Source organism: Saccostrea cucullata, unplaced genomic scaffold, assembly GCF_032062105.1.
Source record: "Saccostrea cucullata isolate Sc308-1 unplaced genomic scaffold, CSIRO_AGI_Scuc_v1 ctg946, whole genome shotgun sequence".
NCBI classification, from domain to species: Eukaryota; Metazoa; Mollusca; class Bivalvia; order Ostreida; family Ostreidae; genus Saccostrea; species Saccostrea cuccullata.
In genome coordinates, this window is record NW_026940857.1 from 1 (window position 1) to 72,089 (window position 72,089).

The following is a 72,089-nucleotide window of genomic DNA, read 5'->3' on the forward strand; positions in this document are numbered from 1 at the left end:
GCTTGCATAGACCTTTCCGAAAATATATAGTTTGCCCTACTTCTAGATAAAATTAGACTCTATCCTTTAAAATATACCTAGATTTAACGGATTTTTCTTCCTTTTATGTGCCATCATTTAATACATGTACTCGTATGTATAGAAATTTCATTACATAAAATAGCCGTACTCACAACATTGATTATTTCATAACTTCTGTTCTACTTGGAATTTTTTCACCAAGTAAAGTTTTTTATATTTCTTAATGTCTCCATGCTTGTGCTAGAATATATTTAATTGAAAATATTTCACCGAAAATTTATACCTGAACCCCCTAACTTTGAGTCCTTACAACACATTAAAAATACCAATTTAAATTGTCTGGGTTTTTTTTTTTTAGGAAAGAGCAGATTCGGTCTTTTTGGAAATCAGTGGATACCCAAAGAAGGAAAAATTCAAATCCCTTCCTTAATCACGCATTGCAATTACATTTATTAATCTAGTTCGAAACTTCTAAGCAAAATTATATCGGCTATTGCACATTAGGTATTGCAGAAGACAGAACTGATGTGACGTGTAATTTTTTTTCTGGATTTTGCTGAAAAGACTGTTCTCTATGCAGTTACAGGTCAGAATAGGTTTCACTGGGGTGATAAGCAACAGTCGGCTTTTGAACAAATAAAACTGGCTTTTACAAGTGCTCTAGTTTTTACTTTACCAACTAAGGATGGATATTTCATCTTGGATACAGATGCAACTGAGAATGCCATCGGAGCAGAGCTCTCTCAAATCTAAGATGGTGAAGAGAGAACTATCGCCTATGGTAGTTTAGCCCTGTCATATGAGCAACGACCCAACTGTACAACGCGTAAGGAACTTCTTGCAGTAATAGTCTTTTTGTGCTACTTTAGATACTACTTACTGGGAAGATGCTTTACCATACGTACAGATCACAGCAGCCTTCAGTGGTTACTCAACTTTCGCTACCCAGAAGGCCAGCTCGGTCGTTGGATGGAAGAATTAAGTCAATACAACATGACTATCGACGCACCCTATATAAAATCATACACAGTATTAGACAGTTCGTACATAAAATGGTTCCACTACACAATACATGGAATCTCATGTAAACTTACCAAGTGTGTACATCAAGTATCAAGAAAACAGAGAAAATCTTTGCCTCAGATAATGAAAAGGATGATGACCTTGAAGATGAGGAAGTTTCAGGCCCAGAGAAAAATATTTGTTCACCAAAGTAAGCATCAGCAAAAACTTTTGAAGAAGTATGGTGAATTGGGTTTGATAGATGCAACGTATAAGACTTCAAAATATGCTCTGCCTTTATTCCTTCTTCTTGTGCGCACCAATGTCTCCTATGTACCTATAGCAGAAATCATAGTAGAGACAGAAAGAACAGAAAATATCTTGGAAGCTCTGGGAACCAAGATTTTTCATGATGGATTATTCTCATCAGGAATATCAAGCCATACATGAGCTATTCCCTGATGCAGCAAAATACCTATGCACCTTTCATGTGGAGCAAGCTTGGATCCGATGGTGTAAACAGAGTAAAACTCTATCATACTGGGGCATCGCGATGCTAATAACAGGAGTATATATATAGAGAGACGACGTATCCAAATATCAAGATATTTAGCTCCTCAAAGGTAGAAGATCATTCAATATTCAACGTCTACAGAAGCGTCTACAAAAGCGTGTGGGATTTCTTTACACTCTCACGCAACTTAGAAACAAAGGACTTTTACTTCTTAACCTGTTATGGTATACACTGTACATTGAAATAAAAAACAATATCCGATACATTTATTCCATTAAAATTAACCAACCACAAAGAGAAAAAATACCCACTCAGATTAAAAATAAAGAAAATAGAACACCAAGCAATTAATAGCAGACCCAACCCCTTTCTCTGAACTTAACAGGTCCAGTCCAAAGACTATTTCTACCTACGTAGCTATTAATAGCTACCTAGGTATTTAAAGCTACCAAAAGTAGCTATTTTTACCTACTTTATATAATTTCTGCATTTTGCGACCAAAACACCAAACGGCGCAACATGGTAAATACCATATCTTTTGATATGATCACACTAATGATGAATACAACAAAATTTTGGCCAAAAAATGATTACCTCCTGAATCGGCAATTTTACATAAGTTTCTATGCAAAATTGATAATATACGAAGTTTTCATTTTTTGGCCAAAATTTTTTTATATTCATCATCAGTGTGACTGTATCAAGAAATTGTGTGCTCACCATGTTGCGCTGTCCTGCATTTGGCCACAAAATGCAAGTGAAGCAGAAAGTAGGTAAAAATAGCTACTTTGGGTAGCTTTAAATACCTACGTAGCTATTAATACCTACGTAGGTAGAAATAGTCTTTGGACTGGACCTGCTTAAGACGGAATAAAGTGCATAATGAATTTACATAATTCATGTTAATAGATATCCTAATAATTTTGTTTATAGATATTTATTCCGTGATACATTTATCTCAGCTGATTTATAACGGAATCAAGTACATATATTGAATTTCTACATTTTTTTAAAGACATTAACTGCATGTATATACATTTATCTCTACTGATTTATAACGGAATTAAGTGCATAATGAATTTTTATAGTTTTCATTTATGAAGACATTTATTCCGTTATACATTTATCTCAATTTATCTATAACGGAATAAAGTACATATATCAGAATCCTGTTTAGGGAATATTTACATTTATTCCGTTCCAAATTTATTTTATCTAAACAATAACTAAGGAATGAATGGTGCATAACAGGAATTAAAAGCTGTTGAACAGAATAAAGCATAATACACAATAAACATGCACTTCGCAAAAGAAAATGGCGTCCAGACACAGAGCAATTCATGAAAAATGAATGTCTATACAAGATATAGTTAGACCAGCGAAGGAATGGCCGTTGTCAATCAGACGACTGTTTCGGACTCCATGCTTAAAACACTTCCAGAGAATCATTTTTTGTGCTTTTGTTTTCATAAACAGACTTGCGTCCGCCATTAACCATTTCAACGCACTCTTCAGGTAAAATTAATTTAAAGATAAGCAATTTAAAGAACAATTCCCCTTTAATTCCGAACCATTAATTACATTTTTGTACTCATTTGTGGACTTTTCTCCAACGGCAGGATTTATAATCTTTACGCCTGGAATGTCAGTGCGAGGGGCTATAAATACCTTGATGGTAGCGTAAGAAGATATGTACCAAGGCATTTGCGTTGAAACATGTACATTTGACAGAATAAATTATTAGCAAACTTTAAACATGTTTTTTATTCTTTCCTTTCTTTCTCTTTCACCAAGGATTTCAAGTCAGCTGTATTTCGTGCAATTTCTGGCGTGAAGGGAAAACTCCGCCCCAAAACTATTCATATTCAATTATTTAATTAAATTGTAACTAGCCACCCCCTTCTGTTATAAAATGACCCTTCCTCAGAGTTGTCCTCAGTATGCTCCAAGTCTTCACGTGCAGCATGTCGGAAACCAGGAAGAGTGGCGGGAGCTATCGCGAGAGACACACTGATGACATACTCACCATTGCCCCAGCAGAGTTTAATAACCATGGAACTTTTTTCATCTATTTTCAAGGCCTGATAATCACATTTATGAATGATGCAGGCAAAACAACCTAAACAACGTCTTTTGCATGCAATATAGAAAAATATCATGGGAACATGACACTTGCTTCTATATAACGTGCTCCCCATTGAACTATTTTTCGATGCTCCTTGAAAAGGGTCTACACCAGGTCTTCCAGAACCTATTCGTTTTTTGATAGAAGCAATCAGGTGTTGCAGGACATCTTTTTGTTTATAAAATGTTACTTTGAGAAAAACAGTGTAGTTCAGTGTTCCCGCTTTTCTGGCATATCATACACAACAGCTGCTTTAAATTTAGCGTCTTTTATTAGGGAAATATTTTGGGAGTATTTCCACAACACTCTCCGCTTTCGCAAATTTCAGAGCACAGTGGAAATTTACGAGACCCTTTTCGGAAGGCGCGTCAAAAATTCACAAGGGCAACCCAAACGTGGTTTGAAGGCGAGTTAACTCCCTTTCAACTATTTAATTCCAGTATTACCTTTTAAGTTCTTCCACATGTAAAGTATGCATTTTCCATTCTAGGCCGACATTGTTACATCAGGAGTTTTTGATATTTTTTTTTTCAGATATGGATATTTGGCATGGTTGAGCGGGAAACCAACAAAATCATCTATGTAAAGATCTATGTAAACAAAGAAACAAACGAAGAGGTCACAGTCCACACTCACAGAATAGAGGAGCATTGAAGCATGAGAAGAACCATTTTAGACGGATGGCTGGAACTAAAATAACACGATGCGAGGGTTATCCAGTCGAAATTATGTGGAGGGCAGATGTGAAATTAAACATCTACAATTGTTTCTTCGACGTACTCAAGTATCTTCACATTGGATGCAAAACCAAAATAAAATTACACTACACCACTGTTTGACACGTTGACAGGGTTCGCAGAGTCATCCGAATCACAAATCAATTCCTGGGAAATTAGGCCTGGTATGTTTTGCATAATTTGTAATACTAGTGAAAACGGAATGTTTCAGATATGCAGAAATATGCCTTTAATAGGCATATTTCTGCATATCTGAAACATTCCGGTTTTCACTATTCCTTGCACCGTTTTCTTCTGGTTTTAGCTTACACAGATGCAGAGACGGACTCATCTCAGGAGGAAGAAGTGCCCTCTGCAGTGCTGATTGGAAGTTCTGCCTCAACCCCCTCTGATTTCAAACAACCTAACAGGGAGTTGTCTTAATTTGATTTGAGGGAGAGACGTGCAAGACAATCAGACAGCTTCGATGCTTTTATGCATATGTTTTCTGGTGACGAAAGGGACAAAACCCTGATAGAAGGTGAAGCTTGCGATTATTCTGAGATAAGAACATACACAGTAATACTCCTCCAAAATCATACTACTTGTAAATTTACATTTGCATGTTATTTCTTTAAATGAAAAGCATGAATTCAAAAATACCTGAATTCATACATTTTTTTAACAACTCCAGTGGACACAAGTTCTCCCTCCTCTATGGCTTCGGAGAATGTCCAGACAGCTAGAAAACAGCGAGGTATATATTTCTATATATATAAGAAAGTTGATAGATTCCCACACAAAATAATCATACAATCAATATAACATACATAAACTTATAAACATCACATTGTGAAAGGCTCATAGGGTTTTGTACCTTTTTTAACTTTTGAAGGTACAGAAATTGGTAGTGGGGCAACATTCACGAGAGCACGCCAGTATGAAAGAATAAGAAGTATCTTGAAGTATTTCAATAGTTCTAAATCAAATAACTATTAAATCTATGTATGACCAGAAAGAAAATTTCTATTATCAGCCTAAAACAGTTTTTTCCTTACAGCTCGCAGTAAAAAAAATAAAGTTAAATTTTCAGTTATTTTTAGGGGTACTTGTCAAGAAGAGAATATGAAATATCACAAAAATACCTCTTCAAACATCGTTTTTGGAAATGTGATGTTAATGAAGTATGATGATTTATTCTTACTAAACATATATGTAAGAATTTTTTATCACAGTAAGTAAGTTCACATGATGACATTGATCAGAAGAAATTGACATTGATCAGAAGAAATAAAAATGATTTTAAAGAACTTACCAAACATAATTTGTAATTATATTGAAGGTGCTGCAGATTTTATACTATTAGTTTCAGGAAAGGGATAGAATATAGGCAATTTTTATCATTAAGCAATGAATATTGTGACTGAAAAATCAGGAGAAAACATACTTGTAGCTATTAAATATACAAATATCATTATATACAAGTAATAAAATTTTGGAATACATTTGAAGGTGTTGATTCAAAAATTATATAAAATGAAGAGAATTCTGTAAAATGAAGTTTATTTGATGGAATTTAAGCCTAGAAAAAAATATGTTTCCGCTTTCAGGCTGAAAAATATAGGGTAGGTAGGTAGGCATTTTTTAAAAACTTTTTTTTTACTTCTTTAATCAAAACGTGTATCCAAGTAACATTAATGACAAAAGAAATGGTGTTTTCAAGCATTCCTGTGACATAAACTTGAAATAGAAAGGTGACTCAAACTTCTTTTTGTCTTGAAAAGCTTGCAAAGTTGGAGACTTTAATTCCCTGGGTGAAATCTTGCACTTCATGGGACAAAGGCATTAAAAAAAGTTTAGGGTCGGCACTTTAAATTAGGGTTGGTCAGGAAAGCGGAAACAAACATATTTTTTAGGGCCTTAAGATATTTGCTTATAATTTCATGGTAAACTTATGCAGTTTTCTTTTTAATTTAGGAATTTCAGACAACAGGCTACATAAGGCTAATCCCAGAACCTTCTAAGAAAAGAAAAAGAGTCCAAGAACAACCAATGTCTGCCAAAAAAAAAAGAAATTGGACACAAAATCAGAAAATCGTCTAAAATTAAGAAAAAGAAAGGAAAACAGAAGTTCAAGATATCGAAAGACAACATCCAGAAACATCTCATTAGAAGATCAAAAAGAGAAGAACAAGAAGAGGAAATGATAATAATGGATGGCCATTCAACTGTGCCACAATCAATTCTGGAGTGTATTGCAGGTAGTTTCCATCAAAAAAAAAGAAAGAAAGAAAACATTACCATTAAGACAGCATTTAATCTAACACATGCATTTTTCTTTGGCAGAAATGGTCAGTCAGATGACAAGAATTGAATGGGAGGCTCTTATATTCAAGGCAACAAAAGAGGCTGCAACATCAACAGATACAGTCTCACAAATTGCCGTTACTTTACTTGAAGAATACTGTGAAGATGATCACATTCAGACTCTGAAGACCATATCTGATAACCATTGCCCAAAAGATATGACAAACCCACAGAAATTTAGAATGGCACTTTTAATGCTACATAATCTCGGCAATTATATATATTACCTTTTAACTGTGAAAATAAATATATATTTAGTGTGCCTATATCCTTGATTAATTTTAACATTATACTTTTCTAGTGGAGACAAAAAAAAAATTCATTTCGAAAAGAACTTTTGAGAAGGAACGCATGGAGAGGGAAGATGCCGAAAAAGCATGTGTAGAAGCTATAGCTCGGATGGAAGGTTTCAACAAATGAGAACCTACCTCATCAGGTAAGATACAGATTTTGAATTTTGTTTAATAAATGCCTCTCAATAAATAAATATTTGATGCCCTAAATGATAGATATGCACCAGTAGCTAAATACTATAGTATTCAAAAGTTATGACCAAGGTCAGAGATTTTGAAAAGTTGGTCAAACTTCAAGATCACAGTGTCAAAAATCAGTGTATTGAGTAAGGCCTTGTAACAAGTAACACACCTGTGTAATATGAAAGTGTTATCTCTACTTAGTCAAAAATTATAACCACGGTTAAGGCGGACAGATCAATTAGAATTAATGCTCCCTCACTTTCTCAAAAGTAGGGGTCACAGAATATATATATATATAGTCACTAAATAATTGTATTATGGACTCATTTATTTAAACCCTTTTTTACATTTAATTAGTAATGAATGTACATGTATATTTTTCATCTTATATTCTATTAAAGCATCTGAAATCAGAAGCCATTCTAAGAAAAACAAGAGGCCCACGGGCCTTATAGGTCACCTGAGTATTGTGGAACAACTTTCAAACAATTAAATTTAGTTCATGTTTTAAATCAGAGGCCATGAAATTCACAATTTACAATTTTGAAAGAGGCTCCCTTGCTTATCATAATTATCAACTTAGCATGCTTACTCTATTTACTTAATACCCAGGGGTAGATCAGAGTAACAAAGAGAAAATGCACTACCACTTTATACCCAGTTGTGCATCTCACCCTAAAGGAACCACTGACCCATGGGCCACATATTTCAAAATTCTGCAAATGTTATCATAAAATGGTTGATTAATACAAAAGAGCAGATTTCAAAGCATTAATTTATTTTCAGACTATGTAACCCCCCCTCTCTGACCCTGGGGGCATAAAAAACCACTTTGATAGAAGCACCTTTCTTCATCAATATATATATATATATATATATACTTGGATAATTGGCATAAAACCCAGAAGCAAAGGAAAATATTTTCAAAGAATTTATTTTTACTATATAATCAATAGAGCCCCGCCCTAGCACCAGAACCCTTAACCCTGAGGCCTTAAAATTCTAAATTTTGGAAGAGGCACTCTTGCTCATCATAACTATGTGCTTAGTTAGTTTATTTAATACCCAGAAGCAGAGAAGAAGATTTTTAAAGAATAAATGCATTTTCACTATTTTATCTATAGAGCCCCGCCTTAACACCAGAACCCCTGACCCGGGGGCCATAAAATTCACAAATCTTGAAGAGGCACTCTTGCTCATCATAACTATGTGCTTAGTTAGTTTATTTAATACCCAGGAGCAGAGCAGAAGATTTTCAAAGAAATAATGCATTTTCACTATGTAAGCTATAGAGCCCCCCCCCCCTCTAACACCAGAACCCCTGACCCTGGGGCCATAAAATTCACAAATCTGGAAGAGGCACTCTTGCTCATCATAACTATGTGCTTAGTTAGTTTATTTAATACCAAGGAGCAGAGAAGAAGATTTTCAAAGAAATAATGCATTTTCACTATATAATCTATAGAGCCCCGCCCTAACACCAGAACCCCTGACCTTGGGGCCATAAAATTCACAAATCTGGAAGAGGCACTCTTGCTCATCATAACTATGTGCTTAGTTAGTTTATTTAATACCCAGGAGCAGAGAAAAAGATTTTCAAAGAATAAATGCATTTTCACTATGTAATCTATAGAGCCCCGCCCTAAGAACAGAACCGCTGACCCTGGGGCCATAAAATTCAAAAATCTGGAAGAGGCCCTCTTGCTCATCATAACTATGTGCTTAGTTAGTTTATTTAATACCCAGGAGCAGAGAAGAAGATTTTCAAAGAAATAATGCATTTTCACTATATAATCTATAGAGCCCCGCCCTAGCACTAGAACCCCTGACCCTGGGGCCATGAATTTCACAATTTAGGTAGAGGACTCAATGCTCATTACATTCATGCCAACAGTTTGCCTGCTTGATGTACAGGAGTAAAGAAGAAGATTTTTAAAGATTGCAATAAATTTAGTGGTTTTGGCCCCACCCCTCAGGCCCCAGGGGGGCGGGGACCATGAAATTCACAATTTTTGTTCCCCTTCATCCATAGATGCTGTATACCAAATTTGGTTGAAATTGGTTCAGTGGTTTCAGAGAAGAAGCTGAAAATGTTCAAATGTTAACACACGACACACGACGCACGACACACGACGCACGACGACGGACGAAAACGGATAGCAATAGGTCACCTGAGTTACTCAGGTGACCTAAAAAGGGGAAAAAAAAGTAAAGTGGGAAACGGGCGAATCAACGGCTCACTGTAAAGGAAAAACCTGGACTGACATTGATTCACAGAAAGGTAACATAGATTGAAGAGTTTTACTGTTTAATTTTTAAATACTTTTTGTATGAATACATCCGATATAAGTATTAAACACTTTATAGCCAACAACGAGCTATTGAAAAAATGGGATCAGGAAACGACAACAAATTACATTAAAGCCCGAGTTTATGGTTATAAAGTCAGTGATGCTGATCTCATGTCTCTAAAAAGTCTAAGTGGTTGACAGATCAGGTATTAATTTTTTTTTCATTACATCACTAAAAATTATTCTTTAAGCCTGCATGTGATGTACTGCTTTAACCATCACAGTTTGAATTAATAATAATGAATAATAAACTGATTATGGCACAATTTTGCATTTATAGGTACTTGATGCATACCTGTCATATCTAGCTCAGAAAGAGTGGGATAAGGGGAAAAAAGTAAAGCATATGGGTGTATCCAAGATGACCAGTATCATCAATGATCATGTTCAGTCTTCAGAAAAAGAGGTTTTTAAAATAATCTTAATCTAATTTCTTTTGTGCAAAACATTGCAAAAATGAGCAATTTTATGTTTGAGTTTTATAAGTAAATAATAAGAGAGTCATCATTTCAAAGCTCATTGATTTTAAGCATTTGTAATGAATTGTTTTATAAAGTTAAATGATGTATGTATGCCTCATCATACTTCAGTGTCGTGTCATGGAATATGACTCCATCATTGGTGTGTATCATCAAAGAGGACATTGGGATCTAGTGGCAAGTTTTCAAATTCATTCACAAGAAATTTCAAATCAAACTTTACTGATATTGCAATATCCATATAAATATGATAAATTATGGCTTTGTCATTCTTGAGAAGAAGATTTTTAAAGAATTTACAATGTATTTCTATGTAAAACTTTGGTCGGCCAATTTGGCCCCGCTCTACCCCCAGAGGTCATGATTTGAACAAACTTGAATCTACACTACCTGAACATGCTTCCATATAAATATAATGAATTATGGCTTTGTCATCCTTGAGGAGATTTTTATCGAAAAAATTTTCCTATATTTCTATGTAAAACTTTGGTCGGCCATTTTGGCCCCGCCCTACCCCTGGTGGTCATGATTTGAAGAAACTTGAATCTACACTACCTGAGCATGCTCCCATATAAATGTAATGTATTATGGCTTTGTCATTCTTGAGAAGAAGATTTTTAAAGAATTTTTCTAAATATTTCTATGTAAAACTTTGGTCGGCCATTTTGGCCCCGCCCTACCCCCCGGGGGTCATGATTTGAACAAACTTGAATCTACACTGTCTGTGGTAGTGCCACATGAGTTTCATCTTTCCTGGTCCAGTGGTTCTGGAGAAGAAGATTTTTAAAGATTTTTCCTATATATTCCTATGTAAAACTTGGGTCGGCCATTTTGGTCCCACCCTTGCCCCGGGGGTTATGATTTGAACAAACTTGAATCTACACTACTGAAGATGTTTCCGCATAAGTTTCAGCTTTCCTGGCACAGTGGTTATTGAGAAGATTTTTAAAATATGCCACCAAATTTTCATTAATTCCCAATTATCTCCCCTTGAATGAGGATGTGGCCCTTCATTTCAAACAAACTTGAATCCCCTTCACCTAAGGATACTTTGTAGCAAGTTTGGTTGAAATTGGCCCAGCGGTTCTTGAGAAGAAGTCGAAAATGTGAAAGTTTACAGACAGACAGACAGACGGACAGCTAGACAGACAGACGGACGCCGGACAAAATGTGATCAGAAAAGCTCACTTGAGCCTTCGGCTCAGGTGAGCTAATAAAACCAATGAATCATTGATTGATTAATTCGGGTCATTTGCTGCAAGCAACCCCCCCCCCCCTCCCCGGAAAATAATTGTATGAGGTAGAGGGAGGAATACAGAAAAAGAATTCATTTGTTTGCAAAATATATCTACAAATCTTTCATCTTTGGATGTGAATAGATTTGGAGATCTAACACATTACACTAAAATCTTTGTTTATTCCGGAAAACACTTGTCTGCGTTGGTTTTTTTGGTGATACTTTACGTTCATGAATATTTATTAGAATGACGTAGGGCGGCCTAGCGGATCCTTTCTACCGCTTACCGTCTATTGACCACAAAATTCAGTATACAAAAAGTAGGTAAATATTGCTACTTCAGGTAGGCTTAAATACCTACATTGGTAAAAATAGTCTTTGGACTGAACCTGTTTATCATACGTGCAAAACATTCATTTATGGCTGTTTGGAAGGAACTTAGCACTAAGCCTTCGGAAGAAATGGACTTTTCCCAAGTTCTTTTCACACCAAATGTTTCACGAGTAAGCCAGTGGACGAGTTGACATAAACGGGATTTAAGCATTTTATCAGGTCGTACTCATATTATTCGGACAACTACTTGAACTTGATTCAGACCTCAGTAGTCGGCAGTTATATCCATAGGGGCTTGTCTTCCGGATTGATAAATGTAAAATAATTTTTCAAAAATTTTTATCTGCATTAAATACACTCTAAAAATTCCTTTAATAAAGATTCTGACATGATCAGGCGAGAAAAATTATGTTTTAAAAAAAGTACTACACCTACATGTTTATACATAACTCTCAAAGGGACGCAAGCTGACATCTTGGAGAAAATATCCCCTCCCACTTCAGCACTTATTTCTGGACTCTAAGGCATTAATTTATTTAGTTGCCACAGTTCTCTTTCCTACAGTGATGATTTTCCTAAATGTTGATGCGGTTGTCATTCGTGGACACGCGTTTAATCAACAGAAAACGGTTACAATTTCTTCGACTTGGAGCTCGCTGAATCGACCTCAAAAGAACGGAAGTTGACAAGGTTGCATGGTAACGACGCAAGGGCAATAATCGTTGTATAGCCTATAGCGTGCTTTTAGAGCAAATGTCATGTAAATTATGTAACAAATCACTTATATATTAAATGAGTCTTGACAATTTAGCCTGTGAAACCAAACTTTAGCCGGTAATTACCAGCTTTTACTGTCCTTTTCTTGTCGATAAACATTATTTCCGCGAAGCTGGGAGTCCTTTGGTGTTACCATTTGCTTTCGATTACCCTCTGAGTTTTCCGTATAAAAAGTCAACTTCCGTTCTTTTAAGGTTCTGTCTACGTCATCCTCAGCCCCAGACCCTGCCAACATCTCATCAAAAACTTTATCCAAATAGGACTTCTCAAAGAGTCGTCTCTCCCGCAGCTCAATGGAGGAAAGCTCCCTGTTCGGCATAATACCTGAGCTGGTTTTCTCCACTGTACCTGAAAACAACTCTGCCGAAGGATTCACTATTTGCGACTCGGTCTCACTCTCCGCATCAGTGTTCTCTGATATTAAAAGAAATTGAAAAAGTGACTTTGAATGTTGTGAATGTCAAATGACAAATGTATATTAACAGAATAGGTATTTAAATACTCAGGATATTTGTACCTGGTCTGATTTCCCAGTCATCAATTTTGGACTGGCTTTCAGGAATTCCTTCCCAGGAACTGAACAATGGTGTTGGATATGTGTATTGAGGTGGACCATCCAATGGATATACGGTTCTCAAAAGGTCAAAGAATGCTTCATAGATGTTTCCCCTCTCTGCCTGTCTCCACATGATTTCCGCCAAATGCCCTTCGAATTGAGGCAACTTTGTTCCAACGAGTCTCCTGAAGTCGTCTTTTGCGTGCTTCCACGCCCCCTCAATTCTGTTCGTATGCACAACTTCGATCTCTTGAGTCCTCGTATTCACGTACGTCTTCTTAAATGAATACTTGTGTAGAACTGTAAAGTGATCGTACCCCGCGTCATTGAGATGGCAATACGCAGACCTGCCGTCACTGTATATTGTTGAGCCTTTTTCTACATGGCGTTCAATGATGGGAACAAGGGTTTCTTCCGATCTGTCTGACACGGGGTACATCACCAAAGTATTAGTGTCGCGTTCTACCAACCCAGATATCCAAATCTAAACAGAAAAAATATTTTGTAAAAATTAAATTATATTACAAATTTAATATTGTATATAGATATCCTTGTAAATACATATTTTTTTTCTCATTTCTTTGTTTTCAAACTAATACTACTGTTATGTGTTTGAATTAATAACCTCTTTCTTGATAGTGTCCTTAACTTTAACATCACAGTTTGTATTGCATGCAACTGCTTGTAAATTTTATATTTCTTTCATTGTACAATTTTTTATTTGCTGAGTTGCTTTTTACCGTTACTTAATAATTTTTGAAGCATGTGAGGCACACATTTCTATTATTTCAATTTGTATTGATTGGTTTATTTTCATGGTAAACATTTATGATTACTTTTCATTTGGTGAGAAACGCCATCTTAATGTTTGTTTTAATACCTTTAGTCCACAATTAGGATTTCTTCTGTAGATTTTAACTCTTCTGCCAAATAGGGATTCGTCTATCTCTATAACCACCTGTAATTTTCGGTACCGGAGTTCTTTGTAAAATTACTCTTTGAACAGTTCTCTGGTTCATGTAAAACTCCCCCAGTTGACTGCTGTTGACCCATATGCCATTCCTGAAAATTGTGCACATAATGCTAGGCTACTCTTCTCCAGGTATGACTTTTTAAAGACCATCATATCTTGCAGCATCAAATTGCTTTTGTCGAAGAAAGAGTACGTCCTGGACGACTTGGTATGGTCCCTGTTCTTGGAACAACGGAAGATGCTGCCTCCAGGGGCCCTGGCTAGTGCCTTGAGATTCATCTGACCGTCGCAGTTGTTGTATGGACATGGAAATGTCGACGCCAAAATACCGTTCTGCCTACACCAGTTATGGAGATCTCGAAAACAACCCATAGAAATTCCAAGGGCTGCTAAAATCCCGTGGTTTTAATTCAAGCATGTTCTCTACCTGCCGTTCCTGAAAACTCCCACCGCCTCTCCTCGCTGACATGATTCTACTGGACGACTAGCAACGGTCAAAACGCCGCGTATTTATAAGGAAATTGGGTGGAGCTTCTTCAATAAGTTTGAATAACAATAACCTTTAAACTTGATCTAACCAGATACTCACCCTTAATAAATTTTATACTAACCACCAAATAACAAGGACTGTAAACAGAGTTTGTACATTTATTTATTTTTTTACTTGTTACATTTATTGTAATTCGTTACTTTTTCTTCTTTCTTTCTTCGTGCGGAAGGTACCGCCTCCTTCTCCCATCTAAGTATTGGTAGTGTCTCTGGCTCACATTCCAGGCATATAACGTGTAGGTCCGCCCAGCATGGAATAATCTTCAAAAAATTTGAATTGTAAACAAACGGTCGATAGAAATAAATTTTTAATCTGAAGGAAATTAATATACCTGAAATTGGCCCGAAAAGGACTCTGCGCGGGAATGTCCCTTGCCAAGCCCAAATTAGAACCCAGTCCATGAACACATCAGGGTTTAACCCGTTCACAATAATAAACGTGCAGATTAAAATCCTCTCCCAATGTGTTAAACATTGGGTCCAAAATAACCTACGTAGTTGGGCCATTCCCTAGCGGACCCTATAATATCCTGGATGGCCATCCACATGCAGCACTGTTAAGGTTTCATATAAGAAATAATCAAAAAAGCTGCGTGAAAATACTGTATGTCATTTTCAGACCCCTAACATTTATTTAAAAAATAAAATACTGACATGCGATGTTATTCTTTTTTTTCAAGATTGTCTCCCATTACATAGTCATGCAGTTGGTCGGCGATCATGTGACGTTTTGATCACGTGACTGTGTTACTTATAACAATTTCACTGTAGTTTACGGAAAATTCGATATCGCAAGGGCATAACCTCATTATACACAAAAAATTCCCACACTGATAAATACAAATGAACCTCCCTAATTTAAAAAGTGCTGCTGCTTTCATATATTTCCGCTTTAAACAAGGAAAAAAGAGATCGAAACACGGTATGTACTTACAAACAGTGGGCTACCCTGAATTCGACGAACTATATTTTAAATACCTCGTCTATATCAACAGTCCAGCAGCACTTTTCAGCTACCAGATTATTCTCTCCATAAACATGTAAAATATCACATTCAAACATAAGGGGTATGCCCTTGCGATAATACGTTGAAAATTTGCTATCTCATTTCATCACAAAGCGGGCCGATTTTCAAACGCAACACTGATCCAGACTCATCGCAAGGGAAGATCACTCTCCACATCTTTAAATATGCGGGAAATACGATTATAGAATGACTAACAACACCAAACTTACTTCTCCGAAGCAAATATGAATCTCCACACTTATTAAATGATTGAAACTCTCTTATTTTTATATGTTGTATACTTTTACGCTCACCAAGACTGGGTTTTACGATGTAGATGCCGAAGACAGCAAGTGAAAGACTTTATTTATGCAGTCAATATAACCTGTGGTCAGGAAACAAAAAAAAGCAAATTAGACAATATAGTCTCTAAGCCAAATGCAATGCCAACATGATACCACAACCTGCCTCGTCACAGTAAAAGGTCTCTATATCAAGAAGATGTATGTAAGAATACCATTTCCATCGAAAGCATGAATATGGAAATTTTACTGAGAAAGAATCGTTTTCATCATCTCTCCGATGTGCTTTCCAGGTATTATAGAAGGAGTACATAGTGCACCTGAAATAGACAACCACAAATCCTTTTAAATAATGCTAACACACCAAATTTCAAATTTTTATTCAAGAATATGATCAACTCTACAAAGAGCTGTGATCAATTGTATAATGATTGTTCTCACATTTACCTAAAAAACCATTCATAAAAATACACATATTTGATTTTTAGTAAACTCAGGTGACCTATTGCTATCACTTTTCGCCTTCTTCGTGCGTTAACATTTGAACATTTTCAGCTTCTTCTCTGAAACCACTTAACAAATTTCAACCAAATTTGGCATATAGCATCTTTGAGAAATAGGGAACAAAAATTGTTAATTTCATGGTCCCTGCCCCCCTGGAGCCTGGGGGTGGGGCAAGAACCACAAAAATTAGTACAATCAATAAAAATCTTCTTATTTACTCCTGGACATCAAGAAGTCAAACTGTTTGCATGATTGTAATACTGGGTATAAACAAACCTACTAAGTACATAGTTAAGATAAGCAAAAGTGTCTCTACTAAAATTGTGAATTTTATGGCCCCAGGGTTAGGGGTTATGGTGTTAGAGTGGGGCTTCTATAGATTATATAGTGAAATTACATTAATTCTTTTAAAATCTTCTCTGCTCCTTGGTATTGAATAAACTAACTAAGTGCATAGTTATGATGAATTTTATGGCCCCAGGGTCAGGGGTTCTGGTGTTAGGGTGGGGCTACATGTATATAGTGAAATTACATGAATTTTTTGAAAATCTTCTTCTCTGCTCTTGGGTACTAAATAAACTAAATAAGTGCATAATTATGATGAGCAAGAATGCCTCTACGAAAATTGTGAATTTTATGGCCCCAGGGTCAGGGGTTCTGGTGTTTAGGTGGGGCTCTTTAGATTATATAGTGAAATTTCATGAATTCTTTTAAAACCCTCTTCTCTGTTCCTGGGTGTTAAATAACCTAAATAAGTGCATAGTTATGATGACCAAGAGTGTCTTTACCAAAATTGTGAATTTCATGGCCCCAGGGTCAGGGGTTCTAGTGTAAGGGGGCTCTATAGATTATATAGTGAAATTACTTGAATTGTATGAAATTCTCTGCTCCTGGGTATTTAAACGTACAAAGTACAGAGTTATGATATCATCACACCATCGTCTCAAGCAACGGCCCGCAGTCCGAATATAGCTCTCTCCTACCCATGGCTGTTTGATCACAAAAAGGTCGTAATCTTGAATATTTACACCTCTCTATTGTGATGTCATATTCAGTCAGTGGCAAGTTTTGTTTCCATCGCAGTTGAAATCAACAACTCGACGCCATAGAAGCAAATGGTCGTAAGTGGTAGATACGACCCAAAACACGTTTTAAGCGTTATCTATAATTTAATGGTTAAATCTATCACATATCAAAAGGTCGTAACTGTAGCTCCATTAGCTAAAAAGATATGCTGAGTACAATTTGGTCGTATGTGAAAAGAAATTATTTTTCGTAATATGTATAAGGTCCTAATTACATATCCTACAGATACAAAAGGTTGTAAGTGGCACATACGACAAAGAGATGATACTATTCTACCTTACTTATTCAAACTCTAGATCTTAACTACCACTTAAAACCTTTGAAAACTTTGAGGTTTTAAAACCGTTTTATTATAATATGTGTCTTTTTAAGCATTATTGTAATGGTATATTTGGTATTTCACAAACGTAAACATTCAATAACTGGTGATCTATCTAAATTATGCTCAATAGGCATCATTCAATCCCTCGATTCAAGAGAGAAGGGATACAAATGGTCGCTGCAACATAAGTGTGAAAACTTAGATAAAAACTTAAGATTACACTTCATATATCAATATAAACAAGAAATTAAATTTAATTTCAATTATAATGCGTGTTGTTTCATAAAGGTTTGATCTGAATAATGAATTTTATTGTATATACTTTATTACCGTATATGAAAAGGTCGTAAGTAAAGACTTTTAAAACATTGAAAATTAAAATGTTTTAAGTTTATCGTCATTGTGTGAATAAATATTGTCAATGAAAGTCAATCATAATTCAATCTATTTTTTCCCAAACGGTTTTAACTACCAGTGATCATGACACAGTGTGATTATTGTAAAAGGTTCATTGTAGCATTAAAATAAATGGATGCTTAGCAGTTTTCAAACAACTATACATTTGCATGTACAACTCTAAGACAGCAAGTATAACAACCCTCTATAACCATTGAAAAAAATTAATGTGGGCCATTCAAGTAGCAAAGGTATAATGAAACTTGATATACTATGTGATAGGATAAAATATAGGATCAGAACAGTTTAAGATCATTTAGAAAATGACCACATTGCGCAAACTTTTTGATATTAAGGTAGAAACACCTTAGCATCGGTTTTGAAAGTAGAGGAGGGGGGACTACCACAGATTTCTTTTTTACTTGCCAGAGATAGATGACAAGCAAAAAAAAAAAGAACATTGCCCAAAGTCGAAAATTCTATTTTGTGTGTGTGCGTCAGGAGGAGAGGGTTAGAGACATTAGAAAAGACACATTGTGTAAGAAAAAGGACACACGAGAACATAGTAGCAGTAGAGAAGACACACGAAAACACAGTAGAAAAAGAGAGGACACATGACAACACAGTAGCAGTAGAGAGGACACATGACAACACAGTAGCAGTAGAGAGGACACTCGAGAACACAGTAGCAGTAGAGAGGACACATGACAACACAGTAGCAGTAGAGAGGACACACGAGAACACAGTAGCAGTAGAGAGGACACTCGAGAACACAGTAGCAGTAGAGAGGACACACGAGAACACAGTAGCAGAAGAGAGGACACACGAGAACACAGTGGCAGTAGAGAGGACACACGAGAACACAGTAGCAGTAGAGAGGACACACGAGAACACAGTAGCAGTAGAGAGGACACATGAGAACACAGTAGCAGTAGAGAGGACACAAGAGAACATAGTAGCAGTAGAGAGGACACAAGAGAACACAGTAGAAGAAGAGAGGACACATGACAACACAGTAGAAGAAGAGAGGACACATGACAACACAGTAGCAGTAGAGAGGACACATGACAAAACAGTAGCAGTAGAGAGGACACACGAGAACACAGTAGCAGTAGATAGGACACATGACAACACAGTAGCAGTAGAGAGGACACATGAGAACACAGTAACAGTAGAGAGGACACACGAGAACACAGTAGCAGTAGATAGGACACATGACAACACAGTAGCAGTAGAGAGGACACAAGAAAACACAGTAGCAGCAGAGAGGACACACGAGAACACAGTAGCAGTAGAGAGGACACACGAGAACACAGTAGAAGAAGAGAGGACACAAGAGAACACTGTTGCAATAGAGAAGACACGTTAAGAGAACATAGTGGTAGTAGAGACGACCCAAGAGTGTGCAGTGGCAGTAGAGAGGACACGTCAAGATAACATAGTGGCATTAGAGAGGACACAAGAGAATACTATGGCAATAGAGAGGACACGTTAAGAGAACATAGTGGTAGTAGAGACGACCCAAGAGTTCGCAGTGGCAGTAGAGAGGACACGTCAAGATAACATAGTGGCAGTAGAGAGGACACAAGAGAACACATTGGCAGTAGAGAGGACAAATTCAAATTTAGACCTATACTCGGCACACAGGGCCATTGAGCAGTGAGGGTTCTTTATCTTCTAACGCCTACCGTGACACAGGACCTACGTTTTTAAGGTCATATCCGAAAGACCCGTGACTTTTACTTCTAGTGCCGAGTGCTTGGCGAAGGAACAGTCACTACCTGTGTTTACGTCTTATGTATGACGTGGCGAGAATCGAACCCGGGCCTCCTGATCAAGAAGCGAACGCTCTACCACTAGGCTACCGAGACGGTCAGTGGCAGTAGAGAGGACACACAAGAACACTGTGGCAGTAGAGAGGACACGTCAAGATAACATAGTGGCAGTAGAGGACACAAGTAAACATAGTGGTAGTAGAGAAGACACAAGAGACCACACTGACAGTAGAGAAGACTCAAAAGAACGCTTTGGCAGTAGAGAAGTCACAAGATAAGGCATTGACACTCGAGAGGACACAAAAGAACATAGTGGTAGAAGAGAAGACACTAAAGAACACAATCATTAGCAGTAGAGAGGATACAAGAGAACACACTAGCAATATAGGACACAAGAGAACACAGTGGCAGTAGAGAGGACACAAGAGATAAAGTGGTAGGAAAGAGTACAAAAGAGAGCACAGTGGCAGAAAAGGACAAAAGGGAATATAGTGGTAGTAGAGAAGACAGTGAACATAGTGGGACAGGTAGGAAAGAAGACACAAGAGAACATAGTTGTAGGAATTAAGAAGACAAAAGAGAACACTATGGCAGTATAGAGAGGACACAAGAGAACATACTGGCAATAGAAAGGACACAAGATATAACTTTATCAAAATATGATATAGTAGCAATGGAAAGCTTGAATTCTTCCTTATCAGTATATCAACTAGACCAAATACTAGTTGTAGGTGACATACCGTGCGATAGAGCTCATATCTAGATCAATTCAGAAATCTCTTTTAATTTGCTGTTTAATTTGTTTACTCTTTGTTTTGTTTTGCCAAGTAGCATTTCAAATACACTCCAAGTTGTACAGAAACATATTTTATTCCATTCGACACAATAATATTGTTTGAATATTAACCTATTTGATCAACAATATTTTAAAGAATATTTCTTGTTTTCATTTAATAGCAAATATACTCAAACACATATCAACCTTTATCGGTTCGTTGAGTAACATGATAAACGTCATAAAAGAAACACATTGCCCTTAAAACATAATTCACATAAGTTAAATTAATAGTAGTGTTCTTATTACTAATATGCAGAAAGGTAGTAAGTGGAAGTTACGATCATAATCCTTGTAAAAATAATTGTATATTTCAAAGGCAAAAGGTCATATGTGTAAAAAAGTAATAAAAATAATGTTATAAAACACATTTTAAAACTTTTTCACCACTTTCTAATTATATTTAGCTATTCTGCACAATATTGAAAAGTTTTAAAGAACACTTAGTTTTTCTACGAATGAAACAGTTTTTTTCATTTTTTTTCTCTTATTTGAAATCAAAAAACGCACACACTTACGACCTTATGCGTCTATGGCGACGAACTGACGTCAACTGTATACAAGAAATATTTTCTTTACTGCGATTAGGCATTGAAAGGTCGCGATAAAGTTCAGTCATCCGACTTTACTCGCATTGGTCAATTTTTTATTGAGCTACGAAGAATTCTGTCCTCGTTCAATCACGGCCAGAATGGGAGAGGATCGTACATTTCGGCCGTGGTTTGCGATGATGTCATCACAGGTAATTGAATAATTCTTAATTACTTAAGATATTTCCTTAAATTAAATAATATAAAAAGAAATTTAAACAAGAATTTTTTTCTCTATGATGATTTAATTTGATATTACTAATTTGACGTGAGGTTTGAATTCCTATTTCGTTTTCAGTTATTACCTGATTTATCTGAAACAAGAGTGATTTAATGCAGTGGGTTTTATTTAATAACACACTGAGTGTGGTTGCTGCATTTATTAATAAAATTTCAAAGAATATGGAAAAAGAAGAAAGCCTAGCATACTCTTTCAACTGTTTCTTTCGCCGAAACTCTTTGTCACTTTTCCATCGTCTTCATTGTTGAAATTTCCTCTAGGGCAGGGTTGGTGAATTTCTCTATCAATTCCTTCGCAATCCTCTCAGCAGCGACATCAAACAACTGAATATATAGAAGAATAACCCTACAGTTTCATGCATGATGTATTAACTATATTTTTGATGGTGTTTTATAATGCTGAAAACCTTAGGGGCCATGTGTTCCTCAACTTCAGTTTTATGAAACTACATTGACATTTTGGGATCAAGAATTTTTTGGTTATTGATTAAGAAATCTTTCCTTATACATTATATGAATGTAACCCTGTCAGCATGGTCAAATTCAACAGTTAGTTTTTTATTTCAAATTCTTTCGTGGATTTCATCTTTTGTATGACATCCATTGATTGATTTTTATTAATTTTATTCATATCATAGGTACGTAATGAAGTCAATTTTAAAATCAATTGCTAAATTTGTTAAAAAATCAGTAATAATAAATTGTTATTACATTTTTATATCTGTAATTTTTGATTTTTGTAATTTTAATAATAAATCACAAAAGTTCCTTTAAAACAATAAATACACTTCATTTTCAATAATGTGTGAATTATTGTGCAAGGGAAATTCTAGTGGACCCTATTAAAATAATGTTGTAATTATTTAATGGATGAAGATATTGTACAGTGATCAATCTCATAAAATTTTCAGTTTCAACACAAATATGTGAACAGGACACTACTGTGTATCCATTTAAGATCGAGATCCACATCATGGCTGTGTGATTGCCAGGGAAAAACCATCAAATGAACATTGATTTTAATTGCACTAGTACTTGTATTCAAAAAATGAAGTGAATTTGGTTCACAAACTATATGAATTTAATGGATTTCTTATATTGATTTAACAAATTACGGATATAGCGAAGCGATTTTATAGGTCCGTGTGATTTCATTATAACCGAGTTTTACTGTATATGTTTCAAATTCCAATTATTTTGACAATATTGATAACTACCATGTTTTACGAATCTGCGATTTTACAGCACATTAATGGGTAAATGTTAGAGGATATAGATCAAGCTGATGCAGTGATTCACATTAGTAAAAATATTCAATTTGCTGTGATTTAAGATCATATTTTAAAAGCGATAACACAAAAGTAATTTGAACAGTGTACATAATTTTTTTTATTGGAAAACCATGGGCAGACAGCTCATCCGAATGCTTGCACGAATGGTTATTTGCAACCCTGCTGTTTATTGTGAAGATTACCATATTTAATGGATGGAAGTATTATTTAAATAAAGATATAGCAGTTTAAAATCAAATATAAAATCAAATTTTTGCAGTTTATCCTTCAGAATATGATTAAAAATAATAGAAATTGACTGCAGATACAGGCAAGTATTAATGAATTAGAATACTATTTATACCACAGAGTAACCAGACAGCCTGATTCCCCCATCATCTTTCAGTGAGAAGTTCTGCAGGAGGAGGAATTTGGATCTTCTCAAGTTGAGTTTCTGGATGAATTTTTCAGGCGTGCTAAACTCACAGAGTAGGCTGTAGTTGGATGATTTTGATAAGACGTTTGTCATGCCGTATACTTTTCCTTCCTCGCCCGTCTTCTCTTCGTGTTCTCAAGAATGTACACTTTCATTTTTGTTCCCTGAAACTAAATTTAAACAATACATTTTATAAACATGGCCAGGAAGCAGTGTTATATGTATGGGAGTGTGAATCAAATGTTTTAAAGTATGGAATAACATACAACATTAATTTGAATCTTAAATGAAATAAATCAAACTAATCTTGATTAAAATTATAATAACTCAGTTGAGCAAACACAATGTGAATTAATCATCTATTTAAATCAATTTCTCACTGCAGACAACAAGGTTGTCACAATGATCGATTTATAATCGATGATCGGTCGGAGAGGCTGTTGATTTTAGACAATGGATTTGAGATTGTAACAATCGATTAATCGGTACATTTCAGCACCTATCTTTTATTAGAGTGTTCTCACTTTTATTTAAAGAACAGGCTCTTGTTATAAAAATAAATATCTTTCAAGAGTTCTCCTTTACTATTTTTAAATAATTGTACTTAAGGTATCCGACCCACATTGCAAAAAAAAAAAAAAAAATCAGTGACACTTTTTATGGCATAGCTATGTTAAACACTTCCATTTGAATGTATTTACACATTTATAAAAAAAAAAATACCAAGGGAAAATAAAAAAGGCATGTTTTCCCTTGCCTCCCTTTAATTTTCAGAAATCCATCCGTATACTGTATTCAATTTACAAACACATCATAGCATTGTACATATTGTAATAATCAAGTGCACACAAGGCAATGTCCATGACAGTTATGTATTGTAACTGACCATTCTGTTGCACATCATTATTGAACATGCCTATAAAATTATGAAAATGCTTACATTCTTGTTTCATCAACTTGTTTTCCAAAACTTTCCTTATTTTAGACATTGGTCATACAAACAGCATTCTCCTGCGCATCAAATCAACTGAGATATGAGATAACTGCATATGGTTTTCCCATCAAAAATGAAATAATGTGTAAAAACACTATTTCTGAAAATAACGACAGAGCTTAGGGATAATATCCCCAAGTAGTCGCTTATCTTTGGTAACCCTTGGTTTATCTATACTGTTCTTTGCAGACAATACATTCAACAAACCATGCATCCTCACCATCTCTTTGCCATACAAGTTTCAAATGATGTACATTCAAACCTGAACCAGCAATGTTTTCAGTAGTTGCTTTTTAGGTCACCTGAGTAAACTCAGGTGACCTATTGCTATCCGTTTTCGTCCGTCGTCGTGCGTCGTGCGTCGTGTGTCGTGTGTTAACATTTGAACATTTTCAGCTTCTTCTCTGCAACCACTGAACCAATTTCAACCAAATTTGGCACAAAGCATCTATGGGTGAAGGGGAACAAAAATTGTGAATTTCATGATCCCTGCCCCCCTGGGGCCTGAGGGGTGAGGTCAAAACCACTAAAATTAATGCAATCTTGAAAAATCTTCTTCTTTACTCCTGGACATTAAGCAGTCAAACTATTTGCATGATTGTAATCAGCATTGAGTCCTCTACCAAATTTGTGAAATTCATGGCCCTGGGGTCAGGGGTTCTAGTGCTAGGGCGGGGCTAAATAAGTATACAGTGAAAATGCATGAATTCTTTGAAAATCTTCTTCTCTGCTCCTGGGTATTAAATAAACCAACTAAGTGCATAGTTATGATGAGCAATAGTGCCTCTACCAAAATTGTGAATTTTATGGCCCCAGGGTCAGGGGTTCTGGTGTTAGGGTGGGGCTCTATTGATTATATAGTAAAAATACATGATTTCTTTGAAAATCTTCTTCTCTGCCCCTGGGTATTAAATAAACCAAGTAAGTAAATAGTTATGATAAGCAAGAGTGCCTCTACCAAAATTGTGAATTTTATGGCCCCAGGGTCAAGGGTTCTGGTGTTGGGGGGGGGGGGGGCTCTATTGATTATATAGTGAAAATACATGAATTCTTTGAAAATCTACTTCTCTGCTCCTAGGTATTAAATAAACTAACTAAGTGCATAGTTATGATGAGAAAGAGTGCCTCAACCAAAATAGTGAATTTTATGGTCCCAGGGTCAAGGGTTCTGGTGTTGGGGGGGCTCTATTTATTATATAGTAAAAATAAATGAATTCTTTGGAAATCTTCTTCTCTGTTCCTAGGTATTAAATAAACTAACTAAGTGCATAATTATGATGAGCAAGAGTACCTCTACAAAAATTGTAAATTTTATGACCCCAGGGTCAGAGATTCTGGTGTTAGGGGGGGGGGGGGGCATTATTGATTATATAGTAAAAATACATGATGTTTTGAAAATCTTCTTCTCTGCCCCTGGGTATTAAATAAACCAAGTAAGTAAATAGTTATGATGAGCAAGAGTGCCTCTACCAAAATTGTGAATTTTATGTCCCCAGGGTCAAGGGTTCTGGTGTTGGGGGGGGGGGTCTATTGATTATATAGTGAAATTACATGAATTCTTTGGAAATCTACTTCTCTGCTCCTAGGTATTAAATAAACTAACTAAGTGCATAGTTATGATGAGCAAGAGTGCCTCTACCACGATTGTAAATTTTATGGCCCCAGCATCAATGGTTCTGGTGGGGGGGGGGGACTTTATTGTTTATAAAGTGAAAATACATGAATTCTTTGAAAATCTTCTTCTCTACTCCTAGGTATCAAATAAACTAACTAAGTACATAGTTAAGATTGTGAATTTTATGGCCCCAGGGTCAAGGGTTCTGGTGGGGGGGTCTATTGATTATATAGTGAAAATATGTGAATTCCTTGAAAATCTTCTTCTCTGCTCCTAGGTATTATATAAACTAACAAAGTGCATAGTTATGATGAGCAAGAGTGCCTCTACCAAAATTGTGAATTAAATGGCCCTATCATCAAGGGTTCTGGTGGGGGGGGGGGCTCTATTGATGATATAGTGAAATTACATGAATTCTTTGAAAATCTTCTACTCTGCTCCTAGGTATTAAATAAACCAACTAAGTGCATAGTTATGATGAGCTAGAGTGCCTCTACAAAAATTGTGAATTTTATGGCCCCAGGGTCAGGGGTTCTGGTGTTAGGGTGGGGCTCTATTGATTATATAGTGAAAATACATTAAATCTTTGAAAATTTTCTTCTCTGTCTCTGGGTATGAAGCAGATGAACTACCTATATAGTTATGATGAGCAAGGGCCCTAATCTTGCAGAATTGTGAATTTCAAAGCCCAAGGGTCAGTAGTGGGGGATGGGGGCTCTACTTATATACTGGAAATGAATTAATTGTTTGAAATCTGGTCCTTTGTATTTATAAAACATTTATTTACTTTTTGATAGGCAATTTTAAGGGTGCCTTTTAAAAATTTGTGCAACTTACGGTCAGGGGTTTATGTCAGAGTGTTAGGGGTACTACTGATTATTGATGAATATTACTGATTAGTTGGAGTGCATTTTTGTTCCCCTACCCTGCATATGGGTATTCAGTAACCAAGTTAAGCGACTGCTAAGTTTACTGTTATGATGATCAATGGTGCTCTTTCAAAATTGTGAATGCCATATAGCATCTGACTTAATACATGTTATTGAATCAAATTCAATACACTGTAACTGGAAAGTTGTTGCATAATGCTCAGGTGACCTATAAGGCCCGTGGGCCTCTTGTTTCAGTACTCCACCTGCTATCAGACAATGCAATGAATCAATATTTCTTGATTTTGTGGCATTAAAAACCTCTTGCAAAAAATCACAATTTGCTGAATAGGAATGTTTGACAAACTCTGCCTTTGTCATTCCACTCTGGTACAAAATTTTTACCAACATATTTATATCATCAGTGGCGTTATGCGAGTTATATGATTCTTTGCAGAAGTATTCTGCCAAGTACTCTTGTTTATATGAACTTAGCTTTAGTACTTTAGAGCCCAACATTGAAAGTGAATCGACAAAAGCTTATACACATTTCAAAAACATATCGCTAAATGCTACTTGACTAATAGCATATGACAAAACTCTTAAGTCAATTACTCTGCCATTGTAAGCTATCAAAATAACACTGTCATTTTTTTTCAAAAATTCAAAAAATTTGGTAGGGCTTCTTTAATTGTAATAACATCTACATGTAAACCCTTCACAGTCATTTCCGTCCCAGTCCAAGAAATCCCTGTGACTTTTTCCTCGCTTTGGCAGTAATCGGGATGAGAGGCTTTACATACCACGAAAACTTCTCCCCACTAGCCATGTCCTGGGCAGCAATCTGGGTAATGTGTGGGATAATTCCTCTCTGGACTGAAAAAATATAACAAAATCAACTGGAACAAATAAATGTACGTAATTGTATACTTTTTTATCTTTTCTTTCTGAAAACAACTACCTATTAAATCCTTTAATATGAAAATATATACTTACTAAGCCCAGAAGTTTCAAGGTCTATAACAACATAGCTCAATTGGAGGTGAACTAAATTATCCACTTTGGTATATCCTGGCTTTGGAACAGCTTCAGGGATACTCTCTGTGTCAACATTTGGAGTCATACCCACTTCTACAATTAAAATTCAATTTTAAAGAAACTTTTCAACATCAAGAGGCAACAAAAGCATTGAGTTTGAAATACAAGTACCTGACTGATATGTGTCCCCCTCAGCTGCTTCCTTTGCCCCTTTCTGTGTCAATTTCTCTTGTTTCAGTTCCAGTCTACGACGTTTCTTCTGTGGTAATGCTGCTCTTTCCCGTCTCTTCTGTCTTTCCATATCGTTCTTACTGGCATTCTTCTGCGTGAAGTATCCTGGAGAGAGTCCATGATACTTAATTGCCTAAAAAAAAAATTTCAAATCATTTTTAGGCTATCTATTTTTGTCATCAAAATAAAGTCACATTGAAAACATGTTTTTGTTTTTGTTTTTTTTTTTTTTTACATATATTTATATATATAAATAATCTTATTACCAAAATATAATTGCAATCAGCATAAATTATGTCTTTCTGTTCAAATTCTATTAGCATTTCTTCATGTAGCCTGGTGAAGTGACAGTAAAAAAAGGGTAGTTGCAGCAACATAACTTGATTATGTTTAGGTCAAGTCCCGTTTTTGGTACGATCGCACCATTTTTGACAGAGTTTTGCCCCTTAGACTTACAAAGAGATTTCAATTTGAGGGAGAGGGATATAAGTGTTTTAAAAAACATCTCTTGTATTTCTTGATTGATGATTTTAAAGGCTAATTAATGGTACACGATGAAGCTTTGAAAATATTCTTTTATTCACTTAAATATTTTATTTCGATGATCAATTATATGTAAAAATAGATTTAAAAATGACTGTCATGTAATACTCTTTTTGGTATAGCCAACTTCATGTTTGGATTGACGTGTGGAAAGGGCTGTGGTGGAACTTCGGAGACTAAGATGACCCTCCAACAACAAACCATAAAAACCACTTCATCAGCTCAAAGTCAAATACTATGGTAGGGGTATTTGGAGAAGATGGCCAGAGTTGGTGAGGCACCAGTGTAACAACCTCTGGTTCACATCGGCGAAAAAGAATTGTCCTCTTGTGTTGTCGGTCTTCATAAAAGTAGTAAATGTTGCGAGTTCAATGCAGAACAATGAAAAAGTATGCACTAATAAAATCATTAACTTGGACTTCATTAGTATAATTATAATTATTCTTTAAGGGAATTACCTAAAACAAATTCACCACAGCCAAGTTTTTGATGGAGACAGTCGCATTATTTTTTTTTTTTTTTTTTTTTTTTTTTTCAAATCATTTATTCAATAATGCACAACATAACAGTGAGGTAAAACTTCCGCAGAAGCCCTCTGGTAATACTTCACCAGCGGTGCCAGGAGCTCCCTGGATCAATATAATATTATTTAATATATTTCCAATATATTTGAACACAGAATTTTTCACATTATGCTTATATATAATTATTGACTTCATTTTCATACATATACATAAGTATCTCAAAGAAAATTTTTACCACTTTTATATATAAAATCAAAGTATTCGTTTAACATCAATAGAAGCATGACCCTTGTTGCAGTGGAGATTGTGTAAAAAAAAAAAGAAGAAAAAAGTCTATATCAATCTCACTGTAACTAGTATTTAGGGCCAGGTCACCCTAAAATACTGGTCTTTTTTATGTTTTACATCTTAAAAACAGGATCAATATGCAGAGTTTTGTGATAATAAAATTAGATTATATATATATAAAAAAAAAAAACAACATCAGAATGAATGAATTTTACAAAGACAAATTTTTTTCCTCACATACATAATTTTAATCATATTTTAAACATAAAGTTTCCAGAACCATGAAAAATAACATAGCAAAACATATTGTGTCTTATAGTGCATTTAAAATTTGAATACATGTACATGTATATTGTTTATCACGGGAGCATACACTAGTCTTAGAATCACAAGTAATTTTGAAATACATGATTTATTTTCTCTTTGAAATTTGTCAAATCATGTGATTGTAAAAGTGAAAAATTCGATTTCATTTCATTTTTGAATGCGCTTTTAATGCTGAAGTCAGTTATTTTTAAATTCTCATATTTAATTTTATTTCTTGTTTTCCATATGACCCATTTATAAATACATATGAAAATGTTAACAACGTTTCTTTGGGTTTGCGGTTCCTTCAGGTAGCCTAATGTTATTGTTTGTTGGTTAATTTGTAAAGTTCCATTTAGTTGCAGTACATTTTCAATTATATCTTCTAATAATTGAAGTGTTGTTTTAACTTTTGTGCAATGGAAAAAGAGGTGTTGTTGATTTTCTTTATGATTTTTACATAGGTTGCATAAACCATTGGATAGTCCGATTTTACATAATTTATCTTCAGTATACAATATATTATGCACGCATTTCCATTGGAATTCTTGAATTTTATTTTTAACTTTCATTTTTGAAATACTGTCCCAAACTAAGTTCCACTGTATGTTATTTTGGTAAATATTTTCCCAATTTTCTTGACATTTTGGAATTATTGTCTTATTTAATATTTTTTCTATGTTCTTTAACTTGATATCTTCAAAGGTTTCCACTTTATTAGTATCTCTTTTTATAAGTAAATTATTATTCAATTTATAAGGGAGTTTTGTTTCGTTATTTGATACTGAGCTGTTTCTTTTCAGTATTGGATAAAACAGTTTAGGAATGGCTGATTTTATTTTACTATATTCAAATATCCAACATCTTTTGTCTACTAATTTATTAAAAATGGTGTCGTATTTAAAACAATTTTCCGCATCATTCCAAATGTCTTTAATTTTTAATAAACCACTTTTGATAAATGATTCCACATATAGGCTTTTCCCTTGGAATTGTATAAGTTTATTACCAAAGAGTGAGAGGTTAAGTATTTCCTCTCGATTCTCTGGCACAAATTTTGACTGAAATTCGCTGTATGCGATGAGTGCTTTCTTATAAAAACTAGACATGTTATTTAAGGAAATTGGAGATAAATCTGAACAAGTGCATAAGAAATATTCTTGACTTGAATGCATATCTTTACTCTGTAACCAGTATTTACCAATAGCATTCCATGTTTCTAACTTTGAATGCATGATTTTATAAATTGTTTTTATTTGTTTACTTTTTATAAAATTGAATAAATTTATCATGTTCATTCCTCCTTCGTTCTTGCTTAAGCAGCACACGTTTCTGTCAATTTTATTTAATTTATTATCCCAAATAAAAGACCAGACAATGTCATTTATTTGTTTTGCATATATATCAGGTATTCCCCTCATTTCGATTTCATAGCCAATAATTGGAATTATCAAATTTTTTATTATCAAAGTTTTCCCTTTGAATGTTAGGTTCCTAGTTTTCCAGACATGCAAGCTGTTCTTTATTTTTTCTATTTTTTCCAACCATATTGCATTAGTATCAATACCATATCCATGATTTACCCCCAAAGTTTTTATATTAGTTTTTATCCACTGTATCTTTTTAAATTTTGGTGTTTTACCTTTTGATTTGCCTATAAACAGGCCCTTTGTTTTCGAGAAATTGATTTTTGCCCCAGAGGCTTTTTCATATATTTCTAACACATTGAAGGAATGTATTATAGATTCTTCGTCCTTATTAAAAAGTTGGGTATCGTCTGCGAACATATTTATCTTACATTCTATTTTTTTATCTTTGTTAGGAATTAAAATACCCTTTATCTGCGGATTTTGTCTAATAGCACAGGCCATAGGCTCTATTTGAAGAACATATAGCAATGGAGCAATAGGGCAACCTTGTCTTGCCGATCTTGAGATTGGAAAGTATTTAGATACAAATCCATTAGTTTTAATGCATGTTTTTGATTTAATAAGAAGCATTTTTATCCAATCGCAATATTTTTTACCAAAGTTAAATCTTTTTAATGTTGCTTCTACCCAACCCCATTCAATTCTATCGAACGCTTTTTGTTGATCTAGAAATATAATTGCTCCTTCTAAATCTTCATTATCAGCATAATCAATAATATCTTGAATCAGTCTATTTGCATCACTTATGTTTCTGCCTTTAACAAATCCTTTTTGGTCTGGGTGAATTAATTTCGGTAGAACTTTTTTTAATCTCTCGGCGAGTATTTTAGCTATAATTTTATAATCATTGTTCAGCATTGTTAAAGGTCTCCAATTTTTTATATCTTCTCTTTCATTCCCTTTATGTATTAATGAAATGACTCCTTTTGTTTGCGAGTCACAAAGTGTGGCCTTATGAAAAATGTGTTTTATAACTTTTGAAAATTCGTTTTTAATTATATCCCAGTATATCTGATAAAAAGTTGATAAAATCCCATCTTCACCGGGAGATTTATTTGGCTTTAATGACATCACTGCTAGATATATTTCTTGATCGCTTATATCACTATCGAGCATGTTTACATCACAATCGTCTAATTTACATTGTACTTCCGCTAATAATAGTTCCCCACTTTCACTATCCCAACCTTCCGTATTTAGTAATTTGTAATAAAAATTAATTTGCTCTTCGATGATTGAATCAATGTCAGTTTTATAGGTACCATTTTCTGTTTTTATTCTATTCCACAATTTTTTCTCTCCATTACTCTTTTCTAATTGAAAGAAATATTTCGAAGGAGCTTCTCCTTCTTTAAACCATCTACATTTTGATCGTATTATTGCCGCTTCTGTCTTATCTATATAAATTTCTTTTATTTTTTGCTCAAGGTCATTTTGATACTTTTTATTTGTCATGGGATTGTTTTTAATTTCTTCTAATTCTTTTTCTAATTTCTCTAGTTTCTGTTTATTAACATTTAATTTTTTTGACATCTCAATACACAACGTTTTTATCTTATATTTAGTTAAGTCCCACCAGTATAGAATATCCTGACAGTTAACTAAGCTTTTCTTGTAATTTTCCCAGAATTCAACAAATGTTTTTCGGAAGTCGTCGTTTGTTAATGTTTTATGATTCATTGTCCATAACCCTGGGCCTCTTTGGATATTATCTAATTGTAGTTTTAATGTTATCAAATCGTGATCGCTAAATGGGAAATGGACAATAGCACAATTGTTTATTTTGTGTAGTATATTTTCACTTGTAAGGAAATAATCTATTCTTGATTTTGAATTGCCCCTATGAAATGTGTAACATCGTTTGTCGGGGTTTCGTTCTCGCCAGATATCCTGCAATTCACATCGTTTAATTAAATCATTAAGTTCTGATACTGCAATATCTTTTCGTAAGGGCACTGGATGCCTATCAAGCTGTTTGTTTTGAGTGCAATTAAAGTCACCGCATATAATTTTATGATGAGCTAATTCATCAAATTTTAGTGAGTTAAAATACTGCTTTCTATCAACTCCGTTATTCGGTGTGTAAATACACTTTATGTCTACTGTAAAGTCATTATTTTTTATGCTAACAGTTATGTCCCTTCCTTCTCTGTCAGAAATAGTTTTTGTGATTTTAAATTTGGGCTTTTTGATCATGAACAACACCCCCACACCCCGTGATTCGCTAGACCAATTATTCCAAATAGAGTTTGACCCTTTAAATGTTTTCCATTCATTTTCCCACTTTTGTGTTTCTTTATCTGTCCCATGTGTTTCTTGTAAACAAATTATATCGTATTTGCGTTTACTCAACCATGAAAAAATACACATTCTCTTTTTCTTATCTCGTAGCCCGTTAACATTAATAGAGGCTATATGTAGAGTCATTTTAAGTGATAGAGCAATCTAAAATATACCACAAAATACGAATGAAAAAAAATATGTACAATATATATACAAGTAGTAATTATGTACATAGTGACCAATCTATCTAACAAAAGTCATATTGATCAGCTCTGATACTTAGAGTTTACATTTTTTGTATTTTGCCCTGTTTTTCGGTGGAAGCTGGGGTATTTGAACTTAGCTTCCGTTTTGTGATGCTAGGGGTTCGAGGAGGACCGTTCGCGGAGCAATTGTAATTGCAGAAAATATCAGCAATTTTCTCGGCGCCTTCGCTGCTGACATGCACACCGCTAGGGTCATTGCTGTCATACAGTGCTCTAGTAGCAAGCCCTTGGTCATTTATGAATGAGCTGCATACGTCGATCACTGATAATAATTTATTTTTTTCACACAATTTTTCGAGGAATTTGTTCACATGCCAAGTGTTGTCGTTCATTTTTTTAATCGCGGCGCTTTTTCCTTTCCTGGGTATGACTGTGCATACTGCAATTCGAGCTTCGGGAAAAGTTTCTTGAATCTTGCTAAGACCCGTCATAACATTGCCCGTTAAATCACCGATTTCGTCTTGACATCTGGTAACATCATTTGTTCCTAAATGAACGATTATATTTTCCGGAGTAGTTTCGTCCAATTTTTTCTTAGCGTATTCCAGTAATTGTGTCACGTTTTCGTAGGATGACCCAGAGACCGAGGCGTTTGAGATATTTGGCGGAAGCTTCTTAATGCGCTTGCAGTTCGACGCCCCCAGAATAACGGTATTGATCTGCTGATCGTCATGCGTGTCCGCTTCCGCACTGTCAGTTTCGCTTCGTTGGTCATCGTCGTTTAAAGCCTCTCTGCCTTCATTGATATCTGCGGCATATTTACCATACTTTTGTACCATTTTTTCTGAAAGTAATTCGCAGTTGTCCTTGCTATGACCCTCTTCTTTACAATATCTACATACAGGTTCATTTTCACAGTCTTTGGCTAAATGACCTTGTTTGTTACAATTATAGCAAATTGTTTTGTTTGTGGGTTTGTGTAGGCATTTGTACGAGGGGTGATCAGATTTTCCGCAATATGGACATTGTGTGCGATTATTATCCGCAAAGATTCTGACCTCGTGATCTCCAAATTTTGTTCTGTTTGGTAGAGTAGGTGCACAGTTTAATATTTGCAAGTAACGTGTGCCGTTTTCAATGGACGTATTTTTAATAGTGCCATGCTTGATGCTGCCTGCAACTACCTGACCATACTGCATCATATTTGTAGTTATGAAAGTGTCTGGTAGTTCAATAGGGGCATCTTTGATTGTCACATTCGTGATTTGTTTGTCAACCTCATACAATGAGACTGTTCGATTTTTTACCGTTACTCCGGACATTAATAGTTTTTCTTTTGTTTGTTCACTTTTTAGAGTTACAAAACACTCCTTTTCTGTAATCTGAATTGCTTTTATATCATCAATGTTAATCTTTTCTTTTACACCGTCTAGTACATCTTCATGAGTTAAACCCTTGTAAAATTTTGTCGAAAAGTGTATCGACAGGTTTCTTTGTACCTTCTGCATACTGAGTAGGGCTGAGTAATGTTCAGCTGGATTTACTACTTGCTGCCGTTTTGATTTTCAATGTTCAAGATATTATAATTTGATACTCACAGATCGTTGTATTTAGTTGCGCATGCAAACCACAGTACTAATCACACTATTTTAACAGCATACAGCACTCCAGAGTAGGAAAAATAAGCAAATAAATTCAATATACTCGGAGCGACCAGAAAAGCCTGCCGTCCATGACAAGGGCCATAACTCTCCTAGACAGTCGCATTATTGACTTTCTTCCAGGTAGGACTCTTGCAGTTGTATCCGAGATAAGTCTCATTCTGAGGATGAATAAAGAAAATATTCAGTTAAATAATGAACCCGTGGTCAACGCTTCCAGTTGGATGTTCCGTAGACTGGTTTTCCATGCGCTGGTATTCCGTGGGCTTGTGTACAGTCGGCTGTGGGTTCACCTCAGATGTCGGATTAACATTTTCTTTGTTGTTTTCCTCGGCCGTCAAAGACATTCGTTGATTCTGGACACAACAAGGTCTCTCCAGACGGCAGCATCTTTTACCTTTTATGTTCAACATAAGTTTCGATGGCCCTTTTCTTTCTCCCGTCTGACTCCTCTTTTCCCTTCCGTCTACCACCAAACCAATTGTAATTAGATTTCTGTCCAGTGGTGAACATCTTATTCTCAATTGCCGGGTTGTCGGTTTCTCGCTGTAGGGTAGTCAAGATCTGTTCTTCCATCCATAGATCTTCGGGAATCCTGTTTAGTTCAAGTCTTTGTCTGGGAGTGCCCTTGATTGTTCAGGAGGTTCTTCGCGTTCTTAGCCTTCGTCTTTGATGAGGGACACAAGTTTGATGATACGCCAGCTTCCAGCTTGGTGTCTGCCGTAAAATGTTGACAGTCGTCTGAAGCCCTTTCATTTTAGCGGAAATCGTGCTCATGAAGTTGGTCTTGTCACTTATTACATGTGTAATGGTAGAACTGAAATTAAGGGTTGGGACCTTTAAACAAGGGAAGATTATCAGCAAAACAAAACCAAAAGTACTGGTTGCTAAAAAATCTTCTTCTCCCTAACCACCAGGCAGATTTTCACCAGACTTACATACAAGGATTAGGATATGTCAAAGATTAAAATTTGCACCGGGAATTACCCTGGGGCTAAGAGCGTGGTCTCAAGGTAACTTCCTTGACCTAAATTTACAATTAATAAAAACGTATATATTTTGCTTACTATAAGGACTAGGCTCATCAAATCGTGTAAACCGTTCACGGTAGCTCTGTCGGTAGAGCGCTCGCTCCGTGATCGTGAGGTCGCATCTCGGCCGCGACCGACCTAGTCGTTAAAATGGGTAGCAACTGTTCCTTCGCCATGCGCTCGACACTTTGAAGTGAAAGTTGCGGGTCCTTCGGACGAGACCTTAAAAACCGAGGCCCCGTGTCAGCGGCGGGCGCTGGCAGGATAAAGATCCCTCACTGCTCAATGGCCCTAAGTGCCGAGTAAAGGTCAAAATTTGAAGCCCTTCACCGGCAAACGGTGACGTCTCCATATGAGTGAAAAATTCTCAAGAGGGACGTTAAACAATATACAATCAATCAATCAAATCGTGTAAGTTGATGCATCTTACGACTTCATATCATGTTAACTCAAAAGAAGGTCACGGTGACCTACTTGTTAAATTTTGCGGGGATTTGTTTCCAAAGAAGAAAGTACGGTATGAGCAAAAATCCACCCAGTCCCAAATTCTAATTAAATTGTTCTTGAAACATGTCTAGGGTGACTACTTCCTAAGTCATTTTAATTTTTGTTATTATCTCAAACCATTTCTCCAAGAGAGCAGTTTAAATATAGGTAGTTTTTGTAAGAAAATAACGCAATGACGTTATGACATCAACTTGACGTTATCAGATTTTGAACGTTTTATTCCCAATACAGTGTAAAGGAAGAATATTTGAACTGAAAAAAGCTATAGCTTACTCTTCTTTTTCCTTTGTGAGCTATTCTTAAAATGTGGACAGAGTTTTAAATTTCGCTGAATTTAAAAATTATTTGTCTTTACTGGAAGTTTTGTTGGTCATTGATTTTGCAAGTTTTTCCGAGAAAACGATTCATCAAGAAAGTCAACGCAACATAATTTTTTTGCTTGAAGTCCATTATTCCAAGTTTTTGATCACGATTAAATCTTAAAATTCTGAATGAACGATATATCTTCCTTTCATTCAATTTGATTTTGTTTTTGTGTGTGGGTGTGTATATACAGTGTAAGTTTGTAAATAGAAAATTAACCTGAGGATCATACATGTATGAATGAACTGCACACGATATTGTTCGTACATTATTATGATGGTTTTTATGGTAAAGACGGCTATCTTAATTTGAAGTTTGTTGATACCATGCATATAGATTAACAAAACACAATTTTCATTTTCTGCTTTTACTTTTTAAAATACATATATGTATACGTGAACATATTTTTTATTTCCAACTTTAATAACAAACAAAAAAAAAAGAACATCAGGATATGCAAAATCAGGCAAAAGAGCTACAATGCCTTTTTTGGTAGTAATTAGCATTGAAAAATTCCCTTATGACAAGTCGCTTGAAATCACTAATTAGTCAGCCCGCGGGCTGACTAGTTATGGTACGAAGAACTTCCAATGCGCTTGCGTGACCTGGAATTCAGGGAGTGGTTCTGCAGTAAATAACGCCTGCTAATTTTATTTCAGTAAAATCAATATAGATTGTAAACCAACAAACCCCTATTAAACACCAAAGTGAATCTGTAAATTTAACTCAAAAAGGAATTTCCCGATGCTTATTTTTGTATAGAAGGTTTCAAACAGTTAACTGGTTCGCAGTAATTTAACTGGTTCGCACATGATCATGTGTTCTACGCAGCGGAGCATACAGTTGCTACTGTTGGATGAATTTATTGTTTGACGCGTAAATTGAAGCTCTTTTTATAAAATATATTGAAAGTATTTTTATTTATGTATTTAAATCTACAGCACATGTTTATTACATATTTTTATCTTTTCAGTTTTTACTGCTTTTACTTTCGTTTTCACTACAAATCATTTCGATCCAGATGCTAAATAGTGGACAGACTTGTTAAGTCATACAACAGATACTTCGGAAAGAAAACACAACTGGCTAAGCTTGCTCGTTTGTTGCCCCCCTGCTAAAATTAGAGAATATCAATTTCAGTCTGTCTGTCTGTAACACTCAGTTCCCGGCAATATTGCGTGAAGTCTTTGAGCTATTGCAGTGAAATTTTACATAACTGTTTACACCTTATATGGCCTTTGGAAGACCCTCTTGATTTTGAGGTCAAAGGTCAATGTATTAAATTTAGAAATTCTGTCTGTTTAAACACTTGTTTTCGCGCGATATCTCTGTAAGCCATTGAGCTTTTCCAATGAAATTTTATACCACAACGCCATATGGCCATATATATGGGGTAAGGAACACCCCTGTGTATTTTGAGGTTCAAATGTCAGTGTCATAAAGTCATACTTCTATGTGACTCTGTGTAAAACTTTCATTTCGAGTCAATATCTCAAGAAGGTTTTGAGTTTTTTCAATTAAATGTCATAAACCATAACTCCCTATGGCCCCGCCCTGGACCCCCCATTCTGCGCATATTTTTTGGCTTGTTTTTCATAAACTAAAACCTGATAATCTAGGTTGTGGCAATCATATTTATGAATTAATAGGTTTATTATATTATAAGAGGTCTGACAAATGAATTTGTAGGTCTTAGTAATGTTTGCTTTCAATTCTTCCTTTTATGAAACAATTTTAAGCCAAAATTCAGCTAGTTACTAGTAAGTCAAATGACGGTAGTTAATAAACTAAAAAAGAGCTTCTAGGCTATACCGTCAAAGTTTACATGTAACCTGTTTGAATGAACAATAAATGTTTATTTTTTTTATTCGAAAATGTACAAGAAAATGTACTAGGTATTTCAATAATGCATTATTTGTTTTCTCAAAAGAAGGTTCATTATGGCTGTTTAAGTATCGCAGGGACAAGGGTGTTTCCCTTTTCTAAACACATAACCAAGAGTGATTCAACTGGTGGCATGATAAACTCTAACGAGGATGATAGTGAAGCTTATTGGGCTCCGTTTTGTTAAAAATGGCATAATGTCCATATATCTCCTTCCCCCTAAAATCTTTCAGATCTGATAATGAATATGTAGGTTTAGAACTTCTTTGATTAATGTTACGTGAATTGGAACTTAAATGTTTATACATACTTTCCGTTCTTTTGATTTTGAGACAAAAATGCAAGAATCTGCATGCACAAACGCTTCTGTTCCTATGCAGAAAAAATATTAAGACGATGTTTTAGTTTTAGTGCCCAACTCTGCTACTGATTAAAAATTTGTTGAAAGCATTTTTTCAGTTCTGTATGATTCTTTAAAACATTATCACAGAAAAGAAAAATCCACTGGCTGACTCTCTAAGCTTTTTTTAAAAGCTAAACTTGTCCACCCTTACCATAGGATTTTCAGCATTATTGAATCATGATTAGTACCCCCCCCCCCTTCCCGAACCCGACCTCCCCTTCTCTACTTTTTTTTGGATCACATGTGATGCACATTCTTTATTTGCAGACTGATCTGCCATCATGTTTACTAAATGAAATATATCTAACCTTGGTATTTTTAATGACTTGCATTCAATGTTTATTTCAGATCTTTTTTATGCTCTGAAATTCTTATAGTTGCTGTACACCTTGCGACTATCAGAATTTTGGAGCGAAAAAGAAATCTGATTTTAACCAGATTGCTTTTCATGGCAAATGGTGGCGTATTCATACGAGTAAAAAATCCGCAAGAGGTAAAACATCGATATATTATTAATTATTATGTTACATTGGCATAATAATGCTTTAAAATTAAAATGCGGGGTATACATGTCTTTCAGAAGAGATATACAGGCACGTACATGTAGCAACGGTGTGGGGGGGGGCATTATTTCCCAACAAATGAAAAAAAAAATTAGCCTCTAACCCCCCTCCCCCCCCCCCCCTTGCGAAATAGGAAGTTCGAGTTCTGGCAATGCTTTTTTTTGGGCTTGTCAACTTTTTCAGGTAATTAAAAAAATTGTCTGGCTGCCCCACCCCCACCCTACCCCCCGTTTTCAAAAACGATGCTATGGCCTGTTATATACATGTAACACTTGTAAATCTCTTTTTGTATTTTCTGATTAGAAACATAATTATCTTAATTTAATTTAGAATGTAAAGTCGAATAAATTTTAAAGCTAAATATGGCGTATCTGAGCTTAAAAGTACGAGATTCAGTGTAGATTAAGATGATATTTGCTATCTACATTCAAATTAATTTTTTTTCACGAATTTGAACTGAAATATCCCAAAGTTTCTGTGGGTTAAATTGACTTTTAAACTGTGTCTGATATTTTTTATCCAAGCCGCCCAGAAATAAATAAATAGGTTATTGTTTTAAATCTGTGATACTGAGTATCTATAAAACGCGATTGATTTAAATTGTGTAATTCCGATATCTATATTAGGTAACAAAATAAACAGTTTAATGTTGAGTCTGCATGCCGTTTATGGCTTGAAAGCAAGGGCTTTCGTGATTAAACGAACATACAAGTACTTTGTTAACATTGCATTTAAATTTAATTGAACTTTTTTGCACAACACTCGTTTACAAGGAATACATGTTCTTGAAAATATACCGGTACTTACAAGATGATGATGAAAACTTAGAAATGGATACGAATTAATGAGAACAGAGTTTGATAAGCGTTTATTTTTTTAAGGGACAATATCCCTCTGCTCCACATTTCACGAATATTTTTTTTAATTTCAAACATTGATTTTCAGCAACAACTATAACATTCAATTCAAATAAAAAATAGTTTTAAGTATGAAGCGTTGCTTACTCTTTCAGAAATAAATGATATTTCAAATCATGATTTAAAGAAAATTTGATATGTTCATTAGAAAGATCAATTATTTTTAATCTCACAATTAAATTAGAAATATGAGGTATATATAAAAATAATATTTACTCTCATACCTATCTAATTCCTTTTAGAAAACATACTGGAGCGATGCTTTTTAAATCAGAATATCAAATTTTTTTCTGTGCATGTAAAATTATATGCATCCATAAGCAAAAGTTATCGTTCCATTATTGCCCTTGAAATTCTTTTTTTATGAAATAAAATATTAATTAAATGTTTATAAACAATTTTGTGGCTTTTATTTCTGTACAATTAAAAGACTTTCACGTTTAGAAATAGATTTTTTATCAATGTACACCGTTTAAAGGAACTGAGTGTAAATGTTTTAGGTAAACTATTCAAAACAATTTTTGAATATACTAGCAATAGAACTACAATCAACCTCTGAACAATGGGTAGGTTTGCTTGAGTGAACAATGAAATTATCCATATGATAGAGATTTGTAAGCTCTGGCATGATAATATACTGAATTTCTTGACAAAATGTCTGCAGAAAGTTATCTTTCTTATCTGTAGTTATCTCTCTTATCAGAGTATCAATGAACCTTAAAAACAAAAGGAATTATATGTCTGAAATGTGTTGTACGGCTCTTTAAAACATTGGATGAAAATTGGGACTGATCAGGCGTGACAATTCCGGTATATCTATAAGGGCCGCCGCACTGAGTGTTTTTTTTCTCAGCAATATGTCACCCCCTATTTTTTTTTACAATAACTGTTTCAGCGACCCCCCCCCCCCCCCCCCCCCTCATCCTAATTGCCCCCGGTTTTGTATTTGAATTCTATTTTTAACTTGCATGTCGCTCCCAACTCCGTCATCTACTGACGTTTCAGGTTCCCTGATACCAGTAGATAATTAATGACTGTCATTTTTAGTTTATCTAGTAGATCTAATCTTTATTTAATAAACATAAACCAGGTGAATTAGGCCTATATGCCTTTTTTCGTTAATTCATCGTGGAATATAAACATCTATAAAAATATAGACTGGTGCATTCAAAAGTTTATCTAGATGCGCAATAAGCAACAAGCAACAAATAAAGAGCGTGAAATTAAATATTGATTAACGTTTTCAGAGTATCGTTTTTTTTCTAATATATATTAACCATTTGACTTGGGAAGGATATATTTTAAAATTTATCCATAACGTACATATGCATGTGCGTTTATATACGAATGCAACAATATATGACCTCAGGATATTGATTAATTTGAACAGATTTTGTAAAGGATTAAATTTTATACTATAAGTATTTTGAATGAAAAAAATAATAAATCACAAGAAAATCAAACGGGATCTATTGTGACGTCATCTTTGTTAGTATTACGTAATTTATTCACATCTGTTGACGCTAGCTATATGAACTTTCTCAGTTTCTAAAATAAAATTATACCTTTGGCATAAAATACAAACCCGTTCTCTTCTTCTGTTCTAATACGATTAATAAATTGATTTTTTTTTATTTAGCGTTTTCATTGGTTCTTGTTCCTTATTTGAAATGTTTGTCAGATGCAGGTTAGGTCTACACATCGCAGGGCCCATCGTCATAGATTCTCTCGTATTTTCAAGTTTGTATGCTATAGACTTACAAGAAAAATAAATAAATTGACGATGCATAGATTATTAATTTTATTGACATTTTGTATGAACTATGGTTATATAATTTCACATAAATAAAAATACACCTCCCAATGAACTTTCAATCCGCCACCGGAAATAGTACTGTAAAGTCAAAATAAACATACTGCACATTCCTCGAGCGAAATCTTATCCCTGTTTTCATCCGTCTTTCATCAAAATATTTTGAAATATACGTGTTTAATTTTGCTTGAGGGGTGTGCACTACTTCAATTTTAGAAATATCTGTCGAAAATAGTGGAAAAACTAGCTATTTCCGGAAAAAAAACGGATCTTTAAACGTGGTCTATACGTCTAGACGACAGTTTGTGGAAATTTCGCTTCGCATATTCTGAAACTACCAATCATCTAGTACATGCACATAGATTTAAAATTTTGGCGAACGTGTATTTTATATTACGGAAAATACTGGGCCTCCGTATAATAACTAACGTACTTAATTCTTGATTTGAAGGCATATTTTGGACACTTTAAGATCTATGATCATCAAACTTTGTCAGTTGATGCATCTTGGGTCCTCAAACAATGGCAACTTAAAAGTAGGTCACCATGACCTACTTTTTGAACTTGATGACTTATCCTTTTATAAAAATATTAAATCCCATTATTCAGACACTTGGAGGTTTAGAATCATCAAATCTTGTACTTTGATGCATCTTGGGATATATATTTTTATGAAAAAGTAGGTCACTGTGACCTTCTATTTGTGTTGTACCGAAATTTGTTTTCAAATTGTTTAAAACGCATATTTTGATTACCTTCAGACTTACGATCATCTAACTTGGTCAGTAGATGCATCTTGGGTCTTTGAAAAATGTCGACCAAAATGTAGGTCACGATGACCTACTTTCGACATTTTGTGGCTATATTTATTAAGTATCTTAGGTATTTATTGGCTTAATCATCAAAATCTAGTACATCTCTAAACATGCTATAAAATGTCATGCATTCAAGTATATGAATGTATTCATTTAGAAATCCCTTAATCAAAGCTGAGTACTTTTTGCCGAACATCGTACACTCTTAAATCAAAATTTCAACATCATTTTCTTTTTCAAAACGTTACTATAAATTTAAACACATTTTCTATTATTTGTTTGAACATTCATATTTGATTTCATCCAATAGTCTATTATGTTCAAAAGAATTTATTTGCCGTGTGCTACGACATAAATGTAGACAGTCTTTATAATAGTCGTGATTCTGTTTTTGATACAAGAGGGTACATGAGTGTTTCACACCTTATCTCATTTAATATATAGATTATCTATCTACTTTTTGTGTTTTATAAATAGATAAAGTATCTCTTAAAGTAAATCAGGACAAAAATTGCACTGTTAACCAATTAATTCCACGAGTAGGGACCTACCTTAAGTTCTTTTTTCAGGCTTGGTTGTTGCATATCATTTTCTTATGATGCAAATATTTCAATGAATCTTTATTACTGATGCTGTATAATTTTATATTTTAATTCTTCTAAAATTACGAAAACTCTTTTATGCCTCCTTTTTTAGCTCTACTGGTATATTATTATTAGAGACCAGAAGAGCTTATGCGATAGTAATGTGTCCGGCGTCCGTCTGTCTGTAAACATTTTTTTCTAAACGCTACTCCTACAATTTTAGTCTGATTTCAATATTACTTGGCATATAAGTTAACTAAGCTAAGATACATAGATAGGCGCATCAGTTTTTGATTTCGGTGAACGTTGAAATGGAGTTGTGTTGTGTTTAGGCTCTGTCATTCTTCTTTTTCTCTTACGGATCTGTGTTAGAGCTTTGCATCGATGAAGCTGACTGACTCGACTCCAGCTAACTGGATAAAACGAACAGCTGCTTCACTTTTCTAGGTGTCGGCAAATGAACAATGTTTTGTTTTTTTGATTTCAGTGTCCATATTTTGGGCTACTCTACTGATATGTCACCTTGATATTTTTATCGGAAGTTTCTAATCGTACCTATCAGCTTTTAAAGAATCATTTTTCGTTTTATTGTCGTCTTCCACTTTTGCCAGTCTGTTCAGTTTATTCCAGCACGTGCCACAAACATAGTTGCTCCTCTTGTCGTTCGGTCGCGGAACATAATCTAAAATTTCTAGAAGTTGGTCAAGAAATCCGAAAGTTTCTCCAAATATATTTCGTCTTTGTTTTGAGGGCAAAATTCCGAAGCAAAGACGACAGCATAAGTCAACACTCAGCGCCGCAATTATTCGAACCAAATATATTTGTTTGGAGTAATTTCATTGGATGCCCTGGAAAGTCAAAGCGCGAGGTTTTGAAAGCTTAGAAACCTGTCTAAATCTGCCAAGGGGGAGATGAGGAAATGAATCGGACGCTTGGCTAGCGAAGATAGTTTGCTTTGGGCATTGGTCAGATTGCCAGCTTGCATCTCAATATCAGATAAGGAGAAAATGTGTTCATAGTATGTAGTGGATATTCCCCCTTTTTTTTTTTACCCTTTTCTTCATTTCTACTCTTGTTTTTCCTTTCAATTGCCGCCGCTTGATGATCTTCTTGTGCATAATAGTTCTTTCTCTGGAGACGTGGACCTTTATCTTACGCTTGTCTTCGGGATCTTCTTTAATAAAGAAACAAGAAAACATTGATGTAACCATCAATTGTCGCCCGGGAAATGTATAAAGTAAACAATGAAAATGAGTTTTGATCATCAAACCGCTTCGATGTGTGTGAAAAAGCATACGTCTAATTAATGGAGACGATTGTCGCAAAATTTTGAAAATTGTAGTCGGATAAAAATTAGTCAAAACGGTACCATTTTAAACTTGATCTATCTCTCAAGTAAATATTGGCTTCAAAGAATATAAATTGAAGTTAGACACACGCATCACCTTTATTAAAGAATTATTAATTAATTATTAATTAATTATAATTTTATAATGTAAAACACGAACTGTGCAGGGTACCTTTGTATCCGAGAAGTAAAATCCAATGTTCTAAATAAAGGAACCTGTCGTTTTATTCGATAGTAAATGATAAGCAACTTTATATATGAAAAACATATATATTTTTACTGATTCACTTTATGAAAGTAAATACATTATGTATCTCCGAGACTCGTAATTTATAAACGGAAAGAACATTCTGATTAACAATCTTTTCAATGTTGAGAAAACCTTTACATGTAATTCTAAACAACTACTCCCACCCCAATCTGCCTACACCAACACTTAAACTTATACATGTATATATATAACAGCCCACGCAGTCCTCCGTGTTGCAATAATAATCACAACATCCAGGGAACTTGCATGTTGCTCTCCCAACAAAGAAGTAACTATTCTTTTGTAGGATTCCCTCTTTTTTACGGCATTTCTTGTAAACTTAAAAACGCACATCTTGTTGTGCTCAGAAAGCATTTCCCTCTGAGTCTTCTCCTTTTCTTGGTTCTTTTCTTTGATAAATATTTTATTGTATGAAAAGTAGATTTTGAGTCACTTTCTATTGTTGTTTATAATCTTTGAGTATAAACATACTCTAGCAAGGTCTGGGTTTTTCTTTTGGCATCCTACTGAGAGTTCTAAGATTCAGTTGACCTTTTCATAAAAAATCGTAAGGTTTGTCCAAAATTGTTGACCTACGAATATCGTGAGTAATTTCCTAAGTCGTTTTCACAAAACCACTCGTAAGTGAAAAATTTATGCATAAGTTAATTTAGAAGATTTCGATCTGCGAACACACTTACGACAGCACTTACGACAAAAGCTGTCTTAGCAACATACTTTCGTTTTCAACGCGGCTGCGCATCTAGAGGTTCCGGTGTCATTTTCGTCTGCCAACAATAGTAACATGGAAAACACCGAAAAGAAGAGCAAGCCCAATTCTGAAGAACTCGAGGCCTTGGCCCAGGCAGTGTCAGACAACGTTACAACGATAAGAGGAAAATTCACCCCTGGGCTCACGCATAACCATAAAAACCAATTTTGGTTAAAGTCGAAAGGTATGTTAGGGATTTGGCACGACGCAGCTGTAATGCGTTGACATACTTATATGTTGACTTTCTTTTTTTGCATTGTTTTAGCTATATTTAAAACAAAAACAACAGACACTTCAAAGTTTTTAGTGAACAATTCTAAATGCCTTAGGAAGTTTGAGACTATGGTAAACATGTAATATATATGTACAAAACATTTTATCAATAAATTTATGGCAGACCAAGGGCACAGAGTATGAAAGAAGGGTACATTTATGTGCTAAAAGTCAACCAAAAAAGAACCTATGATTCAAATTGAATGAACAACTAATATAAGAAACTTTTATATATATTAATGTAAAATTAAAAAATTGAAAAGAATCCAATCATGGGAGTTGCAAATAAACACGGTTTACCACCCCCCCACCCCCCCCCCCCACCCCCCCATCTGACACAACACTTATCAATATTCAAAGCAAATAACCTGTCTGTATCATTTATTAACTTTTTTTTCATTTCAATTTTTTTTCCTTCATATTTCTTCACCTCCAATTCTTCTATATAAAAAAAGTCAGGCAGATATTTATACATAGAATAGTGTTACATAGAATATAATTATACATGTCCATGTAACACAACCCCCAACTCTCATGTCCCTCTTTTCTGTTCTGCTTGTAGTAAATATTGGTATTTGGCTTTGAAATATTAATAACCCAGTCTCATCATAAGTATCCTTCAAATCACTATATTAGTATTAGATAATAGAACAAAACAATAATGATCAACATGCCCATTAAGGCACCCTAATTCATAAACATTTATAAAGTATTCTGCATGAAATTTGTCAATTAAATGAAAAAAATATCTGAATTGAAATAATATTATCAAAATTGAATGGCTTTTAGTTCATCTGATTGCACATAAGATTATATGTATATGTACAGTAAAATCAGGTTCAATGAGGAGGAGACCCTATTACCAGTATTGCACTTCAAATAACATTTAATATTAGGATATGATACATGAAATAAATTCAAAATGCATTCTATTATTATAAATAAATTGTATACATAAAAAATGAAAATACAATCTAGATCAATAAGTGGAGTAGGATTAAAAAAAAATATATGAATGAAGAGCAGCTAAACTACCACATTGATAAGTTTTGATGCAATCAAGGAACAGTGCCCTTAAGAAAATACAGGGACAATAATACTACTTGAACATGTCCAAATTTGGATAGAAGATAAGATACAAATAGGACTCAATGTAGGTCAATATGACCCAGGATGACACATATTGACCAATCAGACTACCAGAGTTCACAAAGTCATGATGATATGTGAAGTATTACCCAGTATACTGGGTTTGTTAGAATTTTGTGAGTTTGCAGGACTATTTTGCTGTTTTGAAATCTCTGCTGAAGGCAAGTTGTATGTGATGTAGGAAAATGACACTTCTTGATAACTTCTCACATACAGATTTTCTTATCTTCTTTTTGCCAGGGCTCTGTGTATATGATGCCATACATGCATGGTACACAACAGAGTAAAAGTCCACATAGGTTATATGAACACGTAATCTCGATTCAATCAAAGTCTGCAGACTAAGCACATCATCCAAAGCATTATAGGCTGTATATTCCTGTCCTGTAAGCATTCTTACTAAATTCTCCTTCTTGTAACAACCGTTCACATCTTTCTTTAGGATCACTCTTCTGCACAATTGAAGCGTGTCAATAAACCCTTTGGTTGCTTTACAAAATGTTGAAAATAAATTAAATTCTCGTAACCTTCGATTGATTGATTGATTTATATTGTTTAACGCCGAGGCGGCAATATTTCAGCCATATTTCGGCGGACAAGTTTGTTTATTGATCGGTTTTGTGGAAGTTTTTGGTTTCTCTGGCGGACCCCAATGAGCCTACTCTTTTTCGAACTCCAGAGAAACGGTCTTTTGCGTGCCAAGAGGGTTGTTATCCCTGACACGGGGCACCATTTAATGTCCCATCCGACGGACTTAAAATTTAAAAATATGTAAACTGTTATGAATATGTAAACTGTTAAGAATAAAATGTTCTAAATATACAGTGGACCTTCAGATATCCGGATGCCTCAGTATCCGGACGACTTTTCATCGTAACAGAATTTTTTAATGTTACATTGATTTGTTTAATTGGTAATTCAGATATCCGGATGCTTCACATATCTGGACAAATTGACAAGGAATCAAAGCGTCCGGATAAATGAGGCTCCACTGTATTTCATAAAAGTGCTCTAATCATTTTTATATTTTATTCTAAAAATCAGTTTCATGTAAATATTCCAAAATTGCATGTACATTAACATTTGTAAAAAGTTCATATATGATTTTTGCATTACCAAAAAGTCTATTTCGAATGGGTGTAAAATCAGTACATTCTAATAAAATAGGATTAACAGTTATCGGACAATCACAGGATATACATTCCGGTTGAGACTCCCGATTCAGTAAGTATGCATGTGTAACTTTATAGTGACCAATACGTATTCTTGATATAATAACTTCATCTTGACGTTTCAGACCGAAGTCACTTGATTTGTTAACTTTGTTTTCGATAGCATAAAGCTTACTTTCATCACAAAAATTCCAATAAATTTGCCAAAGAGAATTAACGTAAATTTTAACGAGATATTTCAAATCAGTGTAAGGAATTTTAAATAAATTAATTTCATGTTAAAGCGCTATTTTTGCTGCACTGTCAGCCCTAGTGTTTCAAGGGATGCCGATGTAGCTCGGAATCCAACAAAAATTAACGTAATCTTCGAAGTTACATATGTAAATCGAAACTCTTTATATTGTGGCTTATGAGCACGGTTTTTGTTGGATTGTAGAAAAGTTACAAAGTTGAGAAGTGCTTCCTGTATAGGTTTCCCAGCAACTGCTTTGCCCTGCAAATATAACGTGTGTTCCACGGCAATATGTTATTCCAGTGCCTCACTTGTAATATTGCATCTTGGCAACACAAAATCTTGAAATGTGTCCTCCCCTACACATGCTGCAATTTGAATTATATCACTGTTTCTTCCCAAACCTGTTGTCTCCATATAACTCATTCTTCAATACTGAATTCAAATGTGTGACCGAAGGGCTATTTTTTTTAAAAATAATCAATTTCATAATTTATGTATATTAATTGAGTCAGTACCCTTCCTGCTTCTAAAAAAAAATGACGGGAAGATAATCGGAAGTCTTAAAGAGGAGATAGGTGTCCAAATGTACAAGCATGTCTAAAATTTTATGTACGTAACTTGGTGTCCACAGTGACTGTTTTTTAAATCAATAAGCTATTCTTTTCTAGTGAATCCTTTTTGAAGTATATAAACACTAGTTTGCATGTTTTATTGCATGACTTATTTCTGCCTTATTCCATTATAATCAGAAAATATATCCAAGATTACCAATGGACACCGTTACTTACATAAGCACTAAACAAGTAACATATTACTAGAAGTTAACAAGTTGTTAAAATATGAAAATAATGTTATCAATAAGGTATGACGAAATCATGTTTAATGTTATATTAAATGGAATTTATTTAAAAAGTCACAATTTTTATTTCTAGTTTCAAAAAAGGAGAAATTATGTACGTAACATGGACACCTAACTCCGAATCAGGTTTAAAAAGGAATAAAAAAAAAAACACAAGACAATCGAACACTTGTCTTTAATACTTTTAATATTTCATTTCAAAGCTTAATAATAGACTAGCTTTCAAAGAAAATTAATGCAGACAAGTAAATTGTCAGATGGATTGCTAAATATCCTAGGTCTTCTATTTTGAGTCTTGTGGATCTTTGTGTCATTGTTACGAATATAAATTCAGACATTTCTTGTAAATCTGAAAGAAAAAAAATATAGAAAACAAAATACACCATGATGTAATCAATACATATGCTGTTTAATTATATTTATTATATATCCTTGATAAAACCAGAAACAAGGCAATTTAAGCACAAATTATGTCAGTACTTCCAGTTTTCGTGTCTCCTTTACGAACGTAATGACGTAAATGATATGGCAATATTAAAAAAGATATTCAATAAGTATTCATCCTTTGATAAAAACAGAACAAAACTAACAGATATAGAATAGAATATAGTGCAATGTAACAATAATCATAAATAGATTATATAAATAATGTAAAAAACACTTATGTTCATAACAAAAGACACGAATCAAAAGTCAAATGTTAACCCGAAAGTACTCGACTCGGACAGATTTATGCATTTTGTATGGTCATAATTGACATATTTTAGTTTCTGATTAATAGCTACATGGTATAAAGATACACTGACTGTATTTATGTTTTAAACATTCACTCAAATTGATACAATATGAATATACTTACCGAATCTATTATGTACGTAACTTCTTTATTCCACATGGACACAATAAGCATCGCCATGTTTTCTAGCAGACAGCTGCGCCATCTTTCTACTTTCGTTTTCAATTTATAATTATACCACTGCTACGGACTTCCTGAGCCAAACTTATAATTCATTGGCTGTTATTTTAGCAATCATACTGAAAGCTATTATGTTCGTAACGGTCAAGACACCAAACATTTTACAATTAGAGATCATTTTAAAATTACAAAAAGAACTGAGTTATGTTCATGAAGCATATTCTTAAAAATAAAATATTACACATACTCATTAATTAAACACAGATATTGAACTTGACAAATTATTTAATGTTTGTAGAGAGGTGTTAAAAACTTCAATGCATATGGACACAATGCGTTACGAACATAAACCATATACATTTGTATTTTTAAGTTCAGAAAAAAACAATTAGGCTATTTTGAGCATGTCAGACAAAATAAATATATTATTTCATTTATATGCTAGAACAAAGTACAAATATATCATGCCAAATGATTTTATTTTTACGTAAAACAATATCTTTATGCCTATTCGAAAATTATGTCACATTTTCTGTGATTGAAATCCCCTAAATGCAATACAACAGTGACAAATATTTTTTTATTCCTCAACTCACATTCATAAAACTATTTATACTATATCCTTACATAAGTATCAAATCATATCAATATATCTGCTTACACATTATTTATTGGAAAATAAAGGAGAAAAGAAATATATTTCAAAAATTTACCAGTATTGAAGAATGAGTTATATCAGATGTTGCTAAGTTACTATTCCTTTCAAAATCTAAAAACTCTGGAATTTCCTCCTGTTCATTAGTCCAGATGACCTCTAAATTTGATTCATATATCACTCATTCTCTTGTAGTTGATATTCTTTCCTTCTTCCTCTTTTCTCTCTGAAGTTGTATTCTCCTCTTTTTGTAATGTGAACTTCTCTGATGAAATCTCTTCACTCTTCGTCTCTGATCGATCTTTTGCATCAGCTTTGAAGTACATACTCCAGGAGAAAGCGTATTCGCTTTGTTCACCTATACAAAAATCTTTCAAGACATTAATAAGTTAGATTAATGTATTTCAGCCCCATGGTATGGTGGCATCTTTCTGCCCCCATAAAACAAATAAATTATTTTAACTTGCAACATAATTACGAGGGGTTATCAAAAAGTTCATGGACTAGCGTTATAAAATAAAAACCGCTTAAGGTACATCATTGCATTTTGAAATATCTAGTTAGTATCATCTTTTTCTATCTGAAGAATAAAGCATAAATCATAAATTTTATTTTTTAATCAATTAGTAATGTTTTTGTTAGCAATGGTATGTCCTAGCGGCGCAACCTCGAACACGACGTTTTGGCGACCAATGTGTAACTGATAGAAACTCTTGATATGAACATCCTTAAATCCCGTTAATTCAGGTATGTGACGATACACATTTTCTCCATAAAATATATGACATTTTCACTTCATTTTGTAAGTTCTATGAAATTATATCGTAAATTTTATATGGAAAGTCAAAATACTAATTAAGTACATGAAGTTCTTTATAGGTAAATTACAGTGAAATAAGATCAAAATTGACCCGGAGCAAAAGAGAAACATTTATCAGTGATGCAGTTAGCATTGAATACAAACAAAAACCCAGGACAGATTTTTCGTTGAAAATCCACACATTACTTATCTCGATAATGATATTGATGAATGGATGAACCTGGGTCCCGAAAGTAATGGGTATTTTAGAAACATAAAAGTACTAAAAGTTAAAGTATATGTAGTTGATGAAGCTCCAACAGTGACTGAGCCTAAGCAAGATTAATGTTGCTGTATTGAAACTGAGAATAATATACCCCCATTGCCTATTCCTTCCTTCCTTGCCAAGTACACGTCAACAACAGGAACAGAATATGATAAAAGAAAAAAAAAAACACCTACTCCTCGCACGCCGATGGAAAGCCAAAAGAATTTAAACGTGGTTTCTTGTTTTAATCATAAATTTAAGGTTATAACAAGAAATTGAAATTTATTTGAAGTAATGCATTTCTACACTATTTTAAGAAAAAGCAGTTCTTATATATATATAGATCTTCATCTTTATGCAGTTAATTTCTCTGACATTGGATATTTATATAAATGCAACAAATTTCCTTTTGTACCAAGACTTCCTTGGGGTAACTTTGCCAGAGAGGTGTTTGGGGCAAAAAGTAGAGCTGTCATCCAGTGAAAGGATAAATATGCTTGATGTTTGATGTTGGAATATAAGAAATTTGTTTATTATAATATTTTCATTTAAATTACAAAAAATATAAAAAAGAAGAAAAACATTTTGCTGTTTCAAATTAAGGCATCATTACATACGTTGACAGAATTTTTGCTGTCCATGTTCTTTCGTGATAACTCCAATATTGATAAAGGTACCCTACATCAGATATGTATGATGGCGTTGTGAATGGTTTGCTATGGTGTCCGGATAGGGCCATCTGCGTTAGCAAGGATATTGGGCCAATGATCTAAGTACATATTTATGAAAAAGAAAGCTACCTTTTCCAAAATGGGCCAGCGCTTTTTAAAGCTTTAAGTCTCTACCTTGTGTCTCAGCACTTCTTTATCTTGTTGTTGGCTTGGAATTATGACCTAAACAATTGTTTCTGACCTAGCTGGTAACTCTTTTGGGTGAGTAAGTCTTTCAAACCTTGCATTTGGTGCACCATTTCTGTTTGGGCTTCTTACGGGACGACATAATCATTACAAATCATTCATCAACCACAGCCATGTCGATTTCCGAGTCTCACTCGAGTCACTTTCAGTTGACTATTCTGATGAAAATATGGGTTGTTCCGATCTTAAAGTGGGTTCAATTTGATTGATTGATTGATTGTATATTGTTTAACGCCGAGTCGGCAATTTTTCAGCCATATTTCGGCGGACTATTCCTATTAGGTTAATTGATCGGTAAAGTTTTTGGTTTCTCTGGCGGCCCCCAGTGAGCCTACTCTTTTTCGAACTCCAGAGAAACGATCTTTTGCGTGCCAAGGGGGTTGTCATCCTTGACACGGGGCACAGGTTGTACTAAAAATTGAATTTTTTCGTATTAATTATAATGCCTTCGGCTCAGGTGAACGAAAAAGCAGGGCTTCGCCTATTGGGGCCTTTTGGCTACCCTTAACCCCAAGTCAAATCAGGTGTCCACATCAAATGTACGCCCATGGACGACATACATGCAACACTTAATAAATGTATTGTGGATTTTACACTCTCAGTAAAAATCCTGCATTAGAAAATCCCAGGAATAAATAGTGTCGTTTTCTTGGATGCAACGGTTGCTGCCTTCTGGACTACGGATAAACTCACTGAATTCGGAGAACCTCTGTCTGGAAAGTGGTTCTTGGCAAAACATAGGCATCCATGTAATTTGCTTCTTATTTATTTCTTGCCACAGTCCAAAAACCACATCCAGCCCCCCTAAAATTGCATGATTTCAGCTGATGATCTGAAAGGCAAATACAAGCTAACTTGTAGTTATGTGCCCAATGTATTGATCAAATCTTTTGAATTAAGAGTATGTAAAAGGTCCAGCACAATATCCTGATAAAGGTTTATAGCTTATGCAATTTCGATGGGTAGCGCCTTATGGAAGTGTTCGGTTTTTAGAGCCATGTCATACTGCACCTCCACTAATGTGTTCGGAACCTTTTATTTATCGGTGTTCTGCAAATTATAAGACCCGATGAGTTCAGAATAGCTCTGGCAGTGGCACTGTCGAGAGTTAGCGAGACTCCAGCGAGATAGGGTAAATTATTCACGGAAATGTGGCTAGGAAGTGACTAGCACGTGGAGACATGGTAAACAGAAAAGTTATGTTGCGTTTCAGTTTTTACCGCCCTAGAATCAGCTGATAATGTCTAAAGAAATGTACTTCAATCAATCGATCTCTCTTACATTCATTCAAACTTAAATAAATATTCTCTATATAATACAATTTTCTGCAGTCATGAATTAAAAAATTCTTTTTGGAAAAATATTTTTGCATGGGAACCGGGTTACTACTACTACTACAAGAATTTTACGCTTGAAAAAAGGAAAATATTATTGTAAATTCAAAAAGCATTTTTTAAAAATACATGTATTATTTTCATGCTCATTATGATAAACAATTCATTTGTTCAATAAACAGTGGAAGTCTAGGTTTCTGATACTCCTACAAGTAAGAGCCTCGGTTAACGTCCCTTCGCTCCTTATATACCTCGGACTCTTACATCCGAAGGCCATTTTCTTACGAGCGCGTTCCGCCTGAGATTTTTGGTGGAACGTATTATGCGTGAAATAAACTGTTAACAAGTAATTTTCAGGAACCTACGTGTTTGCTTTGGGTATGAAAGTCATAAGAAATAAGAAAATCCCTTTTATTCAGTGTGCATTATTGTTAATTAATGAAAATTTTCATTATTCCAATTTGTCACCAGAATTACTTTCGATTTGACTTCATATTAATTTTGCAGATTGCTTGTCAGAAAACGAAATTTTCGTTGCATTACACTAGTTTCGTTTCGTAAGATTTTCTGAATTCCATTTCTGAATTTTGAACAGACGACTGGTTTCAATTTTTGCTTCGATTTAAAAAATAATGGATTTATTGCTATTTCGAGAGGTTAACAGTGTTTTATGCGTAAATTTTATCGTAAATACTAAGTATTTATACCCCCGCTCCAAAGAAGAGGGGGGTATACTGTTTTACCCTTGTGTGTCCATCCGTTTGTGTGTCAGTGTGTCTGTGTGTCCGTCCGAAACAAATTTTCGTCACAGTTTTCTCAGCAACTACTCATCGTAGATGCTTGAAATTTTAACACAATCTTCTCTGAGACATGCCATATGGTGGGATACATTTTCGCTCAAATCGGATATTAACTTCCTGTTTGTCTCTGCGTCTGTCCGTTTCATACATCACAAATTTTCGTCGCAGTTTTCTCAGCAACTACTCATCGTAGATGCTTGAAACTTTAATACAATCTTCTCTGAGGCATGCCATATGGTGGGATACATTTTCTTTCAAATCGGATATCAACTTCCTGTTTGTCTGTGCGTCTGTCCATTTCATACATAACAAATTTTCGTCACAGTTTTCTCAGCAACTACTCATTGTAGATGCTTGAAATTTTAACAGAATCTTCTCTGAGGCATGCCATATGGTGGGATACATTTTCGCTTAAATCAGATTTCAACTTCCTGTTTGTCTGTTCATCTGTCCGTTTCATATATAACAAATTTTCGTCGCAGTTTACTCAGCAACTACTCATCTTAGATGCTTGAAATTTCAACACAATCTTCTCTGAGGAATGCCATATGGTGGGATGCATTTTCACTCAAATCCGATGTCAACTTCCTGTTTGCCTGTGCGTCTGTCCGTTTCATACATCACAAATTTTCGTCACAGTTTTCTCTGCAACTTCTCGTTATAGATGCTCAAAATTTTAACAAAATCTTCTCTGAGGTATGCCATATCTTGGGATACATTGTTTTCAAATCGGATTTCAACTTCCTGTTTGTGCGTCTGTCTCTTTCACACATAACAAATTTTCATCGCAGTTTTCTCATTAGCTATTCATAGCAGATGCTTGAAATTTTATTACACCCTTTGTTGAGTCATGCCATATGGTGATATTAATTTTGATATGAATCTGATGTCAACTTCATATTTTTCTGTGCATCTGCCTGTAATTGAACTTGTGTAGACATATTAACATGATAGTGCTTATTTACATCAGAGCGGGGGTATTACTAGTGAGCATTGGCTCACAGATTTCTTGTTTATTATTTCGTACCATTCGATAATATACAAAGCCTTATTTCTAAATAAAATAATATATTTCCACTTGGGGCTTCAGCGGCGAGAATTTTTACAATGGATGCTAGAGGTTAAGCGGCGCCAAGTCAAAAGTATCTCGCCGAGAACCTATAGCATGCTGGAGTAGGTTTCTGAAAGTCATACTGCAAAAGCGATTTGCGTCTGTATTAATTACTTTGTTGTACTATCGGTGAATACAATTGCCAGGTGGATTTCCTGGCCAAGCATGTGATCACGAACGTAAACAAAGTTTTGTCCATTTAAATGCATGAGCTACAGCTCGTTTTCCTTAAAACGCTGGTGTTCTGTACAAGACACAAACTACATTCTATAAAACATTTTTTTTCCAGTAAACAATAAATTTAAAAAAGCCCGTAACATTTTAATGAGTTTTTTATCTTTGTAATTTGATCTTAAAAACATTTTTTTCATTATTTTGTATTCCATTGACATAATCATAGATTGACCTGAACCAAGTGTTCGAAGTATTTAATATTAACATGTATTTGGCTTAAACGTTGTTATTCATTCCAACGATTGGTCATTTGCTCGTGGTAAGATCCTCTGTGCGCATTTATAACAATAGCCATACAAGGCAAACAAAGGTGTGTCAGTGTAGATGATAAAACACATTTTTTACCAGCCAATCGGTCACTAGTGAGCTTTTATTTTCGCCGAAAAGTATAAGATGTATTGCTATTTTAACAACCCCTCCTTTAGCCAACCCATTTCTGTTGAAAATCATGAAAGTCTCTCAGAAAAGGATTTTTTTTCAAAAGAAACAGGCTATAGCAATATCCTGTTTACTGCCAATTTTATTTATAAAACCGGTTCTACCCTATAACCTTTGAATAGATCAACTTAAACCACGTGTCTTCAATTTAAATCACAATAACATTAGAAGGGGTGTACTGGCTTCAACTGAAATAGTCTTTCCTTTGAGAATTTGAAATAAATTGAGAATAAACTGCGAATCACTTCTTGGTATGGACTGTCCAGAGTATTTGTAAACAGACATTTCCTGTTCAATGTACAGATTCAAGTAGAGCGCCCGGCAATAAAGGGGCCTGGTCACCTAATCAGCTAATCACCTGGTCAACTTTTAATAGTAACTAACGAATCGTATTTGAAATTATCTACATTGAACGAACATATATTGGTATGTATAATTCAGTGGCGTAGCGTGCATCAAATATATGTGTAGGCACTAGGAAATGAAGCCGAAGGCTTCATTGAGGCGCGAAGCGCCGAAAGGGGGTAGGTGCGGGAGGGGGTCACCCCCTCCTGCGAGGGGGGTTTGGGGGATCTCCCCTGAGAAAAATTTGAAAAATAGATGCAAAATTAGCACTTTTGAGAGAAGAAAATTATTAATTTAAACAAAATACGTATGCTTGTTAAGAGGTATTTATTTGAGCATTTTGTTAATTTCGTTCATTAAACCGTCAGATCTTGTAAGATTTTTTAAAACAAACTCTGCGATTTCCAAGATATACGTCACCTCAATGTACATGCATACTAGTTTTTTAGAAGATTACTATGTTTGGACACCCCCTCTCTGTGATTCGAATATTTGGACAAGATGATAAATTTAGGCATTTGAATTATCATACGTTGATAAATAAATATTTTCAAAACTTGCAATTGGTGTTCAAGTAATATGTTATCATGTTTAATAGAAACAGATAAATTTTACTAAAAGAGAAAGAGAGAGGGATCCGGTCTTAGCCGATTCAGTCATAGACCCTCTCTCTCCCTATGCATGTACCTGCGTCAAACTTTTTTTATTTTAAAGTTTAAATTATTTTTAAAATAGATAAGGAGCGCTGCTGAGCGAACAGAAAATGGGAAAGAACGTTTTAAGGAATTGAAAGTGCATTTATGTTTGATACTAAATTTCGGATTAATTTGAACAATAACACATTAACTGTATGGGGGTACTCATTTTGACTGCTAAGAGTGGCAAGACTGTAAATTTATGTTTTACAAGTGCAGCTATAAAATATATACGTATACTGGATTTTTTTTAAAAGATTTTATTTATTGTCGACAAATTAATTAATTACATTCATTTATTTAATTAAAAAAAAGCATGACCGTCAATTTTGCCAAAAATTATGTGTAGGCATTTGCCTTTTTGCCTTAATGGACGCTACGCCACTGTATATTAATCTTTATAAACAACACATTAGCTACATCGTTTACCTGAGAAGCATCCGCACTACCTTGTCAGTAGTCTAAACGAATGAAAAAGATCTCTGTCGGAAGTACGTTTAAAGTGCATAGGAATACTGAAAAAAATTTATTTACCTAAAAGTCTATTAAAACAGCTGTTAAAAGGGTAATAGTAGTGCATAATCTCCCGCCAACGCAATGTTGTGAACTCAAAGGGAATCAGGGCATGGGTTATGAAACAATTGCTGTCAATAACTGTTAATTGCAATTTAATGACTAGTATGTAACGAAGTATCAAGTTTTAGTTGATAAAAATATTAATAACCATAAAAAAGTAATAAATAGCTCTAACATAGTAAAAACACGGTAAAAGCAATACACTTGTTAATGCTCCTGTGGGTTTTCCCAATATTCAAAAGTAATTATACCCCACGCAACTAGTTGCGGGAGGTATAATGTTTTTGACCCGTCCGTCAGTCAGTCAGTCCGTCAGTCAGTCCTTTTTTTTTTGTCAGTGCGACTCCTCATAAACCGCTGCACAGAATTTCGTCAAACTCTGCAGGTATTTAGAACACAATGTGTAGATGTGCATATTACCAGGAAATTCCGATTCCATTATTTTTTCCGGGAATTTCCACACTTTTTAACTTAGACATTTGGCCATACCTTGAATATAGAGATGAACAGTTTGTCAGCGCAACTCCTCATAAACCGCTGCACAGAATTTCGTCAAACTTTGCAGGTATTTAGAACACAATGTGTAGATGTGCATATTACCAGGAAATTCCGATTCCATTATTTTTTTCAGGGAATTTCCACACTTTTTAACTTAGACATTTGGCCATACCTTGAATATAGAGATGAACAGTTTGTCAGCGCAACTCCTCATAAACCGCTGCACAGAATTTCGTCAAACTTTGCAGGTATTTAGGACACAATGTGTATTTGTCAGCACCACTCCTGTTAAACTGTTGTACGTAGTTTTGTCAACATATGCAGATATTTAGGACATATTCCATTATTTTATCCCAAAGAGTTTTGCATATTATTCAAGAAGGATATGGAAGAAGGATATGGAAATAACGAACAGTATTCAATCTCAACGTCCATTAAACAAATATACAAAATAAGAGCAGAGCAATCACGGACCTCCGAAACATCAGAGGTGGGATCAGGTGCCATGGAGGAGTGAGCATCCCCTGCTGACCGGTCACACCCGCCGTGTGCTCGTTGTCATAATCAGGATATAACGGAAAAAATCCGTGGTCAATTCAGTGTATAAATAATGGACTAACAATTGGTATGAAAAACGTCAGTCAGCATTTCATTCAATGATAAATTGTATTTGCTGACAAGGTCATTGTATCGACCATAGAATTTACGAAATGAAGACTTCAAACGATACCGCTGATATTCTTGTTTCATCAACTTGCTTGTCAATAATTTACCTCGTTTGAGAAATTGTTCATACGTAGAGCATGCTCTTGCATATCGAATCAACTGAGATATAAATACTCCGTATGCAGGTGATGAAGGTATATTGCTGCATAAGTAAGGGAAGTTGACGATAGAAAAGTTAAAGTCATCACGTTTATCATATAGCTTGGTTGTTAGATAACTATTAGTGTCTTTTTCAAGTAAAATATCCAAGTATGAAGCAGAAGTGTCGGACTCTGTGGTATCTTTTATTTCAAGCTCACCAGGATATATCGTGTCGACGTAGGAATGGAAATTATCATTATTAATAGACAATACGTCGTCGATATATCTAAATGTCGAGTTGAAGGCCACAGCAAGTGTTTTCTTCTTTTCACGTAAAAGATTTTGCATAAATTCTGCTTCATATGAATATAAAAATAAGTCTGCTAATAACGGAGCGCAATTTGTACCCATGGGAATTCCAATAGATTGTTGGAATAAATTTCTCCCCCCCCCCACCCCAACCACTTCAAATTAATGTTTGGATTTGTATAATGCCAAAAAATTTTGATTCAATTATTTATCTAGAAATTTCATTCCACATTTAAATGTCGTAATATGCAAGCCATTTTGATGTGAAGATTTTTTTTTACAATTATTGCCCTTTTTGACCTATACTATGTATTTAAAGTGCACTGTGCCTTTCATTATGTGTTTCACCGTCAAGTTTTGGGGGAGCGTGGGGTATGTGAGCTAGCTCACTTTTTCTTTCATTCTGTAGATTTTTCTGAGAAGTAAGCGAACAAGATGTAGATGTTAATCAGGACAGCATGGCAGAGATTGAATTTAAGCAAGGTCTGTCAAGAGGGCTTACAATTGTCAGTGACACTGTATATGATTTTTTGTGTTCTATTAAAACTCTGTTGTACAAAAAAATCTGACTCCGGAACAATATCACTTATATGATGAACGTCTCCATAAGACATAGCAGAAATGCAAGAGATGCAGCCGATGTCCTGGTAGAGAAATGAATTTCTTTGTTTATAAATGCCAATGATTATGAGATCGAAAATAAAATATTCATAACTCTCAATACGGAGTATTTCCAAGATGTTACTGAGCATTGTGTCAGAACTTCTTTTGTTGATGCCCTACAAAATTTCAAAAGAACAGTTCCAAAGACAAGGCCTCGTGGAGATCCGGATAAGAATAGGTCCTCAGTACCTCCTTGCTTATTGTAAAAGGCGTTTAAATGGGGCGGTCCTTCGGATGAGACCGTATAGACCGAGGCCCCATGTCACAGCAAGTGTGGCACGATAAAGATCCCTCCCTGCTTAAAGGTCGTAAGTGCCGAGCATAGGCCTAAATTTGCATCCTTTCCATATCTTTAATCAGGAATGCATTTTCTTCTTTAATCTTTTTTTAGAATCCACAAACACTCCTCTGGAATAATAGGGGGTTCCTTTACGTGACTACCTTGAATATGTCTCTTTTGAAGTATGCGTTTGCTCTTCACAGAGCAGGTCTCAAGATATACCTTGTCCAAGGTACGCTTGACCTTGGCAAAGGTGTCACTCTGCCAAGATGGGGGAAAAGTGACAAACCCCTCCTCACACTCCTCGTCACTGGACGTGTATTCTACTTTCAATATTTTCATTATTTGGGCCCTCCTCTGCTCAGTTTGCCAACCCTTGTTTTTCAGATGTTCTAGGGCCCGAGTTTTGCGCTTTGCTTTCTGAGAAAGATAATAATTATGATGTGAAAGCTAGGAAGAGAACAGTAATTTTGAGTTCCTAATCATAATGATGCATCACTGAAATTTCACTTAATAATGCACAATTGAAGGTCATGTATATATGAATTAAATTATATCTTAAACATATGCAGTACTGATTCAGAGACAATACATATGTATACACAATACACTTACCTGCAGTAAGAAGTAAATTTGAATGATTATCATCAATTTAAAAAGAAAACGAATATGTGCTGATCAAATCATGTTTTTTTAAATAATCATGTTTAAATGGAATCATTACCCCCCTCTTCCTCTCATACAAGACTCTCTTCTGCTTCTGATCTTACAGCTTGTTCTTCTTAGATAAAACATCTTCCTGTTTTTTGGACAGGAAATATCTTCGCAGACCACCTTGATAAAAGAAAGTAATTATTACTTATTACATGTAGAAAAAAATCACATAATGGAAATAAAAACACAGATACATATATATTAGCAAAACACATGTGTAGATTGTTCTTCCATTTAAAATTACAACTGAAGTTTAATTAAATTTATGGGCATTTTGATGTCTTTATATACATTTGACCAATTATTTTCATCCTTGTATCTGGACAATCACACTTCAAAATCATTTTTTTTTCTGTTTGCTTAAGATGACTCCTCATTTGGAAAATAGTAGATAGTCTGCCAATTGCACTGACTTTATACACCCTTTAAACAATCTTTTTCAAAGGGTTGTCAGGTCATTACATTCTATAGGGGTGCTCTTACGTTTCACTACCCACGCATCTGATATTGTGCGTCCCCCACGCCAAATCAATGAGAATCATATATTTGGGAGTTTTTTTATATATATATTTATTAACTTATATATATTTTTTTGTACTACTATATTTTTAAGACATAGCTAGTGGAACTATTTGTTACAACATGCATAACAATATAATAAACATGTGAATCCCGTCTAGACCCAAATTACTTTTACATATACTTTTGAACTTTACACAATAAAGCAGTTAATCATTCCAGATGTTCTCTTCCAATCGCTCGACTACTTCACCATCTTTTGAAATTTCCTGGTGACCCTAATAATTTTCTGGTGAACCTTTTCTGCCTTGATTGCATCGGTTTGCGTTTTAACATCAACTCCCTCTACTTTCTTCTGACAGCAAACACAGTGTTGTTTATCAAAAGGTACATTTAGGACATCGGAAACACTGTCGATAAGTTCCTATTCTTCAGTTGTAGTTGGCAAATCTTTTGGCAAGGTTTCTTGGACGCTAGCATTTTTTCTTAACCCCTGGTAAAACTGAAGACGTCTTCTTTTGGTACGTTCTGCCAGCTCCTAGGTCCACTTCCTCAAACAGAAGTTGACCAGGGTTGCTCATCAAACCTTCCTTATTACCGACCCGTTTGATGTTTTATTTGTTCAGTCGATTCCTGACTTGGGTGTACTTTTTTCAATTTTGTCATCTGTTCCCAGAAAATTTGTTTTGGTCGTATAGATGTTCAGGGACGATACCTTTATCCTCTTCAGAAGTCACATTTTTAACAATGCCTTCTTTTTCAGGCACAAATACTTATCTTATTAGGGATGTCAATCTTACTACTGTGTTCTTATAGATTGTCTGAGGCTGACTAGATATGTTCATAAGTCTCACTGCTCCTTTCAAAGATGAATTGACAAGCGATCTGACCACAAAGGCTCTTCCACTATTCTTAAACTTTGCCAAGTGTTCAATCAACAAAGGTATCTGTGGAAGTTTTGGCATGTCCACTACTTGACCCGAACAACCCATTTTGCTTTTGGGAGGAAAAGATATGGTTTCACATAGACTGACGAGAAAGCAACCTATATTTCCTTAAATATCTAATTCATGTTCTACTCCGTTAACATGCATCCTGGGCTTACAAAAGTCGACAAGACAGTGGTTTGTTTGTAAGAAATTTAATCCTATATATGATGTTGGCTATTACTGCCTGGGTTTCAAATTCTTGAGAACCAAGTTTTATGTAGAAAAATCCTTTACCCTGTACATTTAGAGGAGCACCATCAACACCAACGATTCTCTGTGTAACTGGTGAAAGTCCAGTTGTCCCGGTCTTGTCTTTTTTAGCATGCAACTGATCTGATAAAAAAAAGTAAGCGTTGTTCCGGTGTCTAACAATAAATACCACCGAGTTCCATTTACCATGGCTTTAATAAACAAACAGTGTAAAGCAGAAATGTACCAGCATTGCACAATTTTTGGTCACGTTTAAGCAACTTTTTTGCAAACCAGTTGTTTAATAGTGTTGTTTATTATGTTGGAAACTTGATTTTAACTGAAGTAATATTTTAAGAATTTGAGGAGAAGTTCAGCTCGGTCATTTTTGAAGGAAGGGTAAATCCCCTAGCATTAAACAACTTTTCAAAAAGAGGTCGAAAAATTGCCACTTTTTTTTTTGGGGGGGGGGGGGGTAGATTTGTCTTCTTCAATCATAACTGTTGCCCCTAAGTAGTTATTTTAAGCATGTGGGCTGTAGTTCTTGCCACAGTTATTGTACTTCCATTATTTTGCCACCTGAACAGGATTCTTCAGGGGTAAGTTTCATGTTGTTACATAAAGGTTTAGGACAGGCTAGGTAGGATCCATATCAAACACAGCTGTGAAAGTACCACACTTCAAATTTCCAGTTGGAAGGTCCCTCCTGTTATTTTCAGAGTCATCAGAAGTACCCTTCCCTACACACTTCAACAACTCGACAAATGATGAAAAAGTATAGTGGTTGAATGAAATTTGCAGAAAAAAACTAAAGAAATATTTCACACACCGCACAAATGGCTATAGCATTAGCTCTTTGAGCCTTTGGCTCAAAAGAGCTAAATAGTTTGAAACAACTGTCAGATTCAGTGCGCGAGTTAGTGTAATAATAGTGTTATTAGAGTTATTGCCCTTATATCATGTGTAAAGTATATTTCTTGTGTATTATCATAGTAAATGATGATAATTTATTGTACAAGGGAAGACAGATAATTTGTTATAATTTATAATTGGAATATTTAATTGAAATACTATTTCCACATATTTTTATGACGCATTTTGTATATTGCAGGACGACTTCCTCATGAATTCCATTATTCCAATATTCCAATGTCCGAATACTAAAGATGTCATCATAATAAATGCGTTAAACTACTACTACTGGTGTTTTCCATCATATTGCCGGGAATACCCGCTACATTATCAACAAGAATTTCCTAATGTATCGAAAATTTATTTCAGGGTGGAGATAGAGGATGACCACGAAGAATAAAGACAAGGGTTAACATGCACCAGTCCTTTCATTTGAATTCAACAATATCACGATGTAATATTTCAGTCATTAACCATGGCTTCAAAATAAGGTCCTATAATTTACTTTAATTACAAAACCATGGCTTTAAAAGTTGGTGCTGTCTTCAGGCATTTCAGGATCAATTTAACATTTTATTCATTATTCAAAAAAGAGATGCATTGTTAACATATACAGTACTTGAATGGTAAACGCTTTTGTACTGTTTAGTTTATACAACAAGATTTTTGATTTCCTAGATTGTGGCAATACATATTTATGTTTCACATGTACTTGAAGTTTGAATATGTATTTATGCCTCCTATGAGAAATGTAGCCTGATAGAGCAGTGAAAAATAACTCAACACAAATGTGCAGTTTTTTCGATTATGTCATTTAATTAAATGACATAAAATAAATGTTTAACAAAACATTAAGGGGGATCACTTTATTAACAATACCGGATGAAACATGTATATTGGTGAAAAGTACAAGTGTGATCCCCCTTAGACTGACTAGAAATATACATGATGTGAGGATAAAGGAATACATGTACATATGCATAAAATATAATATGAGTTAATCCTTAGAGGCGTTCAAACATTTTGCGCCAAACCAAGAATGAATGACCAAATATCGAAAATACAAATTTGACTAAATGAACAATAATACAAAAATGGACCCATAAAAAGGGGAGGGTGGTGGGTTTTGATTTTTCAAAGCACTACACAGGCTACGGAAAATCGCGCAAAGGAAACAATGTTTTTGATTGGCTCAAAAAATCTGTAAATATCCGACAGTGTAAAATTTAGCAAATTTCTCAAAGCTGCATAAATTGAATTATCTATGATAATATTGTTTTATGTCTACTATGAAAAATGTAGCCTGATAGAGCAGTGAAAAATAACTCAACACAAATGTGCAGTTTTGTCGATTATGTCATTTAATTGAATGACATAAAATAAAATGTTTTACAAAACATTAAGGGGGATCACTTAATTAACAATACCGGATAAAACATGTAGATAGGTGAAAAGTACAAGTGTGATCCCCCTTAGGCTGACTAGAAATATACATGTAGTGAGAATAAAGGAATACATGTACATATGCATAAAATATAATATGAGTTAATCCTTGGAGGCGTCCAAACATTTTGCGCCACAAGCCCTCATGCAGTGAAGGATTGACGCCAAACACTTATTTACATCATTATATTCTTGTAGAGACAACCTGAAACCTGAAGTACATTTATGTGGCTACATGTATTCAAGTGTCCATGATAGAAAACCATACTGAAATCATAAAGACATTGATAGTACCCATAAATGTTCATGATAGATAACATACAGTCAATACTGAATCAATAAAGACATTAATGGATCACTGAGCATTGTTCAAATGAAATGTTTAGCCAGAAAGGGAAAACAAAATTACTGTGAGAATATTTAGTATATTTTTGAATTTCCGAAGGTATCCCAAAGGGAATAGAATTGAAACAAGCAGCTATAAGCTGTACATGTCCCTAGTGTTTAAAGTAGGATTTGATAATTTATAATATTGCAAATAAATGGGGCAAAATTTCGTGAACAGAGTGCTATGGGTGAAAAAAGTACTGGGAACCAACCCCTTAACCAGGACCAAAACAGCGAGGGCTAAAAGAATTAATCCACCAAAAAAAAAATTGACTCATATATTGTAAGCAGGTATAATGAGCAGCTAACCGCTGCACTCAGGAAAGAGTTTGTTACCATACCAAGAAAAACTTGACACATATACGGTAAGTAGGTTTAATGAGCAGCTAACCGCTGCACTCAGGAAAGAGTTTGCTACCATCCACAGAAAAACTTGACACATATACGGAATGCAGGTTTTAATGAGCAGCTAACCGCTGCACACATAAACGAGTTTGCTACCATCCCCATAAAAGAAATCGAGCAGACCAAAGCTCATCTCAGTATGATTAAGGTTATATATCAAATGAAGAAATGCGGATGCATCTTCGAACTGCATTCGAGCGCCATCTCCCCAGCTTATGTATATAGTTCTCAGAGAAGTGCATATAGGCAACACCCATCAGCCACGCAATTCTAAATTTATAGGACTCGACACAGTGCTGTGATTTTTCTATTTCTCTTTCATTTTGACATCGTTTTGAATAAGTTATTGCTTATTGACATAAATATTTTCTCAGCAGTGTGTTTCGGTGGTTTTATATCGTATTGATGTATTAAAAATCTAAATCACGGCCCACCTTCATCAGGGATCCGGCCGTAATTTTTATTGTGGCAAAATAGCATTTGTTAGCAAATCACCAATACTTTTATGCTTAGCATATGTAATCATTGGTTTTCTTTGAAAAATGTGTTTACAAGTTTCATCTTTCAAGATTAATGACCAGTATTTTAATAATTTGGATTTCAGACCTTTGATTCTTGGATCATACTTTGTAATAAGAACATTAGGTATTTCCTTCGTTTTCTTAGTTTCTTGTAACGTTATGACTCTGTTTACAGCAAGGAGTCATTAATAATTGGGTCAATCTCAATTTTCTTGTACTCTCTTTTAAAAAGATGTGATCTGAACTTGGCAAGTTCTTCATGTAAATGTGTCTAGTCACTTGTATTGCGAACATGTCTTATACATTCCCCCTTAATAAAACCCTTTAATACTGATTTGGCGTGAGCGCTGTGGCGGTGCAAATATTGAAATGTATTTGTTGGTTTTATATATGATAATCTTGGAATCGGGTTCCTTTGTATACACATGTGTCCAGAAATGGTAGTGATACCTCAGATAATTCATAGGTAAATTTCAGTAAGGGATGGCATTCATTTGCTGTTTCGAAAAACCGTTTTATTTCGTTTTCCGAGCCATCGTAAATCATAAATCCGTCATCACGGAATCGCCAATGAAAACAAATTTTCTGTTTGTATTCTGAGTTGTTTACTAACATTTCAGTTATTTGATACATTCTAATGTCCGATATTTCTGGACTACTAGGGCTTCCCATTGGACACCCGATTGTTTGTTTGTAATATTTGCCATTGAAATCAAATATTGTGATTTACGTTTTTTGAGATTGAACAATAGGTAGTAGGAAATAATCAACGTAATGACTTATTATTTCCGTTGGTGACCGTATTTGTGATATGATGAATCTACCTTTTGGAAATGTTTTATCATTTTCTCTCATTTTATGTGCTTTAGGCAATAAATAAAGTCGCCCAGGTCGTATATTCTGATCGTTTGTTTTTGTAAGATATGAGAATGTTTGATTGTCTAATTTTCTTTTTTGAAAGATTTCATTTAGTTTGTTCTCTATAGGTTTATAGATAATAGACAAACTAGGTTTTTCTATTTCAGTATAATACTGTGTTGTTAATTGGCGCAGACCCTCTTCAATGTATTGTTGTTTATTCATTATCACAACATTGTTACTTTTTCTGCTTTTTTGATATCGATGTTTTTATTGTTCAGTAGGTCATACATTGCCCTCCGTTCGGAAGATGATATGTTAGAAACATTTGATTTGATCTGAATTGATGACACCTCTAATTGTGTGAGATCAATCTAGTTTTCGAGTGTTTGGCATGTATAGCTAGGTTTATAACCCGTATTTTCTCGAAATGGATGTAAACGCTCATTTTCATCCGTGCTAAAATGATATTTGCATTTTAGCAAATTCCAGAAAATCTTTCATGACTTGGATTTTGACGTTTTTTGTTTTAGGAGTCGGGATATATTATAATCCCTTTGAAAATAATAATGTTTCACTCTCTGTAAGTGAATGATTCGAGAGATTAAGTACGTAGCTTTGAGCTTTTCTTATTTTGGCCAATACTTGGCGCTTTTTTCGAGAGGAAGAGTTTCCCGCTCTCTTTTGTCTTTTTGCTTAAATGGCGAGCTTATTAAGGACATATGATACAAACAAAAAATGGATGCCTGGATTAGTATATATTTTTTGGCCTAAGTTCATTGAAAATGATAATAAAAATAAATTTCCAGAATATAAAAAAAATGTATTCCTTCTATTATGTTCCAAATGCTGACTTTCGGAACCATCCTTATTAATCTGTACAAATATTTTTCACTTCAAATCCCATTTTTGTGAAAATTTGAATAAAAACGTAAAAACTACGCGGTGAAACTTATTCATTTTATTCGTTTAAACATGACTCATGTTGTTATTTTCAATTTTTTAGACAAAAGTTTGTTTGTATCATCTGTCCTTAAACCGTTGCGTACAACAGAATGAATGGCTGATTGAATCTAATGCGATTTATAGACAGAACTATTACTGTGTTACGCCCTGTAGGCGTTTCTGTTGTTTACAGAAATTTCTTACCAGTGCATAAGTAAAGAAAGATAACTTCATAAAGAATTGTATTTATCAACGATTTAATTGCAACAAAGTGAAACAATTGTTGATGCTGATTAAAATAAAGTTCAAGAAACACAATAGTTCATAAGGTCTATAGTAACCACCTCGTCCTCTAGTAAAGTTCCCGCTCACACCTCGACCACGTCTACTTCCATTCCTATTGTTTCTTGAGGAAGATTCACGTAAGAATTTGGTGAAATTTTCAATTTCAAGAGAACATTAAGTTTTCTGTTCGTTGATAAATTCGTCAATATCTTTCTTAATGAGTGCATACGCATATAAAATTACCGGCGACAGGGCTGCAAATTTTGGCTTAAGCTCGGCACTCAGGGCCTTTGAGCAGGGAGGGATCTTTATCGTGCCATACCTGCTGTGACACGGGGCCTCGATTTATACTGTCTCATCCGAAAGACCGGCACCCACGTCCCACAGTGGGGTTCGAACCACCAACGCAAGAATCACTAGATCATTATAATTCATATAATAGATCTAATGATTGATAACTTCAAATTGTACATCTACAAAAAAAAAAATTCTGAAAAGAGTAACAAAGAGGTAGAGCCACTTTGGGCATTATTTGGCCCTGAGAATTTCTGAAAAATCAAAATCGCTCAGTTTAGGTTGGCAATGCACTATTTATCACTTGGGGTGTTGGTGACCATGTATCTATTAATTGTGACGTAATTTTCCACCAAGTCAATGCATTATGACGTCATAAAATGCGTCATTTTCCTCGTATCCTATAAATTCCATTGAAAATCACCTAAAATTGAAGCGTTTTTTCAATATTTCATATAGAGCACAACCTCTGATCCAAAGAATGCAAATACATGATGAAAGCTCTGTTTCTGAAGATCAAAAAACATGTTTTATTTTTTGGATCGTAGGTTGTGCTTATATTTAAATTCTTTGCTGAAGGTAGTCAAATACGCATGTTTTCTGCAAATTTCAAGAACATTGCAATTTCTCAAACCTGTTTTCCAATATATGGATTCTCAAAAACAAAATTTTATTATAGAAAATGAAAGTACCAAGTGTCCACTTTATTTTGATATATGAAATGGGAAAGAGGGTTATAGTTTATTAATTGATATAAGTACAGGGCCATTTTATGTATAAGATGGCTCTTGCTCTTCAAGTTACTAACTGTTCACCATGTTTACTTCCGTTCAAATGACATCAAAATTGGTATCGTATTAGTTTTAAGTACAGGTTCACGTAAGAATCATGCAATAGGTGACAAGTCCATGTTTTCAGAATTATTTCAAATTTTGCATATATGTTAGGAGTAAAGCAAATATCGGAATTATAAACCTATTTTAAGATTTCCATGGTAAATGTTGCCATGGCAACGACATGCAACTTTCTGGGCCAAATGTACTATTTTTCAGAGAAAAACACTGAAATTTTCCACTTTTGAAACTCTTTTTTTAAAAAATTTTTTTTGAAACTCTCTTTTTTAAAAGATTTTTTGTTAATTTCTCAGTAACTTTTTTTCTATTAATTAACCAACTTAAAATCTTCTCAAAACCATTAATTTTTTGTCAATGTTTCCTTCTAATTTTACCATGAACTCAAGATACCAACATAAGAAAAATATAGCAAGTTTTGCAATTTTATCAAAATATCACAAAAGTATGCATAAAAATGACAAACTTCCCAACTATATTAATTCAAACTTTATATGAAATAAAAGACAAACAATAGACACACATGCCATGAATCTCAAACTTGACAAATTATGTTTACCATAGCAACGGACAATTTAATTTGGCCACATTTCTAAATATTTCAAAAATTATTATGCTTTCCTTTGCTAATTAGCATGAATTTCACAATTTTACTTAAATAATTACTAATATTATGTCATATCTCTTTCATTTATATTTCAGTTGGAAACAAGGAATAATTTTCATGCCTTTTTATTTGAGTTTTTATACTCCAAGCAGATCCTTGTTTGGTGCAAAAAGGTCACACAAAAATTGTATTAGTTTGCATGATTTGTTCAATGGTGAATATTATTCGAACTATTTTACGTAAAATATTATCACACTCATTGTCATCTGATAAAATATGATAAAGGTTAAAGTGATTAACCAAAGATTAATAATTTTAGTGCAACAAGAGGCCCAGGGGCCACATCACTCACCTGAGCTC

The 72,089-nt window shown here is 34.6% G+C and overlaps 3 protein-coding genes and 1 long non-coding RNA gene across 4 annotated transcripts; 2 read left to right on the plus strand and 2 right to left on the minus strand.

Annotated features, from left to right (window-relative positions):
* The first annotated feature begins 5,108 nt into the window (after positions 1-5,108).
* Positions 5,109-7,020, plus strand: LOC134256463 (uncharacterized). The gene is made up of 3 exons (XM_062739105.1): positions 5,109-5,135; positions 6,393-6,639; positions 6,725-7,020. Exons 1-3 carry the CDS (start codon positions 5,109-5,111, stop codon positions 7,018-7,020), a joined length of 570 nt encoding a protein of 189 aa, XP_062595089.1.
* A 2,392-nt stretch (positions 7,021-9,412) lies between these two features.
* LOC134256462 (uncharacterized) lies at positions 9,413-10,282 on the plus strand. The gene is made up of 3 exons (XR_009989729.1): positions 9,413-9,502; positions 9,589-9,718; positions 9,853-10,282. It is a non-coding gene; the product is annotated as an uncharacterized LOC134256462 (long non-coding RNA).
* A 2,177-nt stretch (positions 10,283-12,459) lies between these two features.
* LOC134256465 (uncharacterized) lies at positions 12,460-14,396 on the minus strand. The gene is made up of 4 exons (XM_062739106.1): positions 14,355-14,396; positions 14,121-14,264; positions 12,916-13,438; positions 12,460-12,812 (listed from the first exon to the last, which is right to left on the minus strand). Exons 1-4 carry the CDS (start codon positions 14,394-14,396, stop codon positions 12,460-12,462), a joined length of 1,062 nt encoding a protein of 353 aa, XP_062595090.1.
* A 13,045-nt stretch (positions 14,397-27,441) lies between these two features.
* LOC134256466 (uncharacterized) lies at positions 27,442-28,103 on the minus strand. The gene is made up of 3 exons (XM_062739107.1): positions 27,927-28,103; positions 27,714-27,848; positions 27,442-27,593 (listed from the first exon to the last, which is right to left on the minus strand). Exons 1-3 carry the CDS (start codon positions 28,054-28,056, stop codon positions 27,442-27,444), a joined length of 417 nt encoding a protein of 138 aa, XP_062595091.1. The 5' UTR covers positions 28,057-28,103.
* Positions 28,104-72,089: the final 43,986 nt, after the last annotated feature.

Coding starts and splice junctions, on each gene's coding strand:
- LOC134256463 (XM_062739105.1), top strand. CDS start 5,109: ATGTCCAGACAGCTAGAAAACAGCGAG. Junction 5,136..6,392: donor GACAGCTAGAAAACAGCGAG/GTATATATTTCT, acceptor GGCTAATCCCAG/AACCTTCTAAGAAAAGAAAA. Junction 6,640..6,724: donor AATTCTGGAGTGTATTGCAG/GTAGTTTCCATC, acceptor TTTCTTTGGCAG/AAATGGTCAGTCAGATGACA.
- LOC134256465 (XM_062739106.1), bottom strand. CDS start 14,396: ATGTCAGCGAGGAGAGGCGGTGGGAGTTTTCAGGAACGGCAG. Junction 14,265..14,354: donor GGAGTTTTCAGGAACGGCAG/GTAGAGAACATG, acceptor TAACTGGTGTAG/GCAGAACGGTATTTTGGCGT. Junction 13,439..14,120: donor CATACCAAGTCGTCCAGGAC/GTACTCTTTCTT, acceptor TTTTCTGTTTAG/ATTTGGATATCTGGGTTGGT.
- LOC134256466 (XM_062739107.1), bottom strand. CDS start 28,056: ATGGAAAGACAGAAGAGACGGGAAAGAGCAGCATTACCACAGAAGAAA. Junction 27,849..27,926: donor GGGGGACACATATCAGTCAG/GTACTTGTATTT, acceptor TTTTAATTGTAG/AAGTGGGTATGACTCCAAAT. Junction 27,594..27,713: donor CCTTGAAACTTCTGGGCTTA/GTAAGTATATAT, acceptor ATATTTTTTCAG/TCCAGAGAGGAATTATCCCA.